The sequence below is a fragment of the Gorilla gorilla genome, chromosome 4 (assembly GCF_029281585.2).
Source record: "Gorilla gorilla gorilla isolate KB3781 chromosome 4, NHGRI_mGorGor1-v2.1_pri, whole genome shotgun sequence".
NCBI classification, from domain to species: domain Eukaryota; kingdom Metazoa; phylum Chordata; class Mammalia; order Primates; family Hominidae; genus Gorilla; species Gorilla gorilla.
Window position 1 is genome coordinate 130,468,821 of NC_073228.2, and position 71,125 is coordinate 130,539,945.

At 43.2% G+C, this 71,125-nt stretch overlaps 3 protein-coding genes and 1 pseudogene across 3 annotated transcripts; 2 read left to right on the forward strand and 2 right to left on the reverse strand.

Moving 5' to 3' along the window:
- The first annotated feature begins 3,482 nt into the window (after positions 1 to 3,482).
- Positions 3,483 to 31,063, forward strand: PHAX (phosphorylated adaptor for RNA export). Its single transcript, XM_019028444.4, has 5 exons — positions 3,483 to 4,882; positions 7,406 to 8,019; positions 12,192 to 12,312; positions 21,056 to 21,139; positions 28,388 to 31,063. The coding sequence occupies exons 1-5, from the start codon at positions 4,520 to 4,522 to the stop codon at positions 28,655 to 28,657; spliced, it is 1,452 nt and encodes a 483-aa protein (XP_018883989.3). The 5' UTR covers positions 3,483 to 4,519; the 3' UTR covers positions 28,658 to 31,063.
- A 764-nt stretch (positions 31,064 to 31,827) lies between these two features.
- On the reverse strand, positions 31,828 to 32,130 carry LOC101146853 (large ribosomal subunit protein P1-like). Its single transcript, XM_019028445.2, has one exon. It carries the CDS (start codon positions 32,128 to 32,130, stop codon positions 31,828 to 31,830), a length of 303 nt encoding a protein of 100 aa, XP_018883990.1.
- Positions 32,131 to 35,512: 3,382 nt separating this feature from the next.
- Positions 35,513 to 40,067, forward strand: SPMIP10 (sperm microtubule inner protein 10). The gene is made up of 3 exons (XM_031011541.2): positions 35,513 to 35,628; positions 36,338 to 36,446; positions 39,826 to 40,067. Exons 1-3 carry the CDS (start codon positions 35,543 to 35,545, stop codon positions 40,033 to 40,035), a joined length of 405 nt encoding a protein of 134 aa, XP_030867401.1. The 5' UTR covers positions 35,513 to 35,542; the 3' UTR covers positions 40,036 to 40,067.
- A 26,924-nt stretch (positions 40,068 to 66,991) lies between these two features.
- LOC101148888 (bolA-like protein 3) lies at positions 66,992 to 67,530 on the reverse strand (annotated as a pseudogene).
- Between the last annotated feature and the right edge of the window lie 3,595 nt (positions 67,531 to 71,125).

Consider the following 71,125-nt stretch of genomic DNA (forward strand, 5'->3'; position numbering starts at 1 on the left):
CTCCTGCCTCAGCCTCCCCAGTAGCTGGGATTACAGGTGCACACCACCACACCAGCTAATTTTTGTATTTTTAGTAGAGACGGGGTTTCTCCATGTTGGCCAGGCTGGTCTCAAACTCCTGACCTCGTGATCTGCCCGCCTCTGCCTCCCAAAGTGCTGGGATTACAGGCGTGAGCCACTGTGTCCGGCCTATAATTACTTTTTTTTTTTTTTTTTGAGACGTAGTCTCGCACTGTTGCCAGGGCTGGAGTCCAGTGGCGCAATCTCAGCTCACTGCAACCTCCGCCTCCCAGGTTCACGCGATTCTCCTGCCTCAGCCTCCTGCGTAGCTGGGATTACAGGCGCCCATCACCACGCTTGGCCAATTTTTTGTATTTTGAGTAGAGACGGGGTTTCACTATGTTGGCCAGACTGGTCTCAAATTCCTGACCTCGTGATCTGCCCACCTCAGCCTCCCAAAGTGCTGGGATTACAGGTGTGAGCCACCACGCCCAGCTCTTACTCTTAAAGAATAAAGACAGTTTTGATCAATTTCCTTCATTCTCCATTTCTGTCTTCCTACAATATCCTTTCCATTCATGCATGCCCCATCTCATTTCACAACGACTGGGCCTACCCTGTAAAACGGAAATACTAATATCTCAATCATCATTATTTGAACATGAGTTTAAAATATGCTTGCCCACGCTAGAGTGCAGTGGCAGGATCATGGCTTACTGAAGCCTCGACCTCCGAGGCTCTAGTGATCCTCCTACCTCAACCTCCCAAGTAGCTGGGACTACAGGCATGCCTTCACACCCAGCTAATTTTTGAGGGTTTTTTGTAGAGACAGGGTTCCCCCATGTTGCCCAGGCTGGTCCGCACCTCCTTGGCTCAAGGGATCTGCCTTGAGCCTCCCAAAGAGCTGGGATTACAGGCTTGAGCCACCACTCCTGGCCCCTTTCATCTCTGCATTCAAACATAAGCTTTATCTCTTCCACCCTTATAGTACAAATGATTTGAACAAACACTCTGCATGTATCAAGCAGCTACCAGAAAATGCAGTTAGTACTAGGCATACATGAATGATGCTTCCTTTTGTAAATGCTACAGTTTTTTCCTGTTAGGGAAAGGACCATCTCTGACTCATCTTTGCATTGCTCCACAGTTCCTAGCATTGTTCCAAGTTTACGCTCACATACATGAGTGTATGAACAAATGAACCAATGAATAACACCGTCGAAGGAGTAGCAATGCCCTATCTGACATTGGTAATCTCTATCAACAACCCTGCTGCTCTCTTCCATCTACACGGAGGACCATGGTGCTAATTTTTCTAATTTCAATTCTCAGACTTTATTTATTTATTTATTTATTTATTTATTTATTTTGAGACGGAGTCTCACTCTGTCCCCAGGCTGGAGTGCAGTGGTGCAATCTCGGCTCACCACAACCTCCGCCTCCCGGGTTCAAGTGATTCTCCTGCCTCAGCCTCCTGAGTAGCTGGGACTACAGGCACTCACCACCACACCTGGCTAACTATTCAATTTTTAGTAGAGACAGGGTTTCACCACGTTGGCCAGGATGGTCTCGATCTCCTGACCTCGTGATCTGCCTGCCTTGGCCTCCCAAAGTGCTGGGATTACAGGCATGAGCCACTGCACCCGGCTAATTCTCAGACATTTTAACTGATTCTCATCACTTTCTATCAGCCAACAAGATTATTTGTCCACATATCCCAAAACCACATTCTTCCTTCTCTTCTCTTCCATTCACTTCAACGAAATTAAAATACATAGACAGAGGCACAAAGGAGTAGGAGCAACACATATTGTCATCAAGGAGTGTTGGCTGCCCTCTCTTCAAGTCAAGAAGAGAAATGTGCCCATCCTTCTAAACCAATTCTGGCTGGCTGGGCACAGTGGCTCATACCTGTAATCCCAGAACCTGTAATCCCAGAACTTTGGGAGGCCGAGATGGAATCTCGGCCTAAGGATCACTTAGTGATCAGAAGTTCAAGACCAGCCTGGCCAACGTGGTGAAACCCCATCTCTACTAAAAATACAAAAATTAGCTGGATGTGGTGGTACACGTCTATAGTCCCAGCTACTTGGGAGGCTGAGCCTGGAGAATCGCTTAAACCCAGGAGATGGAGGTTGCAGAGCGCCAAGATCATGCCATTGCACTCCAGCCTGGGGGACAGAGCAAGACCCTGTCTCAAAAAATAAATAAGCCAATTCTGGGAATATAGGCACCAGCAACTGCTCACATTGAAAACAGGGATTGCATCCTTCTTCTACCTCCTTTTTTCAAAACTCCTGTTAGCCCTGCTTAACAGGAGTTCAGGAAAAATCAGAAATGATAAATTGTAATGAGGTTGAGCAGGAAGAGACAGAATTAAATGAATCATATATGAAAGCACTTTGAAAACTGCAAAGCCCTATAGAAATGAAAATGTAGTGGCTAAACTCAGGACACCTTAAAACAGTTCTGTATTAAAAGTGGCAGAGGAGCCAGGTGCTGTGGCTCATGCCTGTAGTTCCAGCACTTTGGGAGGCCAAGGAGGGCAGATCAGGAGTCAGGGTGGTCAGGAGTTCAAGACCAGCCTGGCCAACATGGTCAAACCCCGTCTCTACTAAAAATACAAAAATTAGCCGAGCCTGGTGGTGCATGCCTGTAATCCCAGCTACTCAGGAGGCTGAGGGATGAGAATCGCTTGAACCCGGGAGGCAGAGGCTGCAGTGAGCCGAGATTTTGCCACTGCACTGTAGCCTAGGAGACAGAGCAAAACTCTGTCTCAAAAAGAAGAAAGAATTTAATAGACAGAAGGCCACCCATGCCACGTGGGAGACAGAGTTATTACTCAAATCAATCTCTTGGAGAATTCAGGGACTAGTGTTTTTCAAAGATAGTTTGGGGAAGGTATGGAGTGGCTAAGCAATGGGTTCTTGCTGCTTATTGGTTGGGGATGCAGTCATAGGGGTGTGGGAAATTGTCCTCAAGCAGCTCATCAACTTCTGTGTGGGAACCCAGAAGCGGTTAGATGTTCAGGTGGAACCACTGGTAGTCAGACATGCAAAATATCTGAAAAGATATCTCAAAACGCCAATCTTAGGGTCTACAATAGTGATATTATCTGGAAGAGTAATGGAAAAGTTGCATACCTTGTGACCTCTGGGATTATGACTGGCAATGGTTTATGTCTACACCTTAGCAGAATTCAGCCTCCCTTATCCGTCTACCCTGGTGGTCTCTTACTAGCTTTACAAAGGCGGTTGGCTTTTGGGGAAGGGTTATTATCATTTAAACTATAAACTAAATGTCTCCCAAAGTTACATTGACAGGCCCAAGCCCAGGAATAATTAAGGGCAGCTTGAAGGCTAAAAGCAAGATAGGGGTTGGCTAGATCAGATCTCTCCCACTGCCATAATTTTCTCACTGTTATAATTTTCGCAAAGGCGGTTCCAAGATAACCCTTAAAGAATGGGGTGGGTTGAGGGAAGGGCCTCTCAGGCCGAGTGAACAGCAAATGCAGAGGCCTGGCCTGAGGAACAACAGGTTCAGCGCGCCAGCGGTTAGGCAGGGGGACACACTAGGACCAGTGACCAGATGCCCAGTCCATATGACCTTGTTTGCCATTGTAAAAAGTAAAACAGAGGTTCCTCTTCAAAGACTTTCCTCCCCGTCTAATTAGGAATAAATAGTAACTTCTCTTAAAAGCAAAATTTATTTAAAGATCTGTGCTAACATTCTTAAATATCTGCTAGCCATAATAAAAAAAAAATGTACTTTATGTTCTTAGCTCCCACAATTTAGCCTAAATATTTGCCCTGGCATGCTTATGCTAGTCCAAGCAAGCATTAGGTCATAGCCTGTTCCTCTTCCTTATTTAAAAGTGTTTTCATCTTTCTCAGCATTCCACAAGTTACTTCCTCCTTCCTTTGTTCTCCTCTACCTTTGCGTCTTTTAAAAAGTTCTAAGTTGCTAGCCAATCGGGACAAATACAAAATGTGAGGTCCGGTCCAGCCAATAAAAACCAGCCACAGCAGTAAGGTAAACACGTCAGGTTATAAATGACCCTGTCTCCTTCGTTCAGTGTACTCTCCTGGCAAAACTGCTGGCGAGTGTACCCTTTCTGCAGAAAGTAAAAATGGCCTTATTCAGTAAGTTAAATTTATGTTCAAGTGCTATTTCTTTACGACACCGGAAAACAAACATTTCAAACACCATGCTGAGAACTCAGTCCTTGTTTTGGGGAGGGATGCACTTGGAAGATTCGAGCTAAGGTACAATCCTCCCTAGGTATCCGCGGGTCATTGTTTTCAGGACCCCCACAGATACCAACATCCGCCATGCTCCAGCCCCTTACATTATGTGGGGGAGCACGGTGGGTCCTTCCCATCCGCAGGTTCGGCATCCGTGGATAGGGAGCGGATACAGATAGCGGACTATACAGCTTGAAAGGCTTCCCTGGAAGCAATATGTAGAGTGGATTGTGGAACAGAAGCGGGGAGGCTTGTCCAGAGCATACAGGGGAAGGATGTACGGCCAAGGGAGGAATCCCAGACGACCGCGATACGTGACATATTTATGTTTGCACGAAAATAAAGTTTGGAAGAAAAGTGTTGGGGGAACAAGGGATTCATTTTCCCGGGGTAGTTGGAATGCAATGGGACGCCTCAGGCCGCTGGGACAGGCTGGCCTCCGCGCGGGGGCGCCCGAGCAGCCGAGCCGCCGGGCCTTCCGGCTGCCCCGCCGGAAGTGCTCTCCTGACCCGCCGCTGTGCAGCGCACCGCACCGCGGGAAGATGGCGTTGGAGGTCGGCGATATGGAGGATGGGCAGCTTTCCGACTCGGATTCCGACATGACGGTCGCACCCAGCGACAGGCCGCTGCAATTGCCAGTGAGTGTGAAAGGAGGGTGGGTGATCGTGGCTGGGCGCGCAGAGCCTGGGCCCCGGGGAGCGCGCAGGCCGCGGTGAGGGTGAGGGGTGGGAGCTAGGAGCCCGGGCCAGAGCGAGGAGCCCGGGCTGTCGGGTCAGTGGCCGCAGAAGGGGCGAGCAGGCGTCCCCCAGGCGGGCTCACGGAGCCCGGGCTGCGGGGGCCGGGGGGCGAGGGGCGAGGGGCGAGGGGCGACGGCGGCAGTGGCAGCGGCTGGGCGTGCGAACCCCGACCTGGCTGCTCCCTGCGAGGCGGGGCGCGCGAGCCCTGGCGCCTCCTGGAGGCCGGCTTGCGGCGCCTCTTAGACGTCTCACCTCCGCCTACCGTTCGTTCTTTTCTAAACTTAGGGCTTCCCCACTCCATCGCCGCTAGGTAACCATAAAGGGGCAGATTTTGCCAAATATGTAGCATCTGGGGACATCAGCCTGAAACAGCCTGTGATGCTCATTTTCTCCCTGAGCGGAAGGGAGACTGAGGTCCAGGAATGAAGTTTATCCCTCACTCAAAGACCTGGTTTTCCCTGTTTCCACCGAACCTAGCTTTGTCATGCGGTACCATAGCACTAGGCTTTTGCATTAGCCTCTCTGATTTTGTTTGTTGTTTTGAGGTGGTCTCACGCTGTTGCTCAGGCTGGAGCGCAGTGGCGCGATCTCGGCTCACTGCAACCTCCGCCTCCCGGGTTCAAGCGATTCTCCTGCCTCAGCCTCCCGAGTAGCTGGGATTACATGCGCCCGCTGCCACGCCCGGTTAATTTTTGTATTTTTGGTAGACACGGGGTTTCACCATGTTGCCCAGGCTGGTCTCGAACTCTTGACCTCAAGTGATCGGCCTGCCTCGGCCTCCAAAAGTGCTGAGATTACAGGTGTGAACCACCGCTCCCGGCCACATCCAGCTAATTTTGTATTTTTAGTAGAGACGAGATTTCTCCATGTTGGTCAGGCTGGTCTCAAACTCCCAACCTCAGGTGATCCGCCCGCCTCGGCCTCCCAAAGTGTTGGGATTACAGGCGTGAGCCACCGCGCCCGGCCTAATTTTTGTATTTTTAGTAGAGACGGGGGTTCTCCACGTTGGCCAGGCTGGTCTTGAACTTCCGACCTCAAGTGATCCACCCGCCTCGGCCTCCCAAAGTGCTGGGACTACAGGCGCGAGCCACCGCGCCCGGCCCAGCTTCCCTGCTTTCTAAACGGGAATTTGTCTTGACTGCCTTGGTAGGTAGCAACCTCTTTGAGAGGGCGTTGGTGCCAGGCTGCCTGTGTTCAGATCCTGGGGCCACCGATGTGTGACCTACAGCAGGTTTATTTAGCCTTACTGCTTTTTGTCTGCCTCTGTGGAATTGTCATGATGTACCACTGATAGGGTTATTGCAAAGATTCTGTGGAGCATACAGTGCGCAGTAATGCCTGATAAGTGTTATCTCTGATTATTATTTGAAGATAGGAAGATAGATAGTCCCAACTTCCATTTCTAGCGTAGTAGGAGTTTAACAAATACTTGCTTTTGCATATAAATGTTTAGGAAATTTAGTACCAAGATATTTTGTTTTTCAATCTCAGGTTGTTTTTACATAAATTGACCCATGACTTGGTAAATAAACTTAATGCCGTGGACTCTGGGGTTTTAAAAATATCATGCCCAGGCTGGGCGCGGTGGCTCACGCCTGTAATCCCAGCACTTTGGGAGGCCGAGGCGGGTGGATCACGAGGTCGGGAGATCGAGACCATCCTGGCTAACGCGGTGAAACCCCCTCTCTACTAAAAATACAAAAAAATTAGCCGGGCGTAGTGGCGGGCGCCTGTAGTCCCAGCTACTCGGGAGGCTGAGGCAGGAGAATGGTGTGAACCCGGGAGGCGGAGCTTGCAGCGAGCCGAGATCGCGCCACTGCACTCCAGCCTGGGTGACAGAGCGAGACTCCCATCTCAAGAAAAAAAAAAAAAAAAAATACATGCCCAGCCTGGGCAACTTGGCAAGACCCCGTCTCTACAAAAAATGCAAAAAAAAAAAAAAAATAGCTGGGTATGGTGAAGGTTGCCTGTAGTCCCAGTCCCTCAGGAGGCTGAGGTAGGAGGATCGCTTGAGCCTGGGAGGTGGTGAGCCATGATTGCTCCACTGCACTCCAGCCTCGGCCACAGAACAAAACTTTGTCTCAAAAAAAAAAAAAAAGTAACAATTATTATGTATGTCATTTTAAAACATTCTGACAGTAACTGAAAAGTTTGAAATCTTTTAAAGGTGACAAGAGCTTTGGTAATATAGAAGGAGATCTTAGAACAAAGTGCTGCATTAGTTGTAAAGATAAGAATTTGTGGCTTTTAAATTGGCAAATTCCATGTGGAACTTAGAAAAGTAGGAACTTGATTGGTCTCAGATTTGTCTTTGAAGATCAGTTCCATTTTGGAATGGCAAAGTTGAATCTCTAAATTTTTAAAAATTAGGTAGGTGGAGTTTATGTGTTTTGTGAAATTGATTGTGTTTCTTTTCACTTGCAGAAAGTGCTAGGTGGCGACAGTGCTATGAGGGCCTTCCAGAACACAGCAACTGCATGTGCACCAGTATCACATTATCGAGCTGTTGAAAGTGTGGATTCAAGTGAAGAAAGTTTTTCTGATTCAGATGATGATAGCTGTCTTTGGAAACGCAAACGACAGAAATGTTTTAACCCTCCTCCCAAACCAGAGCCTTTTCAGTTTGGCCAGAGCAGTCAGAAACCACCTGTTGCTGGAGGAAAGAAGATTAACAACATATGGGGTGCTGTGCTGCAGGAACAGAATCAAGATGCAGTGGCCACTGAACTTGGTATCTTGGGAATGGAGGGCACTATTGACAGAAGCAGACAATCCGAGACCTACAATTATTTGCTTGCCAAGAAACTTAGGAAGGAATCTCAAGAGCATACAAAAGATCTAGACAAGGAACTAGATGAATATATGCACGGTGGCAAAAAAATGGGATCAAAGGAAGAGGAAAATGGGCAAGGTCATCTCAAAAGGAAACGACCTGTCAAAGACAGGCTAGGGAACAGACCAGAAATGAACTATAAAGGTCGATACGAGATCACAGCGGAAGATTCTCAAGAGAAAGTGGCTGATGAAATTTCATTCAGGTGAGCAATTTGAATTACAAATAAGTACTTGACCAGATGGCTTCTATTTACAGGAAATAAAATGAATGCCAAATACTTTAATGATATGTTCCCTTTTTTTTTTTTTTTTTTTTTTTGAGACAGGGTCTTGCTCTGTCACCCAGGCTGGAGTGCAGTTACTCACTGCAACCTCCGCCTCCTCGCTCAAGGGATTCTCTTACCTCAGCCTCCTGAATAGCTGGGACCACAGGTATGCACCCCCACGCCCAGCTATTCTTTGTATTTTTAGTAGAGACAGGGTCTTGCCATGTTGTCCAAGCTACTCTCGGACTCCAGAGCTCAAGGGATCCACCAGCCTTTGCCTCTCAAAGTGCTGAGATTACAGGCGTGAGCCATGGGCTGGCCTAATTTATTTATTTATTTATTTTGAGAAAGGATCTCACTCCTGCCCAGGCTGGAGTGCAGTGCTGCAATCACACCTCACTGGAACCTAGAACTCTTGGGCTGAAGGGATCCTTCCACCTCAGCTTCCTGAGTAACTGGGACTACAGGCTCAGGCCATCATGCCTGGCCAATTAAAAAAAAAAAAAAAAATTATGGCCAGGCACAGTGGCTCACGCTTGTAATCCCAGCACTTTGGGAGGCCGAGGTGAGTGGATCATGAGGTCAGGAGTTCAAGACCAGCCTGGCCAACACAGTGAAACCCCATCTCTACTAAAAATACAAAAATTAGCTGGGCGTGGTAGTGGGCGCCTGTAATCCCAGCTACTCGGGAGGCTGAGGCAGGAGAATCGCTTGAACCCGGGAGGCGGAGGTTGCAGTGAGCCGAGATTGTGCCACTGCACTCCAGCCTGGGCGACAGAACTAGACTCCATCTCAGAAAAAAAAAAAATTAGGAGTTTCACTGTGTTGCCCAGGCTGGTATCAAACTCCTGGGAGCAAGCAATCCTCCCACATTGGCCTCCCAAAGTGCTGGGATTATATGTATCAACCACTGCGCTGTCCACAGGTTTTTTTTTTTTTAAGAGATGGTCTTGCTCTGGTCACTCAGCTGGAGTGCAGTAGCGCAATCAGAGCTCACTGAAGCTGAACTCCTGGGCTTAAGCAATCCTCCTGCCTCAACTTCCCAGATTGCTGGGATTATAGGTGTGAGCCACTGTACCTGACTCTGAAAATTTTTCTTTAAGGAACTGGGATAATTTGGTTATATGAATACATTCGTAATGTATTTTTCTGTTGGTTTTTTGTTTTTTGAGACAGTCTTGCTCTGTCACCCAGGCTGGAGTGCAGTGGTGTTATCCTGGCTCACTGCAACGTCCCCTCATGAGAATTGCTTGAACATGAGAGAGCCACCTGAGTAGCTGGGACTATAGGCATTCGCCACCACACCCAAATAATTTTTTTTTTTTTTTTGTATTTTTAGTAGAGATAGGGTTTCACTATGTTGGCCGGGCTGATCTCGATCTCCTGGCCTCAAGTGATTTGCCTGCCTTGGCCTCCCAAATGCTGGGATTATAGGCGTGAGCTGCGCACCCACTGTGTTTTCTTAAATTTGGACAAGCCTGATAGAATAATTTTGTAGACTTTTATGAACTGTTAAACAACTTGTTGCATTTAGTGCCATAGAGCTTTTTAAATAAAGCATATATTTTTAAATCATGGGTTGTTTTTGTTTGTTTAGTGTTTTCAAGAATTTGTGACTTTTTTCTTAACTTTGAGGTATATTTTACAGATAATATTCACCCATTTCTAGTATTAATTTTTTTAGGAAACATACCAAGTTGTATAACCATCACCTCTGAAACATTTCTGTCACCCAGTAAGATCCCTTATGTCCACATGCCAGTTTATAGTTAATCCCTGTTCTCATCCCAGATAACTGCTAATCTACTTTCTGTCTATAAATTTGCCTTTTTTGGCTATTTCATATAAATGGTGTCATGTAGTATGTAATCTCGTGCCTTGCTTCTGTCAGCTAATGTTATGTTTTTGTTTGTTTTTGTTTTTTTTGTGTGTGTGTGGTTTGTTTTTTTGATTGTTTGTTTGTTTTTTTTGAGACAGAGTGTCACTCTGTTGCCCAGGCTGGAGTGCAGTGTCACGATCTCAGCTCACTGCAACCTCCGCCTCCCGGGTTCAAGCAATTCTCATGCCTTAGCCTCGTGAGTAGCTGGAATTACAGCCATGTGCTACAACGCCCAGCTAATTTTTATATTTTTTAGTAGAGACAGGGTTTCGCCATGTTGGCCAGGCTGGTCTCAAACTCCAGACCACCTTGGCCTCCCAAAGTGGTGGGATTAGAGGCGTAAGCCACTGCGCCCAGCCAATGTTGTGTTTTTGAGATTGATCCATGGTGTAGCAGGAATCAATACATTTTTATAGTTTGTGTATATATGCATATATTCATATTGAATATTCTACTTTTTGGCTATCATGAATAATGCTGTTATGAACCTTCACATCCAGATCTTTAAACATATATTTTCATATCTTTGTTTTCTTTTGTTTTGTTTTAGACAGAGTCTCACTCTGTCGCCCAGGATGGAGTGCAGTGGCATGATCTCAGCTCACTGCAACCTCCGCCTCCTGGGTTCAATCAAATTTCCTGCCTCAGCCTCCCTAGTAGCCGGGATTAGAGGCGTGCGCCACCACGCCCGGATAATTTTTTTTTGTATTTTTAGTAGAGACAGGGTTTCACCATGTTGACCAGGCTGGTCTCAAACTTCTAACCTCAGATGATCCACCCCCTTCGACCTCCCAAAGTGTTGGGATTACAGGCGTGAGCCACCTCACCTGGCCATATTTTCATTTCTTTTGGGTAAATACCCAGAAGTAGAATTGCTTGGTGTATGGTAAATTTACAGTTCATGTATTTTTACCAAGTTCAGATTTTGAATTAACATTTTCATTAGCTCTAAATTACTAATGAACAGTGTCATAAATTTGAAAACGATACGGTTCAAGAGTAATGCAGCTGGTAGGAAAACAAGTATTTACTTTCCAGGCAAGCCTATCTGAACACCAGTACTTGATTTTTAAAATACTGGGGAAGTTTGGAATTTGAGTGCTGGAAAGAAACTTAGAGATGTTGTAAACCAAAACCTTCATTTCACAGATTAATATTAGACCTGGAGTTAAACCCTGATCCTTGTGTTCCTAGTCTATTTGTCTTTCCACAAAAATGCACTGCCTCCTGTTGAGAAGAAACAAAGGGTGCCAGGTCTGAATTCTTTTTTTTTTTTTTTTTTGAGACGGAGTTTCACTCTCGTTGCCCAGGCTGGAGTGCAATGGTGCCATCTTGGCTCACTGCAACCTCTGCCTCAGCCTCAGGGTTCAAGCAATTCTCCTGCCTCAGCCTCCCAAGTAGCTGGGATTATAGGCATGCGCCACCACACCCAGCTAATTTTGTATTTTTTGTAAAGACAGGGTTTCTCCACGTTAGTCAGACCGGTCTCAAATTCCCAACCTCAGGTGATCCACCCACCTCGGCCTCCCAAAATGCTGGGATTATAGGCGTGAGCCACGTCACCCAGCTGAATTCTTGATCTGTTGAGAGTGTGAGCTTTGACACTGGAAGAATTACTTAGGCTACCTACGTTTCTAACCTCTCGGTGACAAAATGAAAACGATAGTACCTATCTTGTACATTCTTGAGAGAATCAGCTGGCATAGTGCATGTAAGGTTCTTAGGATTGTGCTTATTATAATCATAATAAGCCATCAGTAAATATTAGCTGTTTCTATTTTTTGTTCTGAGGCAGGGAGTCTATGAGGGAAAGGTCCTATCCCATTTTAAAGCTCCAGACATCTCTGGAATTACGAGAGCCTTAGCTTTTAGGCGTAATAATTGAAAGTATATATGTCTGTTATTTATTTTGACAATAGTGGACTGACTTTATCATCTTTTGCATTCAGACCTGCATTCATCGTGCTGCATGTGCATTTTGAAATCTGCTATAATCCAATAAGACAAATAAGCCAATTATGAGAGTTTAGATGGAAACTTAAGGTTACCATCTCCTTCTGTGACCCAACATTAGGAATATTTACATGTCAGTGATTCCAAGATTAAATACTGAAGATTTAGAAAACCAAGAGTTACTAGAATCAGATTTTTATTCTAGCTGGTGACTAAGGTAGATTTTTTCAACTTTGTGCAACAAACAAAGAGGATAATTTTACTTGTTTCTCATCAGGTTACAGGAACCAAAGAAAGACCTGATAGCCCGAGTAGTGAGGATTATTGGTAACAAAAAGGCAATTGAACTTCTGATGGAAACTGCTGAAGTTGAACAAAATGGTGGTCTCTTTATAATGGTAAGACTGCTTAACTGTTTTTGTTTTTGTATTGTTTATCCTGTGTTTTTGTTTTTGTTTTTGATTACAAATTTAACTTTGCCCTTGTTGGATCTCTGATTTATCATGCATTCTTACAGTATGTTTGAGGTTTTTAAACTATTATCAACAATGAAGACTGTGTTAAAAAAAAATTAGTTGCCAGGCGCGGTGGCTCAAGCCTGTATTCCCAGCACTTTGGGAGGCTGAGGCGGGCCGATCACCTGAGATCGGGAGTTCGAGACCAGTCTGACCAACATGGAGAAACCCTGTCTCTACTAAAAATACAAAGTTAGCCAAGCGTGGTAGCACATGCCTGTAATCCCAGCTACTCAGGAGGCTGAGGCAGGAGAATCACTTGAACCTGAGAGACCAGAGGTTGCAGTGAGCTGAGATCGCACCCTTGCACTCCATCCTGGGCAACAGGAGCGAAACTCCGTCTCAAAAAAAAAAAAGAATAAAAAGAAAAAAAATTAGTACAGTTGTTTTTGCAGTTAGTACTTCCCTGACAAAAAAACAAACAAACAAACATAAATTATAGCCTGTTGCCGTATAGTCACCAAAACATTTCTTACATGATTCGTTAAAGGTAGGGGTTGAATTTTTTTTTTTTTTTTGAGAAGGAGTCTCGCTCTGTCGCCCAGACTGGAGTGCAGTGGCGCAATCTCGGCTCACTGCAACCTCCGCCTCCCGAGTTCAAGCAGTTCCCCTGCCTCAGCCCCCCAAGTAGCTGAGATCACAGGCATGCACCACCACACCCGGCTAACGTTTGTATTTTTAGTACAGACGGGGTTTCACCATGTTGCCCAGGCAGGTCTCAAACTCCTGACCTTAGGCAATCCACCCAGCTCGGCCTCCAAAAGTGCTGGGATTACAGGCGTGAGCCACTGCACCCGGCCAAAGTGTTGAAGTTTTAAGATGACAAAGTCTAGGGGAGCTTAGGAGCTCAGATCTTGAGAATATGGGTTTTAGAGTTTGGGTACCCTTTTTTAGTTCTAGATTTTCAACATACTAATTGAAATTCGGGTAAGTTGTTTGACTCCTTGGAGCCTCAGTCTCCTCAGCTGTAAAATGGAGATTAGTCCTACATTTTAAGGATTAGAGGAGATGGTGCACATAAAATACTGACCACAGTGCCCAGCACTTTAGCAATGGTAAACAGAAGTGTTCATTTTGGTTCACTTAATTCATGCATTCTTGAAAAAGACGGCAAAAAAAAAAACAACACCCTTTTTTTTGTTTGTTTGTTTTTTGAGACGGAATCTCACTCTGTCGCCCAGGCTGGAGTGCAGTGGCACGATCTCAGCTCACTGAAACCTCCGTCTCCCGAGTTCAAGCAATTCCCCTGCCTCAGCCTCCCAAGTATGCTGGGACTATAGCCTGCCACCATGCCCAGCTAGTTTTTGTATTTTAGTAGAGGCAGACTTTCACCATGTTGCCTAGGCTGGTTGAGAACTCCTGAGCTCAGGCAATCCGCCTGCCTCGGCCTCCCAAAGTGCTGGGATTACAGGCTTGAGCCACTGTGCCCGGTCAACACTTTTATTATGTAAGGACAGATAGATACACAATAAAGTACAAATAGGTATACAGTATTTTTGTGTGTATTAAAATTTCCTGGGTATAAGAATCAAAGTTGGGGGAAGTCTAAAAAGTTCCTGGGGTGGTAGAGCAATAATGGGAGAAAAGTTTGAGAAGCTCTTTACTGTTTCAGAATGACAGAAAGAGCTCCTCTGGCTAGGCCAGATCACGAGCACTGGCGGTTATAGAAGGGTTTGGCATATCTCATTTAATTCAGCTTTCACCACAGGGTGAGGATGAAGGTTTGAATGACTTCCTTGTTTTTTGTTACTGATAAGTCTGAATACTGTAATAACATCACAAGGGAGTAGATCAATATTGTGCTTTGGACATGGGGAGAAAAAAAACCCAGTTAGGATTAATAGCATTGGCTAAGGAAACAGCCTGTGAACATAAATTACAGAAGTCAAAACAGAAGTTAGCAACAAAAGAAATTATAATAATCGTGAATGCACTGCCATCCCTATTTGTGTCATTGTTAAAGTACTTCGATTTTCATTCAGTTGAACACAGAGTTACAGATTTCATCAATATTTTAGTACTATAGTGATAAAACTTTATATTCCAGTGAGCTAATGCAGATTTACTGAATATTGGGAAGATGCAAGTTCAAATTTACTTTCTTATTTTATTTTATTTTTTGAGACACAGTCTGGCTCTCTTGCCCAGGCTGGAGTACAGTGGCGCGATCTCAGCTCACTGTATCCTCCACCTCCCAGGCTCAAGCCATCCCCCACCTCAGCCTTCTGAGTAGCTGGGATTGCAGGTGCGTGCCACCGCGCTTGGCTAATTTTTTGTGTTTTTAGTAGAGATGGAGTTTTACCATGTTGCCCAGGCTGGTTTTGAACTTGTGAGCTCAAGGAATCTGCCCACCTCAGTCTCCCAAAGTACTGGGATTACAGGTGTGAGCCACTACGTCCAGCCCCCAAATTTACTTTCTTTTTTTTTTGTTTTTTTTTCGTTTGTTTGTTTGTTTGTTTTGAGATGTAGTTTTGCTCTTGTTGCCCAGGCTGGAGTCCAGTGGTGCAATCTTGGCTCACCGCAACCTCTGCCTCCCAGGTTCAAGCGATTCTCCTGCCTCAGCCTCCCAAGTAGCTGGGATTACAGGCATGCGCCACCACCCCGGCTAATTTTGTATTTTTAATAGAGACAGGGTTTCTCCATGTTGAGCAGGCTGGTCTTGAACTCCCGACCTCAGGTGATCTGCCGGCCTCGGCCTCCCAAAGTGCTGGGATTACAGGCGTGAGGCACTGCGCCCGGCCTCCAAATTTACTTTCTTTGGATACATTATTTCCTTGAATTCAGTGCTTTCTACGTGCCAGGCACTGTTCTAGAGGAGGGAGCTTATGTTGTGGTTGGGGGAAAGGAAGACAGTCTATAAACAATAAATATAACTTCAAGTATGTTAAAAAGTGATACATTGACCAGACGCACCTGTAATCCCAGCACTTTGGGGGGCCAAGGAGGGTAGATTGCTTGAGTACAGGAGTTCGAGACCAGCCTGGGCAACATGGTGAAATCCTGTTCTACAAAAAATATGTATATATATATTAGCCAGGCTTGGCGGCACATGTGTTTAGTCCCAACTACCTAGGAGGCTGAGGTGGGAGGATCACTTGAACCTGGGAGGTCAAGGCTGCAGTGAACTGTAATCATGCCACTGCACTCCAGCTTGGGTGACAGAGCGAGACCCTGTCTCAAAAAAAAAAAAAAAAAAAAGTGATACATCCTATGGGAAAAGAAAGAAATCAGATGGAGCTATAGGGAATAGTAGCAGAGAGGAGGATGTTGCAGTTAAACTAGAGTGGTCTGGGTAGATGTTATTAAGAAGGTGCCATTTGAACAAAGACTTGAGGTGAAGCAATGAATACTGCAGGAAGAATACACCAAGCAGAAGTAACAGCTATTGTAGAAGTGAAGGGTGCCCAGCAAGGCCAGAACTAGCATGAAGTGAGCAGTTTACTTGCTTTAGGTTCAAAATTTGACAGTGCCTTAAAAACTCAATAATCAAAATAAATAATATTTGAATGTACCAGTTTCAAAAATCAAAATTAATGCAAAAAAATCCATAATGGACAAAATTTTAAAGACAGGCTCTTACCCTGTACTTGGCAAGACTGCTCTCTCCACCCTAATCTCTACCTAGTTCCTGTCTCAACAAGGGGCCAATGTGGCAGGAGCAGAGTGCATGAGAGAGTGAGTAGGATATAAGGGCAGAGAGATAATTGGGCCAGGTCTAGTGGGAACTTGTTTGCCATCTTAAGGAATTTTCCTTTTACTTTAAATGAAATGGCCCATAGAGGGTTTTGAACAGATAAGAAATGCATTTCCTAGGCCAGGCATGGTGGCTCACACCTGTAATCCCACCACTTTGGGAGACCAAGGCGGGCGGATCACCTGAGGTCAGGAGTTGAGACCAGCCTGACTAATGTGGAGAAACCCCGTCTCTATTAAAAATACACAAAAATTAGCCAGGTATGGTGGTGTATGCCTGTAATCCCAGCTACTCAGGAGGCTGAGGCAGGAGAATCGTTTGAACCCGGGAGGTGGAGGTTGCCATGAGCCGAGATTGCGCCATTGGACTCCAGCCTGGGCAACAAGAGCGAAACTCGGTCTCAAAAAAGAAAAAAGAAAAAGAAACGCATTTCCTTTCAGCTGCTGTTTTGAGAATAGACTGAACTGGGGAATAAGATTAGAAGCAGGAAAAGCCATTCCAATGGGTCTGACCAGCATGGTAGCAGTGGGGTGAAGGAAAAGTGGTCAGATTCTGGGTATATGTGGAAGATACGGCCAACAGAATTTCCTAGTGGATTAGATGGAGGATGTAAGAAAAGGAAGAGTCAAAGATGACTCCAAGGTTTTTAGCCAGTTTGAAGAGCAATATCCAAAAATTCACATAGGCTTCAAAGTCTCAAAAGTCTATTTAACATGAACATGGAAGGGTATGTATAATGGATTGTTTAATGAAAAGACAGATTACAAACCAATTGGCCAGGCGCAGTGCCTCATGCCTGTAATCCCAGCACTTTGGGAGGCGGAGACGGGCATATCACCTGAGGTCAGGCATTCGAGACCAGCCTGTCCAACATGGTGAAACCCCATCTCTGCTAAAAATACAAAAATTAGCCGGGTGTGGTGGCATGTGCCTGTAATCACAGGTGCTTGGGAGGCTGAGGCAGGAGAATTGCTTGAACCTGGGAGGTGGAGGTTGCAGTGAGCAGAGATTGTGCCACTGCACTGCAGCCTGGGCAACAAGAACATAACTCTGTCTCAAAAATAAATAAACCAATTTATATGACAGAATCCCATTTGGGGTTGGAGTTACAAATATATGTGGCATATAAAAAAGTAAAAAGATGTCCAGGTGTGGTGGCTCACACGTGTAATCCTGAGACCAGCCTGGGTGACATGGTGAAACCTTATCTCTACCAAAAAAATACAAAAATTAGCTGGATGTTGTGGCACATGCTTGTAGTCCCAGCTACTTGGGAGGCTAAGGAGGTGGGAGGATCCCTTGAGCCCAGAAGGTCGAGCTGCAGTGAGGCATGATCACACCACCTCACTTCAGCCTGGGTGAAGAGCGGGACTGTGTCAGAAAAAAGTAAAAAGATTATATGTGTCAAAATATTACAATGATTACCTATGGTTAGTAGGATCATGGGTGGTTTTTTTCTTTTCTTTTTCTTTCTTTTTTTTTTTTTTTTTTTTTCCTTTTTGATACAGGGTCTCACTCTGTCATCCAGGCTGGAGTACAGTGGCACAATCGCAGGTCACTGCAGCCTCGACCTCCCTGGCTCAAGCAGTCCTTCCACTTCAGTCTCCCAAGTACCTGGGACTATAGGCTTGAGCCACAATGCCCAGCTAATTTTTGTATTTTTTGTAGAGACAGCGTTTCACCATGTTGCCCAGGCTGGTCTCAAACTCCTGGGCACTCAAGCAATCCATCTGCCTCTAGGATTACAGGTGTGAGCCATTGTACCCCGCCTATTTTTTCTTTTAACCGCATGTTTTTGCTACTTTTTCTGCAATTAACATATATTTGAGACAGTCTTGCTCTGTCACCCAGGGTGGAGTACAGTGTTGCCATCTCAGCTCACTGCAACCTCTGCCTCCCAGATTCAAACAATTCTCCTGCCCTCAGCCTTCTGAGTAACTGGGATTACAGGCATATCCCACCATGTCCAGCTAATTTTGTATTTTTGTTAGAAACAGGGTTTCACCATGTTGGCCAGGCTGGTCTCAAACTCCTGACCTCAAGTGATCCACCCGTCTTGGCCTCCCAAAGTGTTGGGTATAATACCCAACACCCAACCCGTGAGTCACCGCACCCGGCCACAAGTGTGTATATGTACCTATTTCCTTATTTTTAAAAATTCAGTTATTTGAATAGGCAACCAGTTCACATGGTAAAACAAGAAAGAGTATCAAGGGCTAAAGGGAGGAGGCTAAGGGAAATTTATGTGTACAGAGTTCCAGATTTGCAAGATGAAACAGTTTTGGAGATCTGTTTTATAACAGTGTAAATATACTTTACTACTGAACTGTACACTTAAAAATTGTGAAGATGACAAAATTTTTTTGTCATGTGTTTATTATCACAATAAAAAATCAGTAAAAGAGTGTGTAGTGAGAGGCTACCCGACCACACCTATCCTTGAGCTACCCAGACTCCTCTCCAACACCCATTATTATTTTTTTTGAGATGGAGTCTCGCTCTGTCACCCAGGCTGGAGTGCAGTGGTGCGATCTCGGCTAACTGCAAGCTCTGCCTCCCAGGTTCAAGCGATTCTCCTGCCTCAGCCTCCGAAGTAGCTGGGATTACAGGCACACACCACCACGCCCAGCTAATTTTTATATTTTTAATAGAAACGAGGTTTCACCGTGTTAGGCTGGTCTCAAACTCCTGACCTTATGATCTGCCCACTTGGGCCTCCCAAAGTGCTGGGATTACAGGCGTGAGCCACCGTGCCCGGCCCTAACACACTTGTTTTTACACAAATGGTCATATACTATACATACTATTCTATACCTTGCTTTTTTTTTAAAACCTTATCAAGTATATAAAGAGAGCCCCCTCATTCTTTTTTGCAGTTGCTAGCATTCCAGTGAATAGTTATATCATAATTTATATGACTATGTGTATATGACATACATGCTCAGTCGATCCTCATTATTTGTAGATTTTATATTTTCAAATTTGCCTACTTGGTAAAAGTTATTCATAACCTCAAATCAATACTAGTGGTGGTTTCACAGTCATTCACAGATGTGCAGTGTCTAAAAAAATTTGAGTTGTCTGACATGCACATGCTTAGCTGAGGTCAAACAAGGCAACATTGCTTTGTTTCAGCTTCCACACTGTAAACAGGTGTTCTTTTCAAGGTCTATTTTAGTGCCATCTTTTTCACATTCTGTGCTTTTTTTTTTTTTTGCCCCTCTGGGGATTTTGCTGTTTAAAATGGCCCCTCCAAGGGTAGTGCTGTAGTGCCAACTAGTGTTTCTAAGTGCAAGAAGACTGTGACATGCATTAGAGAGAAAATATGGTTAGATAAGCATCGTTTAGGCATGAGTTATAGGCTGTTGGCCACTAATTCAATGTTAACGAATCAACAATATGTTTTCAATAAGGTGTCTTTAAACCAAGATACATACAAGGTTATATACTGATCTGTTGACAAAAGTGTTGTCTATCAGAGGCTTTCAGGAACCTAACCCTGTATTTTTCAGAAGGAATGTTTCAATATTTGCTAATTCAATGTTTGCAGCAACTTTATAAAACGTAGCTACCATGACTATTGAGAAGCCACTGTATGTGTGTATATATATCTGATATATTATATATATTTAAATCTTTGATCCCTTTGGAATATATCTTGGTATAAGACATGAGGTATGAATCCAACGTAATATTTTCCATGGTGGCTACCCAGTAGCTCAACCACCAACTTTTTTTTTTTTTTTGAAATAGAGGTTTGCATGAGACTTTGTCTCAAAAAAAAAAAAAAAATGAAATGGAGGTTTGCTCTTGTCGTCCAGGCTAGAGTGCAATGGCACAGTCTCGGTTCACTGCAACCTCCACCTCCCGGGTTCAAGTGATTCTCCTGCCTTAGCCTCCCAAGTAGCTGGGATTACAGATATGTGCTACCATGCCCAGCTAATTTTTGTATTTTTGATAGAGACAGGGTTTCACCATGTTGTTGACCAGGTTGGTCTTGAATTCCTGACCTCAGGTGATCCACCCGCCTCGGCGTCCAAAGTGCTGGGATTACAGGTGTGAGCCACTGCGCCCAGCCTCAAATGGCAATTCTTGAATAATACATTTATCTTCTCCAATTTAAGATAGTATCTATATCATAGACTAAATACCCATATATATTTGGCTTTTTTTTCTGGGTTTTCTATTTTGCTTCACTGATCATTCTAGTTTTATTTTGGAACCATACTGTTTTAATTATTTAGAGTTTATGATGTGTTTTAACATCTAATAGAATATTCATGGTGGGCGCGGTGGCTCACACCTGTAATCCTAGCACTTTGTGAGGCCGAGGCGGGCAGATCGCCTGAGGTCAGGAGTTTGAGACCAGGCTGGCCAACATGGCGAAACCCCGTTTCTACTAAAAATACAAAAATTCGCCAGGCGTGGTGGGGAGTACCTATAATCCCAGCTACTCAGGAGGCTGAGGCAGGAGAAACGCTTGAACCCCGGAGGGCAGAGGCTGCAGTGAGCCGAGATCGCGCCATTTCACTCCAGCCTGAGGGAAAGAGTGAAACTCCATCTCAAAAAAAAAAAAAAAAAGAGTATTCACTCACTTAGCCAGGTGGCAGATTAAAACAGAAAATCCAGTCATTTGTTAGGTCATTTGAGCTGAGTGGCCTATTTCTCTTTGTTACCATATAGATTTTTTAAATCACGGAATTTCAGAATTAAAAAAGACCAAATATCTTTGGCCTTCATTTTATAGATGAAGAAACTGAAACTCATATTTCGGTAATTTACTCATGTTACCTATTTTGTAAGAGTCAGAATCAGGACTGGACTTCAGATCTGGTATTTCTTCTATCCCCTTAATTGTGTCTCTGTTAAAAGATGCCTTGACCATTTACGGGAAGAGTATATGCAGTTTAACTTTTCTGTTCCTTTTTGTAGAATGGTAGTCGAAGAAGAACACCAGGTGGAGTTTTTCTGAATCTCTTGAAAAACACTCCTAGTATCAGCGAGGAACAAATTAAGGTAATGATGATGTCCTCACCTCTTAAGCGCCATCATAATTTGACTTATACTCACCCTCTACCTTCATTTTCTATGGATATGCATTACCTGTTCTGCCTTCAGTGGACTGATTTTGTTATTATCTTACTTTAAGTAACATTTATGCCTTTTATTTTATTTTATTTTTTTGAGGCGGAGTCTCACTCTGTCACCCAGGCTGGAGTACAGTGTTGTGATCTCAGCTCACTGCAACCTCCGCCTCCCGGGTTCAAGTGATTCTTGTGCCTCAGCCTCCCAAGTAGCTGGGATTACAGGCACATGCCACCATGCCTGGCTGATTTTTGTATTTTTAGTAGAGACGGGGTTTCACCATATTGGCCAGACTGGTCTCAAACTCCTGACCTCAAGCAATCCGCCCGTCTCGGCCCCCACAAAGTGCTGGGATTACAGGCGTGAGCCAGTGCTCCCAGCCAGGCTTTTATTCTTTGTAGAGACGGGGTCTTGCTGTGTTGCCCAGGCTGGTCTTGTACGTCTCGGCTCAAGCAATCCTCCTGCCCCAGTCTCCCAAAGTGCTGCAATTACAGGCATGAACCATTCTTTCTTTACCTATACACTTTTTATTTGTTTCTCTATTTCTTTCTTTCTTTTTTCCCCTTGAGACAGGGTCTAAGGACCTGGCTCTATTGCCCAGGCTGGAGTGCAGTGGCGCAATTTCTGTTCACTGCAGCCTCTGCCTCCTGGGCTCAAGTAGTCCTCCCACCTCAGCCTCCAGAGTAACTGGGAGTACAGGCATATGCCATTACACCCAGCTAATTTTTGTATTTTTTGTAGAGATGTTGCCCAGGCTGGTCTGGAACTCTGGGCTCTGGTGATCCACCCACCTCAGCCTCCCAGAGTGTTGGGATTATAGGCATGAGCCACCACGCCTGGCCTATACAGTCTTTTCCTGTTCCATGTGGAAATAAATAACAAGCATCAGATGCTTAGTTCTAATTATTTGAACAAGCGTAAGGGGAGGCAATGAGTCTGGAGTGAGTGTACAGTTAACACTTCAGCTTGGTGCCATCCCCCACCAAAAAAAAAAAATACAAAAAAAAGGTATCTCCCAGTAATGACAATACCCTACATAACCACAAGACCCATTATCACTCCTAAGAGAAATAAAAACAATTTCATAGTATTCAATATCTAGACCTTATTCCAATTTCCTAATTTGTCCCAATAATATGTTTTATATACTTTCCCCCTAAGCAGAATACAGTCTAGGTTTCCATATTCCATTTGTTGTATCTCCTCCTGTATTATATATTTTTAATTATTTAAAAATTTTTTTTTTTTAATTTTTGGAAACAAAATTTTTAAAAACTGGTTTTTTTTTTTGAGATGGAGTCTTGCTCTGTCGCCAGGCTGGAGTGCAGTGTCATGATCTCGGCAACCTCTGCCTCCCGGGTTCAAGCAAGTCACCTGCCTCAGCCTCCTGAGTAGCTGGGATTACAGGCTTGCGCCACCACGCCCAGCTAATTTTTTGTATTTTAGTAGAGACGGGGTTTCACCATGTTAACCAGGATGGTCTCGATCTCCTGACCTCGTGATCTGCCTGCCTTGGCCTCCCAAAGTGCTGGGATTCAGGCATGAGCCACCACGCCTGGCCGGAGACAAAGTCTTACTCTATTGACCCAGCTGGAGTGCATCATCACAGCTCACTGCATTCTTGACCTCCCTGGTCTTAGATGACCCTCAGCCTCCCAAGTAGCTGGGACAACAGACATGCACCACTATGGCCAGCTAATTTTTGTATTTTTTGTAGAGACGGAGTTTCTCCATGTTGGCCAGGCTGGTCTCCAACTCCTGGGCTCAAGCAGTCCTCCCACCTTGGCCTCCGAAGGTGCTGGAATTACAGGTGTTAGCCACCTCGCCTGGCCCTCCTTTATTCTTTTTAACCCCACATTTTCCTTCATGATTTAGACCTTTTGAAGAGTTAAAGATGGTTAGGTCAGGCGTGGTGGCTCATGTCTATAATTCCAGCATTTTGGGAGGCCGAGGTGGGCAGATCAGTTGAGTTCAGGAGTTCAAGACCAGCCTGGCCAGCATGGTGAAACCCCGACTCTACTCAGACTACAAAAATTAACCAGGCATGGTGGTGGGCGCCTGTAATCCCTGCTACTCGGGAGGCTGACGTAGGAGAATCGCTTGAACCTGGGAGGTGGACGTCGCAGTGAGCCAAGATCACACCACTGTACTCCAGCCTGGGTGACAGAACGAGACTCTGTCTTTAAAAAAAAAAAAAAAAGTTACAGGTGGTTATCTTACAGAATATTAGGTTACCTTATTATATTTTGGTGATTGTCTCCTCGTGGCTTTCATTCATTCTTCTGTCTCCAGTATTATAAACTAGAAGGTGTAGACTCTTTAGTATTTTAAATCATGTTTGTGTTACGGGGAATATCTTTTACGGACATTCTTCTACAGTATGGGTTTTTCAAAACTTAAAATTTGTTATCTTTTAATTTGTTAATCCGAGAACATGATTTGCACTTAGCATTTATTCATATACTAAAGATTGAGAACTAAACTCTTGCATAGGAAAGAGGTGGTGCACATCTATCACAGCTGTTGTATTTGAGTAGCCGCACATTTTCCTTATGATAACAATGGTGATAAAGGTAATAGGAATGTGTCTTTTAGCCATACTAACTGTAATGCTAATAATGACAGATAAAGCAACTTACCTTGAGCTGGTCCAGGTAATTGCATTTTGCATCTGCTCAGTGTTCTTTTTCCTTAAGTTTTCTGGCTGTTCTCTTAACAGTCATTTTAATAGAGTCTGCTATATTGACATTCCTATAGGAAATGTTACTGTTACTGTAAATCTAAAATCTCTAGTAACTACTTTTTTCATTTCATTGTAACAACTGTTTCAGTAACATGATTTGTAACAGTGTAAGTTTCCTTAGGAACACAACTGTTGAGTGGTAGCAAAGATTATACTCTAATGTTCTCTCCTCTCACCCAAAGTAATTCTTGACAAAAAGTACGTACTTAAAAGATACCTTCTAAGTAACTAAACCTTGGACAAATAATATTCTCAGGCAGGAGAAAAGAAATACTGTAACATTTATTGATTTCCTCCCACTGGACCAAAGATTAATATTATGTAACTTAATCTTCACTACATTGTATCACCGTGAATGTTACAAATGGAGAATAATCAAAATTATATGCCTGAGATCACACAGACCACTCTGACTCCAAAACCATGTTGGAGTTATTTTCACTGTATTATGTCTTTGTAATTCAGTTATTCCAGCTCATTTAGGGAAAGGATTTTAATACTAGAAAGTTTTTATGTTAAAGTACCAGAAACTTTGCATTATAATAACAAAAAATAGAAACACTTGGAATATCTAATAATAGGGAAATGTTGACTTACAAGGACATTCTTTTGTTTGTTTTTTTGAGACGGAGTCTCACTCTGTCCGCTAGGCTGAGTGCAGTGGACGATCTCGGCTCACTGCATCCTCCGCCTCCCAGCTTCAAGCAGTTCTCTCACCTCAGCCTCTCGAGTAGCTGGGATTACAGGCATACCGCCACACCCGGCTAATTTTTGTATTTTTAGTAGAGACAGGGTTTCACCATGTTGTCTGGGCTTGTCCCAAACTCCTGACTTCAGGTGATCCACCCTCCTCGGCCTCCCAAAGTGCTGGAATTACAGGAGTGAGCCACCGCGCCTGGCCAAAAAATTCTTTTTAAAAAGAGACAGTTTCACTCTGTCACCCAGGTCTCACATTATGTTGCTCAGACTGGTCTTGAACTCTGGGGCTCAAATGATGTTCATGCCTTGGCCTCTCAAAGTGCTGGGATTACAGGTGTGAGCCACTGTACTTGGCAGTTTTGTTTTGTTTTGAAGAGGTAGGTCTCCTGCTATCACTCAGGCAGGAGTCCAATGGCACTATCATAGCTCACTGTAGCCTCAAACTCCAGGGCTCAAGTGACCCTCTTGCCTCAGCCTCCTTAGTAGCTGGGACTATAGGGCACATGCCATCACTCTCAGCTTATTTTTAAAATATTTTGTAGAGACAGGGTCTTCTTATATTGCCCAGTCTAGTCTCAAACTCCTGGCCTTAAGCAATCCTCCTGCCTGGGCCTCCCAAAGTCCTGGGATTGCAGGTGTGAGCCACCATGCCTGACCAATAAAATTTTATTATAGATCATTTATTTCAGATGCCACCTAAATGATGATGTTATAATTATTCTTTTAATTGCTATATTGCTAACAGTCACCATATGTAGAACTTAGAAGCCAGAACTTGACTAAGTTTGTTTTCCTGTTTTAAAATTCCATTTGGGTACATGACCTCACAATTAAGTTTTGTTTTGAAAAATACAAAGTTTTCTGAAGGAAAAAAGCAATAGTTAAAACTTTATTTGCTTTGTTCAAAGAAAAAAAAAGCTCAGCTAAAACACTAGAGTTAGATCCTTAACTTGGAGAGTTAAGTATATATAGATATGGATGGGAGGGGGGAAATTTTCCCTCAAATTACCTGTCTGCATTTGTGATAAAGATATTAACAACATGTTGCAACAACATTTTGGGGACCATTTCCCACTTTGTTCTATTAAATTCATAACGCATGGGAATGAAGTTTGTTTTTATTTTGTTTATTTTTTTTTTCTAATTTTTGAGACGGAGTCTCCTAGCTCTATTGCCCAGGCTGGAGTGCAGTGGTGAATCTTGGCTCATCCCAGGTTCAAGCAATTCTCCTGCCTCACCCTCCCAAGTAGCTGTGATTACAGGTGCCCGCCACCACGCCTGGCTGATTTTTGTGTTTTTGTTTGTTTGTTTGTTTTTTGAGATGGAGTCTTGCTCTTATCGCCAGGCTGGAGTGCAGTGGCGCACTCTCGGCTCACTGCAACCTCTGCCTCCCGGGTTCAGGTGATTCCCCTGCCTCAGCCTCCCAAGTAGCTTGGATTATAGGCTTGCACCACCATGCCCAGCTAATTTTTTGTATTTTAGTAGAGATGGGGTTTCACCATGTTGGCCAGGATGGTCTCGATCTCCTGACCTCGTGATCTGCCCGCCTTGGCCTCCCAAAGTGCTGGGATTACAGGCGAGAGCCAGCAAACCCAGCCTAATTTTTGTATTTTTTTTTTTTTTTTTTTTTTTTTAGTAGAGATGGAGTTTTACCATATTGGCCAGGCTGGTCTCGAACTCCTGACCTCAAGTGATCTGACCACCTCGGCCTCCTGAAATGCTAGGATTACAAGAATGCGCTACCACACCTGGCCAAAGTTTCTTTTTAATAAGGCTTGCCATATTTGGAGAGAAAAGGGCAGTTTCGTAAAATTTACTCAGTGTTACCAAGCATTATACTACTTAGAATTCTTAGCAAGATGCTTGGATATGCTTCCATATAAAATGAAAATGCTTCTACTGTGGCTTCTTCATATTCTTTGAATTAAAGGTAAGTGAACTCTTGGAAAAAATTGCAAATCATCACACTTTTGTGAAGGCAGTATAATAGATTTTAAGAACACTGGGCCGGGCGCGGTGGCTTACCCCTGTAATCCCAGCACTTTGGGAGGCCGAGGCAGGTGGGTCACTTGAGGCCAGGAGTTGGAGACCAGCCTGGGCAACATGGAGAAACCCCATCTCCACTAAAAATACAAAATATAGTTAGGTGTGGTAGCTCATGCCTGTAGTTCCAGCTACTCTAGAGGCCAAGGCATGAGAATTGCTTGAACCCTGGAAGCGGAGATTGCAGTGAGCCAAGATCAGACCACTTACCCTCCAGCCTGGGTGACAGAGCCAGACTCTGTCTCAAAAAAAAAAGAAGAAGAAGAAAAATAAGAATGTAGGAGAAATCAGCAGCTACTTGGGATGCTGAGGCGGGAGGATTGCTTTAGTCCAGGAATTCGAGGCTGCAGTGAGGTATAATTATACCACTGCACTCCAGCTTGGGTGACAGCGAGGCCCCATCTCTATCAAAAACTTTTAAAAAGGAGAATATTATAGAAATCATATGTGAGTTCAGACTTCATACCTTCACGTGGTAGCCCTGTAATCTTGTGCCTCATTTTCCACATCTGAAAACAAGGATAGTTAACTACCTCATAAGGCTTTTGTGAGGACGAAATGAGTTAATGTGTGTGAAGTCCTTAGCAAAATGCCTGGTACGTAAAAGTACTCACTTGATAACTGGTAGCAAGCCTCATTATATTCTGAATTTACCTTTGTCTTTTCTCACGTATGTACCCTCCTTCTCCCTCCTCAGTTCCTCCTCTTTAGCAAATAGTTTTCTTATTTCTCTTCATCAAAACACTCATATTCTGAAGTTTTCCCTTACCTCTTCATTTCAAAGATCTTTACACCTTCCTCTGTTAATTCTGTGTGCTGCTTGTAACTATTTAGCATAAATTTTAGGAGAGAGTCTCCTTCATCCCACCATCTTCCATAGTGCTTTTTATAAACAAGAAGGGATTGGGATTTGTATTCTTTAAGAATATAACAGGGACTGGCTTGGCTGGAGCTTTTTGGAATCCCTGCCCAGGAAATAATAGGGTCCCAGAAGTGTGTCCTGCCTACACTAACTTCTTTTTTAAACCTTTGAACCGTCTCTGTTTTAGTACAGGTTAACAGTCCCTAATCTGAAAATCCAAAATGCTCCAAAACTTTTTGACTTTTTGTTTTGGTTCGGTTTTGGTTATTTTTTTATTTTTTTTTGAAACACAGTCTCGCTCTGCTGCCCAGGCTGGAGTGCAGTGGCGCAGTCTTGGCTCACTGCAACCTCTGTCTCCTGGGTTCAAATGATCCTCCTGCCTCAGCCTCCCTAGCAGCTGAGACTACAGGTGTGTGCCACCACGGCCGGCTACTTTTTGTATTTTTAGGAGAGACAGGGTTTCACCATGTTGGCCAGGCTGGTCTGCAACTCCTGACCTCAAGTGAACCACCCACCTCCGCCTCCCAAAGTGCTGGGATTACAGGCATGAGTCACCATGCCCAGACTTCATTTAGGAAATTTTTAACTGTAGAGATGATACATTATGGTAGAATAAGCATGGGCCCTAAACCTAACACTAGGCTGGGTTTAAATCAGTTTCAGTCTTGCAGTGAGTACTTACTTAATATCTTGAACTCCATCTTAATAATGAGCCTAATAATATTTGTATTTTTTATAAGAAATGGAGATAATGATTTTAAAGGGACAGTCATGGAATAAACCTTTAATAACGTGGTAGTTCTTGTTTACTAACTTTGTTCCTTTATTACAGGACATTTTCTACATTGAAAACCAAAAGGAATATGAAAATAAAAAAGCTGCTAGGAAGAGGAGAACACAAGTGTTGGGGAAAAAGATGAAACAAGCTATTAAAAGTCTAAATTTTCAAGAAGATGATGATACATCACGAGAAACTTTTGCAAGTGACACAAATGAGGCCTTGGCCTCTCTTGATGAGTCACAGGAAGGACATGCAGAAGCCAAGTTGGAGGCAGAGGAAGCCATTGAAGTTGATCATTCTCATGATTTGGACATCTTTTAAGTACATTTTCAACAGTTTGAGGACTAAGCCTTTCTAAAATAACATTGTAATAAACCATTTTTACTGAGATTGCAACGTTTTGCACTGATAAACATGAGAATCTGGAGGAAAGACAATTTTTTTTTGTTTAAAATATGTGCGGAAAGGAATGCAATTGATAGAACATTTAAAGATATATCTGACAAAATACTTAAGAGTATATAGCACAGGATTTAATTTCTCAGTCTGTCGCATGTGCTAATTATGAGTATTACTAGTTGATAATCAGTTTTGTGTAGGTCATAACATACTATTTGTAAGTTTGTTTGCTTTTTCACGTTTATCTTTGCAGTGAATTATGCTTTGGCTTTAAAACATTCCACTAAAATCATAATGGGACATATAAATTATTAAGCTGTTAGAAATGCATTCAAATTTGTTTTTTCTGTGTTCTAAGAACTCAGGCAATTTTAAAGATAAAAACTAACATTGGCCAGGCACGGTGGCTCACGCCTGTAATCCCAACACTTTGGGAGACCAAGGCGGGTGGATCACTTGAGGTCAGGAGTTTGAGACCAGCCAGGCCAACATGGTGAAACTTCGTCTCTACTAAAAATACAAAAACTAGCCAGGTGTGGTTCTCCATGCTTGTAATCCCAGCTACTCAGGAGGCTGAGGCAGGAGAATCACCTGAACTCGGGAGGCAAAGGTTGCAGTGAGCTGAGATCGTACCACTGTACTCCACCCTGGGCGACAGAGCAAGACTCTGTCTCAAAAAAAAAAAAAAAAAAAAAAACAATTAAGAGGTGTATACTGATGATTCTTCCCACTCATTTGTTTGTCCAGAAGTAAATAAATGTCAGAAGTTTTCCAAGTAACTATTTGTTTTTGGGGGGGTTTTTTTAGTTAGAGTCTTGATCTGTCACCCAGGCTGGAGTACAGTGGCAGGATCTCAGCTTACTGCAGCTTCCATCTCCCAGGTTCAAGCGATCATGTGCCTAAGCCTCCTGAGTAGCTGGGATCACAGGTGTGTACCACCACGCCCAGCTGATTCTTGTATTTTTAGTAAAGACTTTCGCCATGTTGTCCAGGCTGGTCTCGAACTCCTGGCCTCATGATCTGCCCACCTCTGCCTCCCAAAGTGCTGGGATCACAGGCGTGAGCCACCGAACCCAGCCTTATTCTGCTTAAATTTAACGTGTTTTTTGACTTCTTAATTAACTTGGTCATATACTAAATGTGATCTACTCCTGTGGATTACCACATGCATTAAAAAAATTTTCAAGCTGGGCGTAGTGGCGCACACCTGCAATCCCAACACTTTGGGAGGCCAAGAGAGGAAGATTGCTTGAGCCCAGGAGTTTGAGACCAATCTAGGCAATGTAGTGAGACCCTGTCTCTAATTTAAAAAAGAAAAAGAAAAAAACATTCTCAGTGGCAGCCTGCCTAAGACTGTCTTACCTTATGTTAAGGAAGTCAGGTATTTAAAATGTTTCATATGCCGGCGCAGTGGCTCGTGTGTAATCCCAGCACTCTGGGAGGCTGAGACAGGTAGATCATTTGAGGTCAGGAGTTCAAAACCAACCTGGTCTACATGGTGAAACCCCGTCTCAACTAAAACACAAAAAATTAGCCGGGCGCGGTGGCTCACGCCTGTAAGCCCAGCACTTTGGGAGGTGGAGGCAGGTGGATCACAAGGTCAAGAGATCGAGACCATCCTGGCCAACATGGTGAAACCCCGTCTCTATTAAAAATACAAAAATTGGCTGGGCGTGGTGGCGCATGCCTGTAGTCCCAGCTACTAGGGAGGCTGAGGCAGGAGAATCACTTGAACCCAGGAGGCGGAGGTTGCAGTGAGCTGAGATCGCGCCACTGCACTCCAGCCTGGCGACAGAGCGAGACTCCCTCTCAAAAAAAAAAAAAAAAAAATTACAAAAAATTAGCCGGGCATTGTGGTGCATGCCTGTAATCTCAGCTATTTGGGAGGCCAAGGCAGGAGAATCACTTGAACCCAGGAGGCAGAGGTTGCAGTGAGTCGAGATCGTGCCACTGCACTCCAGCCTGGGTGACAGAGCAAGAGTTTGTCTCAAAAATAATAATAATAAAATGTTACATGTGCATGAAGTTTTAAATTACTCATTTTTATTAATGAAGAAAATAAAGGTAGTTTAGACATTCCAAGAGTTATAGTTTACAAAAATATATTAAGCAAAAATATGCTTGATATATTAAGCAGAAATTTTGTATATTAAGCAAAAATGTAAAATTCAGCAATTATAAACTGTTCCTTACAGACAATGTACTTGAAGTCTTTTGGTAGTTCTGAGAATGTGGTCATTGAAGTTGGATCTAAGAGGAAAGTGGTTATCGGTTGCTTTTTATTTATAAAGGATGCAAAAATAAAATTAGATTTTTGGCAGTCCTTAATGAGCTTCAAGTGATTATATTTTTAAATCTTGAATGTTTTTTCATAAAATTGCTATAGCCAAGAAAAATATTTTTAAAAGGTAATTGGATATTGACCCTAAGACAATTTATGGGAGGTGATTTTAGAAATAGTACATTAAGAAAGATAATTATTCTGAATATTTAAATGCCACATATTAATGTAAATATTGCCAATTTTTCTAGCAAAAGTTATGCCTTTTAAAGGGCGTTGATGCCTGAAGCTACTTTATCTTCATCAAGATTGTTTCTTCCCCACACCTTCCTGGTTTTTTAGCAATAGTTTTTTTTTTTTTCTTTTTTTTTTTTTTTTGAGACGGAGTTTTCACTTTTGTTGCCTAGGCTGGAGTGCAATGGCACCATCTCAGCTCACTGCAACCTCCGCCTCCCGAGTTCAAGCGATTCTCCTGCCTCAGCCTCCCAAGTGGCTGGGATTACAAGCACATGCCACCACACCCACCTAATTTTTTTGTATTTTTAATAGAGACAGGGTTTCACCATGTTGGCCAGGCTGGTCTCAAACTCCTGACCTCAGGTGATCCACCTGCCTCAGCCTCCCAAAGTGCTGGGATTACAGGCATGAGCTACCACGCCCAGCCAATCATTGTTTCTTTAACATTTGGAAACCACTCAGATTTCTGGCTTGTGTTGCATCCTACTGCCATACAGAAAGCAGTGCTTCAATTTTTAAGGTTATTTCTTTTTTTCAAAGTTTAGGTTTTTATTGAATATGCTATAAAAGAGGTTTAGTCAAAAAGACCAAAGCCCATGTCCTCATCAGATTCCTCGGATTCTTCTTTCTTTGCTTCCACTTTCTTCTCAACTGAAGCAGCAGCAGTGGAGGGGGTAGGATCTCCAGCTGCTGCAAGTCCACCAGCCCTTACACTGCAGATGGGGTTCCCAATGCTGACATTGGCTAGGGCCTTTGCAAACACGCCAGGCCAGAAAGGTTCAACATTTACACCAGCTGCTTTAATGAGGGCATTGATTTTATCATTATGCAGAATGAGGGCCGAGTAGATGTAGGCGAGCTCGGAGAGGGAGGCCATGGCACGGGTTTGTGTGGGGCTGGCGCTGCTGGATGAGGTGCTAATCGCCGGATGAAGTGAGGCTCTCACCCCAACGTGGCCTTAGCTTCCTTGGAATGACCAAGCACCTTGGCAGCAGCTGAGGAAAGGGCAGTTTTTAAGGTTCTTTAAAAATTTATCAGCCCGGCATGGTGGCTCATACCTGTAATTCTAACACTGGGAGGCCGAGGCAGGCGGATTGCCTGATCTCAGGAGTTCGAGACCAGCCTGGGCAACACGGTGAAACCCCGTCTATACTAAAATACAAAAAATCAGCTGGGCATGGCAGTGTGTGCCTGTGGTCCCAGCTACTCGAGAGCCTGAGGCAGGAGAATTGCTTGAACCCGGGAGGCGGAGGTTGCAGTGAACGAAGATCATGCCACTGCACTCCAGACTGGGCACAGAGCTAGACTCCGTCTCCAAAAATAAAATAAAAAATTATCTAAGATGACTCTGAACCTTTCTGGCTATCCAATTCAAGATGTGCAAACTGTTCTTAGGTATGTATTCTTTTAGTTTATGCTCTCATCAAACCAGCATATCTTGCAGTAATTCTTCCTGCTTAGCCTAATAATATTTTTTCTACTTGCCAGTGGGTTGGACTTACACTAATAACCGTCCACCTCTCTGCTATAGTAGTTTAAACATTTATCCTCACTAGTAACCTTTCTTTATTAAAATCAGTTTTCATAACCTAAAATATTCTGCAATATGACAAATCTTAGGGGATAAAATAGGCTGGATTGGTTTGAGTTTAAACAAATTGGATTTACACTCTTGAGGTGCATGTAATAGATGGTGAAACATAAATGGGACACGTATCAGTTGTGCAGTATATAGTGATGTTGAGCATTTTTTCATTACTTGACCTTTGCATGTGTTCTTTTGAGAAATGTCTACTAAGATCTTTTACCTTTTGAGACAGGGTCTCGCTGTGTTGCCTGGGCTGGGAGTACAGTGGCACAGTCATGGTTCACTGCAGCCTCGACCTTCCAGGCTCAAGCGATCTTCCTGCCTGAGGATCCATCATGCTTAGCACCACACTGGTCTCGAACTCCTGGGCTCAAGCAATCCTCCTGCCTCAGCCTCCCAAAGTGCTGGTATTATAGGCATGAGCCACCACACCCAGTCATTTTACCCAGTTTTAAATCAGATTGGTCATTTTTCACTGCTCTTTATGTAATCTGGTTTTTAACCCCCTGTCAGATATATATTTTGCAGATGTTTTGTCCCATTCTGTAGGTTGTCTCTTCACTCTTGTTTCCTTTGCTGTGCAAAAGCCTGTCAGTTTGATGTAATCCCATGTGTTTATTTTTGCTTTTGTTGGCCTGTTTTGCTGAGGTCTTATTTTAAAAATCCTTGGGCCAGGCAAAGTGGCTCACACCTGTAATCCCAGCACTTTGGGAGGCTTGAGTGGGTGAATCACATAAGCATAGGAGTTCAAGACTAGCCTGGGCAACATGGCAAAACCCCATCTCTATAAAAAATTTAAAAATTAGGCTGGGCGTGGTGGCTCACGCCTGTAATTCCAGGACTTTGGGAGGCCGAGGCGGTCAGATCATGAGGTCAGGAGATCAAAACCATCCTGGCCCACATGGTGAAACGCTGTCTCTACTAAAAATACAAAAATTAGCTGGGCGTTGTGGCACATGCCTGTAATCCCAGCTACTCGGGAGGCTGAGGCAGGAGAATCGCTTGAACCAGGGAGTCGGAAGATGCAGTGAGCTGAGATCGCACCGCTGCACTCCAGCCTGGTGACAGAGCGAGACTCTGTCTCAAAAAAAAAAAAAGAAAAATTTTAAAATTAGGCAGGCATGTTAGTGCACACCTGTGGTCCCAGCTATTGGGAGGCTGGGGTGGGAAGATCACCTGGGCCCATGATTGATTGAGGTTGAGGCTGCAGTGAGCCGTGATTGTGCCACTGCACTCAACCTTGAGTGACAGAGTGAGAACCTCCCTGTCTCAAAAAAAAAAAAAAACCTTTCCCAGCCCAATGTTGTAGAGTATTTCTGTATGTTTTCTAGTAGTTTTGTAGTTTCAAGTTACATTTAATCCTAATCCATTCTGAGGTGATTTTTGTGTATGGTGAGAGGTAGGGGTCTAGTCTCATTCTTCTTCATGGGGATGTTCAATTTCCCCAGCACTGTTTATTGAAGAGACTGTCTTTTCCCTCGTGTGTGTTCTTGGCACCTTTGTTGAAAATCAGTTGACTGTAGGTGGCATGCGCAATATATAAAGAGGAAAATCAGCCATGGACCAATACAGAATGTTAATTTGAAGTGATTATTTTTTAATTACTGAATAATTGTTCAGTTCAACATATTTTCTAGTATGTGTCAAATTTGTGTCACAAACATCTTCATTTTTAATTGCTCATTATAAGAATGATGTTCTACTCAAAAAGGAATTTGTTTTATTTTGTTTTGTTTTGTCTTGTTTTTTGGAGACAAGGTATTGCTTTGTTGCCCTGACTGGAGAGCCGTGGTGCAATCACAGCTCACTGCAGCTTCGACCTCCTGGGTTCAAGTGATCCTCCTGCCTCAGCCTTTCAAACAGCTGGGACCACAAGTACCTGTGACCACGCCCAGCTTATTTATTTATTTATTTATTTATTTATTTTTTGAGATGGAGTCTTGCTCTGTCACCCAGGCTGGAGTGGAGTGGCATCATCTCTGTTTGCCGCAACTTCTGCCCCCGGATTCAAGCAATTCTCCTGCCTCAGCCTCCCAAGTAGCTGGGATTACAGGCGCACACCACCATGCCTGGCTAATTTTTGTGTTTTTAGTAGAGAAGGTGTTTTACCATGTTGGCCAGGCTGGTCTTGAACTCCTGACCTCGAGTGATCCACCTGCCTCGGACTCCCAAAGTGCTGGGATTACAGGCATGAGCCACTACACTTGGCCAAATTTTTTTATTTTTTGTAGAGACCGGAATTTACTATGTTGCCCAGGCTGGTCTCAAATTCCTAGGCTCAAGTGATCCTCCTGCCACATCCTCCCAAAGTGCTAGGATTACAGGCACGAGCCACCGTGCCAGGCCAGAAGGGGGATTTTTTTTAAAGCCCTGAAAATAGCTCTGAGCTGGACACTTTTTTTTTTTTTGATTTAGAGTCTCACTCTGTCACCCAGGTTGGAGTGCAGTGGCGCAATCTCGGCTCACTGCAACCTCTGCCTCCTGGGTTCAAGTGATTCTCCTGCCTTGGCCTCCTGAGTAGCTGGGATTACAGGCACCCACCACCACACCTGTGAGCTGGACACTCTTAACTGCTACTGTAACTGCTGAGAGTTACTATGAAGTTAGCAAAACATTGTTACATCAGAGCAGCATTGTCATCATAATTAGGCTAGTGAGTTAGTGAAGTTTTAGATGAGAATTCCATCCATTGCTGTCAGGAATGGCTTCAGGGAAAGATACTTGTCCTACTTTGCCTAAACTCACTAACAACTGCTCTGATGAGAGTCTCTATAAATCTGCTAATAAGTAAGGACTTATGGGGTTCTGGGGTTTTTTGTTTGCTTGTTTTGCAACCTGGGAACCACATAGATATGGTCAATAACTTTGTGTTCCCCTTTGGCATCTATATAGAAAGCTTTATGTTCCAGAGGGAAATATGTGTGCAGGGAAAGCAAGTCTGACCTGAGTGTAGAGCATACATAAATTCAGAAGCCAATATAGTTTCTGTTTTTTGTGGCTGGCCAGACATTTCCTTTAGGCAGTCGGTAGGCCTGAGGCAAATCTAGGTGCCTTGCCTTTTCTCTTAAAGTCAAGTTAAAATGGGCAGGGTGCAGTGGCTCACGGCTGTAATGTCAACAGTTTGAGAGGCCAAGGTGGGTGGTTCACTTGAGGTCAGGAATTCGAGACCAACATGGCAAAACCCCAGCTGGGCATGATAATGCACTCCATCTCATTAAAAAAAAAAAAAAAAGTCAGATTAAAATGGACATTGTGGGCAAATTGTAAAGGACAGCATGCAGTTAGACTTACAGATACCTGGCCCTGACTTGATCTTGGTGATAAGTGGGTACTTATATGATTATCTTTTAGCTGAGTTTCAATGGCACAGCCATCTGTCCTGCAACAGCAGGGGACCAAACATGAATGCACAACTGCCTCCAGTGCCTGGAATGATGCTAAAATGATTGTATTTGGCTCACAAGATATCTTTTCTTCTTGCTTTCCTAATCATCAGGTATGAAGAGATTCATTTGCCACGATTTTCATTAAAGCAAGGGATGATCCCAAGACGTTATGTTATGCCTTGGAAAGAAAACATGATATTCAGGAATGTGAATCTGAAGGTATTTCCCCATAAGCACACATAAGGAAAAAAAAAAAAAAACATTAAGCCGGATGCGGTGACTTGTGCCAATAATCCTAGCACTTTGGGAGACCGAGGCGGGTGGATCACTTGAGGTCAGGAGTTCGAGACCAGCCTAGCCAACTGGCGAAACCCCATCTCTACTAAAAATATGAAAATTAGCTGGGCATGATGGCGGGCAGTTGTAATCCCAGCTACTCGGGAGGCTGAGGCATGAGAATCTCTTGAACCCGAGAGGCAGAGGTTGCAGTGAGCCAAGATTGCGCCACTGCAATCTAGCCTGGGCAACAGAGCTAGACTCTGTCTCTAAATAAATAAATAAATTTTATATATATATATATATATATATATATACACATAATTTAGTATATCTGTGATAGACGTGCATAACTATACAAAAACTATTTTGATGTACAGTCACAAACTTGCAAACAAATGTTAAATAGTAATATCTGTTTAAATAACCTAATTATATATCGAAGAATTTCAGAAACTCTACATCATGCTATCTTGCAGTTGTTAAACTCATCATCAGAAGATGCCATTAATATTAAAGGTACACTACAAAGCGTATATTTTTTAGATTATACTGCATATTCAGATAGAGAGGCATGGGAATATTTTGGCTAGTTTACACATGATTTACCCATTCAATGCTCCTGTTCAGTCAGCAGTTTTATTTATTTATTCCTTTTTTTCTTTTTAGAGACAGGGTCTCGCTCTGTCGTCCAGGCTGGAGTGCAGTGGCGTGATCACAGCTCACTGCAGCCTCATCTGCTGAGCTCAATTGATCCTCCTGCCTCAGCCTCCCAAGTAGCTGGGATTACAGGTGCACATCACCACACCTTGCTAGCTTTTTGATTTTCAGTAGAGATGGGGTCTCACTATGTCTTCCAGTTTGGTCTTGAACTCCTGAGCTCAAGCAATCCTACTGCCTCGGCCTTCCAAAATTCTAGGATTACAGGAGTTAGCCACCATACCGGGCCTACTTTATTTATTTATTTAGAGACAGGATCTCACTCTGTCACCCAGACAGGAGTGCAATGATGCAATCATGGCTCACTGCAGCTGCAGCAACCTCTTGGGCTCAGGTGATCCTCCCACCTCAGCCTCCTGAGCAGCTGGGACTACAGGCACATGCCACCATGCCCGGAGAGTTTTGGTATTTTTTGTAGAGATGGGATCTCTACTATGTGGTCCAGGCTGGTCTCCTGGGCCCAAGCAATTCTCCTGCCTCAGCCTCCCAAAGTGCTAGGATTACAGGCATGAACCACTGTACCTGGCTCCAGTCAGTAGTTTTATAACAGCAGGAAAACTACTATAGGTAAAATGCTGCAGCCACTGTAGAAGATAGTGAGACCATTCTTCAAAAAATTAAACATAGAATTACCATATGATTCAGCAATTCCACTTCTAGGTATATGCTCAAAATAATTGAAAGCAGGGATTCCAACAGGCTTGTTTTAAAACATTTTCTGGCTGGCGTGGTGGCTTATGCCTGTGATCCTAGCACTTGGGGAGGCGGAGGCAGGCAGATAACCTGAGTTCAGGAGTTCAAGACCAGCCTGGCCAACATGGTGAAACCCCATCTCTACTAAAAATACAAAAATTAGCCGGGCATGATGGCACATGCCTGTAATCCCAGCTACTTGGGAGGCTGAGGCAGGAGAATCGCTTGAATCCAGGACACAGACTGCAGCAAGCCAGATCACGCCATTGCACTCCAGCCTGGGCAACAGAGCAAGACTCCATCTCAAACAAATAAATAAATAAATAAATATGTTTACTCAGACTTACTACAGTCTTAATATTAGTCTGCATTTCATGTAATTTAATGGCATATCAAGGTCATTTTCAATGCCCTAAGTAGCTTCAGCATGGTGACAGTATTGACTTTTTCATTTATGAGAATTATAGGTTGTAAACTTTATAAGTTGAAATCAGTAAAGAAAAACTTTGTTTTGATTGCATCAAAACACTTATTCTTGACCTCACTTTTAGAGTATAATTCAGCATCATTTTTCAGAGCTATTTTACTTTTGCAATTTAGTTGACAGTGTTCCTACCAATGAAACTTAAATAAGTGAATTAAGTAAAGTGAATGTGCCCACACCGAGTAAATGCTAGTAAATGCTAACTTATGCTTTCCTTCCTTTTATTTATCCTCACCACTTTTCCATTAGGAGTTAAAAACTGCATCTAACAACATTAAAAAATATAGCGCACAGACTAGGTGCAGTGGCTTATGCCTCTAATCTTAGCACGTTGGGAGGCTGAGACAGGGGGATAGTTTGAGGCCGGGAGTTTAAGACCAGCCAGAGCAACATAGCGAGATCCTGTCTATTAAAAAAAAAAAATTATCCAGGCATTGTGGTGTGTGCTGTAGTCCCAGCTACTTGGGAGGCTGAGGCAAGAGGATTGCTTGAGCCTAGGAGTTCCAGGCTGCAGTGAGCTATGATTACACCACTGCACTCCAGCCTGGGTGACAGACTGAGGCCCCGTCTGTGAAATATATATATATATATGAAACACAGCATACCAGAGTTGGGGCTGCATCCCAAGAACTGACCAGAATGCTATTGGGCAATACTGAAGAATCAGAAGTAGATGTGTATTTAAGTTAATAACTTCAAACAGTTGTTATTTATTTATTCAACAGTCATAACAGCATCATCAAACTTTAAACCTTTTTGATACTTCGTAGTTGGCAAAGCTTTTTCATTCACATATATTTTATTTGCTACTCAAAGAATCCTTTAATATTCCCATTTTATATTTGAAAAAGCTGAGTCTTCTGGGAGTAAATGACTTGAAAAGGTCACGTTAAGTAGTGAAGCTAAAGTTCAACAATCTGCCTCCAAATATATCACATTTATAGTCTGCATGACTCTTTCTGGTAGTCAGATCACACTGACCCACAAAGCATTGCTTTTAGAAAAGGGATGTTCCTCCGTTCAGCAGAGCTTCCTTCTCAACAAGGATAGTTAGAAAAACTATTGGGAAACTTCCATCATTTTTGGAGAGGGGATGGGGTCTCACTCTGTTGCCCAGGCTGAAGTGCAGGGGCATGATCATAGCTCACTGCAGCCTTGATTTCCCAGGATCAAGGGATTCTCTTGCCTCAGCCTCACAGACGCATGCCACGACACCCACCTAATTTTTTATTTTTTGTATAGATGGGGTCTTGCTCTGTTGCCCAGGCTGGTCTCAAATTCCTGAGCTCAAGCAATCTTCCTGTCTTGGCCTCCCAAATTGCTGGGATTACAGGCATGAGCCATGGCTCCTGATGAAACTTCCTTCTTAATCTAACAAGAAAATGATGTTTGATGTGATACACAGAAGATTTTCTTTTCTCTTAGCAAGCAGAAGTGTGTGGGATCCATACTGGCCCTTTAGAAGACTCTCTGTTTTTGAATCACAGTGAAAGGCTTTGCCATGGGGAAGATCGTAAAGTTGTCTTCCAAAAAGGCCCACCAGAAATAAAAATTGCAGATATGCCTTTGCATTCGCCTCTCTCCAGATACCAAAGCACTGTGATTTCCCATGGCTTCAGGAGGCGACTAGTCTGATGAAAGAAGAATAAAATAATAAAGTGTTTCAATCTCTGCTCTCTTACTGTCTCTGATAAATGTTTAAGTTCGTTGTAAATTTGTATTTCACCTGCAAGTTCAATTTGTTTAAAGGTCTTAAGTCAGTTGTATAATTTATAGATTATACAACCTTTAGCAAGGAAACAGACTCTGAGATAATCTGAGATGAAGTGGAGGAAGAAGGAAAACTGCCTTGCTGACATTCATTTCACACTAACTACATAAGAATCAGCAGACCAGTCCAGTTCCACTGCCTAACCTTACCACATTCCTCTACCTTTCTCTCCTCCTCACTATATCTTTATTATTCATCCTCTTTGATCTTCAATGTCAGATGAACCAAACTGAAATAGAGTTGCAGGATGTTTAATTAATTAATTTATTTATTTTTGAGACAGAGTCTCGCTCTGTTGCCCAGTGGCTCACTGCAACCTCTGCATCCCAAGTAGCTGGGACTATAGGTGCACGCCAGCATGCCTGGCTAATTTTTTATTTTTTGTAGAGATGGGGTTTCATCATGTTCCCCAGGCCAGTCTCAAACTCCTGAGCTCAAGTGATCCACCCACCTAAACCTCCCAAAGTGCTGGGATTACAGGTGTGAGCCACCACGCCTGGCAGGATTTGGAAATATTTTTGCTGCTTGCTGATTCCACCTAACCTCCTCTTTTCTGACCCATGCCTCCAACACACATATATCTAAGATTCTGGATACTGGTAATTAATCACCATGGTAATTAGAAGTGTTTAGCAGACAACTCTTTGATGCATCAAACAATTTTAGTGAGAGAGATGTACTTTCTGTATTGGTTTAGAGTATACAAGTGCCAATTTCCTACAGCAAATAATTTATTCACATAATTTGGCTACATAACAACTACCATATGTAAAGTGGTACAGCCACTGTAGAAGACAGCCTGGCAGTTCCTCAAAAAATTAAACATAGAATTACCATATGATTCAGCAATTCCACTTCTCAGAATATACTCAAAAGAATTGACACCAAGAATGTGAACACATATTTGTACACCAGTGTTCATAGCAGCATTATTCACAACAGCAAAAATGTGGAAACAACCCAAATGTTCATCACCTGATGAATGGATAAACAAAATGTGGTATACACATACAATGGAATATTATTTACTCACAAAAAGGAGTGATATTCTGATACATGCTACAACATGGAGGAACGTTGAAAACCTCATACTAAATGGAACAACCCAGACACAAAAGAATAAATATTGTGTGGATTCCTCTTATGTGAGATCCTAAAATAGTCACCTTCATAAAGAAAGAAAGAATAGCTGGGCACAGTGTCTTACGCCTGTAATCCTAGCACTTTGGGAGGTCAAGGCAGGTGGATCACCTGAGGTCGGGAGTTCGAGACCAGCCTGACCAACATGGAGAAATCCCGTCTCTACTAAAAATGCAAAATTAGCCAGGTGTGGTGGCTCATGCCTGTAATCCCATCTACTCGGGAGGCTGAGGCAGGAGAATTGCTTGAACCCAGGAGGTGGAGGTTGTGGTGAGCCGAGATCTTGCCATTGCACTCCAGCCTGGGCAACAAGAGCAAAACTCTGTCACACAAAAAAAAGGAAGGAAGGGAGGAAGGAAGGGAGGAAGGGAGGAAGGGAGGAAGGAAGGAGGTTACCAGGGTCTGTGGGGGAGGAGGGAATGGGAAGTTATCATTTAATATGTACAGAATTTCATATTGGCATGATGGAAAAATTCTAGAGATGGATGGTTGCCTAAGGTGAATGTACTTAATGCCACTAAATAGGATATTCAAAAAGGGCCAGCCAGGTGTCGTAGTGCAGGCTTGTAGTCCCAGCTACTATAGATGCTGATGCGGGATGATTGCTTGAGCCCATTAGTTAGAAACCAGCCTGAGCAACATAGCAAAACTTTTATTTTATTTTATTTGTTTTTGTTTGTTTTTTTGAGAGGGAGTCTCGCTCTGTTGCCCAAGCTGGAGTGCAGTGGCATGATCTCGGCTCATTGCAGCCTCCACCTCCCGGGTTCAAGTGATTCTCCTGCCTCAGCCTCCCGGGTAGCTGGGACTACAGGCGCGCGCCAGGACACCCGGCTAATTTTTTGTGTTTTTAGTAGAGACAGGGTTTCACTGTGTTAGCCAGGATGGTCTCGATCTCCTGACCTCGTGATCCGACGGACTCGGTCTCCCAAAGTGCTGGGATTACGGGCGTGAGCCACTGCGGCCCGGCCAAGCACAGCTTTTTTTTTTTTTTTTTTTGAGACGGAGTCTCGCTCTGCCGCCCAGGCTGGAGTGCAGTGGCGAGATCTTGGCTCACCGCAAGCTTCGCCTCCCGGGTTCACGCCATTCTCCTGCCTCAGCCTCCTGCGTAGCTGGGACTACAGGGGCCTGCTACCACGCCCGGCTAATTTTTTTTGTATTTTTTTTTTTTTTTTTTTTTTTTGAGGCGGAGTCTGGCTCTGTCGCCCAGGCTGGAGTGCAGTGGCGCAATCTCAGCTCACTGCAAGCTCCGCCTCCCGGGTTCACGCCATTCTCCTGCCTCAGCCTCCCGAGTAGCTGGGACTACAGGCGCCCGCCACCACGCCCGGCTAATTTTTTGTATTTTTTTTTTTTTAGTAGAGACGGGGTTTCACCATGTTAGCCAGGATTTTTTTTGTATTTTTAGTAGAGAAGGGATTTCATCGTGTTAGCCAGGATGGTCTCTATCTCCTGACCTCGTGATCCACCCGCCTCGGCCTCCCAAAGTGCCGGGATAACAGGCGTGAGCCACCGCGCCCGGCCAGCACAGCTATTTTTAACGTGACAAATGCTTAGTATGCCGTCTTCATATCGCGTGGCACATATAAATTCTGTTTAACTTATGCCAGGCGCTTCGTAGCATATCAAAGATAACTGAGATGGCAGCCTGAGATGAGAAGCGGTTCAAACTTGAGGTTCTTGGCATATCCTCACCAAAAAAGCTATTTAGTAATATAGCTGGGACAACAGGCGCACACCACCATGCCCAGCTAATTTTTTTGTATTTTTAGTAGAGACTGAATTTCACCATGTTGACCAGACTGGTCTTGAACTCTTGAGCTGAGGCAATCCACCCACCTCGGCCTCCCAAAGTGCTGGGATTACAGGCATGAGCCACTGTGCCCAGCCAGTAATACATTTTTTTTAAATGTTAGGCTATTTGTTTTACTTATTTGTTTAAGTATTTATTTATTTTGAGACGGAGTCTTGCTCTGTCACCTAGGCTGGAGTGCAGTGGCGTGATCTCGGCTCACTGCAACCTCCGCCTCCCAGGTTCAAGCAATGCTCCTGCCTCAGACTCCTGAGCTGGGTCTACAGGCGCCTGCCACCATGCCCGGCTAACTTTTGTATTTTTAGTAGAGACGGGGTTTCACCACGTTGGCCAGGCTGGTCTTGAACTCCTGACCTCAGCTGATCCTCCTGCCTCGGCCTCCCAAAGTTTTGGGATTACAGGCGTGAGCCACCATGCCCGGCCTTTTTGTTTTATTTTCCTAGATACAAATTATTACTATGTTGCACTGGCTGGAGTGCAGTGGCTATTCACAGGTGCAAACATAGCATACTGCAGCTTTTCTAAAAAACAATATTGCCGGGCACGGTGGCTCAGGCCTGTAATCCCAGCACTTTGGGAGGCTGAGCTGGGCGGATCATGAGGTCAGGAGATCGAGACCATCCTGGCTAACACGGTGAAACCCCGTCTCTACTAAAAATACAAAAAATTAGCTGGGCATGGCAGCATGCGCCCCTGTAGTCCCAGCTACTCGGGAGGCTGAGACAGGAGAATGGCGTGAACCCAGGAGGCAGAGGTTGCAGTGAGCCGAGATCGAGCCATTGCACTCCAGCCTGGGCGACAGAGCAAGACCTCATCTCAAAACAAACAAACAAAAACAATATTTTAAGATTTAAGTATATACATTTTTTAGACAGAATGCTATTGCGCACTTAGTATACTACAGTATAGCATAAATGTAATTTTTTTTTTTTTTTTTTTTTGAGATGGAGTCTCGCTCTCTCACCCAGGCTGGAGTGCAATGTCGTGATCTTGGCTCACTGCAACCTCCGCCTCCCAGGTTCAAGCGATTCTCCTGCCTCAGCCTCCTGAGTAGTTGGGATTACAGGCGTGTGCCACCAAGCCTGGCTAATTTTTGTATTTTTAGTAGAGATGAGGTTTCACAATGTTGGTCAGGCTGGTCTCGAACCCCTGACCTCGTGATCCGCCCACCTCGGCCTCCCAAAGTGCTGGGATTACAGGCGTGAGCCATCGCACCCAGCCGTAAATGTAACTTTTATATGCATTCGGAAACCAAAAAAAAATTGTGTGATTCACTTTATTGCAATACTTGCTTTACTGCAATTTTTCCAGTGAAGGAAATTAAAAGTACTACTCCAGGGAATACATGAATGATAAATGACACAGCCATATTGCTGATAGGGGGAAAGTTTTAGTGGTCTACACAGAAAATCAAGCCAGCCACAAAATTCCCTTAAGCCAAAGCTTAATTCAGAGCACTTCCAGTGGTCTGGAACTGAACGTGCAGTATCTCCCTCCCTGCATTCCTGGGTTAAATCACATTTAGTCAGGATGTATAAGGTACAAGTATAAGTCACATCCTGACTAAATGTGATTTGACCTAGGAATGCAGGGTTAGATTAATATCCAAGAATCAATTAATGTAACACTCTATATCAAAAGAATAAAACACAAAAGCCACATGATGATCTCAGTAGACACTAAAAAAGCGTGTAACAAAATCTAACACTCCTTCGTGATAAAAACTAGGAATCAAAGGAAACTTCCTCAACCTGATAAAGCTCATCCATGAAAAACCCACAGCAAAAAATTGAAAAACAAACAAAATAAAACAAAAACCCCACAGCTAATATTATAACTAATGGTGAAGAAAGATTGGATCACTTCCTCCTAAGATCAGGAACAAGATAGAGATGGCTGCTCTCACCAATTCCATGTATTATAGACTCAGCTTCCTAAGCCTCATGAGCCAACCTCTGCTAGCTTCAGACTATTCTTCTGCAGCTTCCTCACCTCTCAGCTTGCTTTGGATTAGGCTTTGTCTTAAGGGAATTTTGTGGCTGGTTTGACCTTCTATATGGATCACTAAAACTTTCCCCATGTCGGCAATATGACTGTTTCACTTATTAATATCATTCATGTATTCCCTGGAGTAGCACTTTTAATTTCCTTCAAGAACTTTTCCTTTGCATTCAAAACCTGGCTGTTTGGTGCAAGAGGCTTTCTTTTGGCCTATCCTGGCTTTCAACATTTCTTCACTAAGCTTAACCATTTCTAGCTTTCAATTTTGATATAGTTTGAATGTATCTTCCTGTCCAAATCTCATGTTGAAATGTAATCCCCAGCCTAGGAGGTGGGACCTGGTGGGATGTGTGTGGATCGTGGGGGCAGATCCCTCATGAATGGCTTGGGCCATCCCCTTGGTGATATGTGAGCTTTCACTACGAGTTCACACGAGATGTGGTCCTTTAAGCGTGTAGCACTTCCCCCCACCCCGACTCTCTCTTGCTCCTGCTTTTGCCTTATGATGTGCCTGCTCCCACTTTGCCTTCCACCATGAGTAAAAGCTTCCTGAGGCCTCCCCAGAAGCCAAGCAATGGTGGTGCCATGCTTCTACAGCCTGCACAACCATTAGCCCATTTAACCTCTTTTCTTTATAAATTACCCAGTCTCAGGTATTCCTTTGTAGCAATGCAAGAACCAACTAATACAGATTTAAAGTGGGAGACGTGTGTACTTCCTTTCTCTTGAACACTTAGAAGCCATCGTAGGGTTATTAATTGGACTAATTTCAATATTGTTGTGTCTCAGGGAATAGGGAAGTCCAAGGAGAGGGATAGGAATAGGGGAATGGCCAGTCAGTGGAGTAGTCAGAACACACACCACATTTATCCATTAAATTTGCTGTCTTCTATGGGTGCAGCACAAAACAATTCCAATAGTAACATCAAAGATCACTGATCACAGATCACTACAACACATATAATAATAATGAAAAAGCTTGAAAAATTGTTAAAATTTCCAAAAAGTGACACAGAGACGTGAAGCGAGTGCATGGTGTTAGAAAAATGGCACCAATGACTTACTCAACACAGGGCTGCCACAGATCTTCGATTTGTAAAAAACACAGTGTCTGCAAAACACAAGAAAATGAGGTATGCTTGTGATTCTTTTTATATGCTGCGCGATATGATTTGATACTATTTTGCTGAGGACTTTTACATCCATATTCAAAAGGGATATTACTCTGTACTTTTCTTGTGATATCATTGTTCAGCTTTGCTATCACGTTAATACTGGCTTCATAGAATGAATTGGGAAATATCCTTCCTATTTTTTGAAAGGGTTTGAAAAGAATTGGTATGAATTCTTCTTTAAATGTTTGGTAGAATTGACCAGTGAAGCAATCTGTAGCCTGGGCTTTTCTTTGCAGTTAGGTTTTGGGTTACTTGTTCAATTTTTTACTTGTAGTAAGTCTATTCAGATTGTCTTTTTTTTTTCCTTGAGTGAGTTTTTGTTATTATCATTATTTTTTTTTTTTCTTGAGATGGGAGTCTCGCTCTGTCACCCAGGCTGGAGTGCAGTGGCGCAATCTCGGCTCACTGCAAGCTCCGCCTCCCGGCTTCACGCCATTCTCCTGCCTCAGCCTCCCGAGTAGCTGGGACTACAGGCGCCCGCCACCAGGCCTGGCTAATTTTTTGTATTTTTTTAGTAGAGACGGAGTTTCACCGTGTTAGCCAGGATGGTCTTGATCTCCTGACCTCGTGATCCGCCCGCCTCGGCCTCCCAAGGTTCTGGGATTACAGGCATGAGCCACCGCGCCTGGCCCGAGTTTTTGTTATTATTGATAACATTAAAAATAAATAACGCTGAATTAATATGAATATAGTTGGATTTATATTTGCCATTTTACTGTGTTTTCTATATGCCTCATGTCCTTTTTGTTCCTCAATTTACATTTACTGCTTTCTTTTGAATTAAGTGAATATTTTCTTTTTTTTTTTTTTTTTTTGTTGGTGAGATGGAGATTTACTCTTGTTGCCCAGGCTGGAGTGCAAAGGCGCGATCTCTGCTCACCGCATCCTCCGCCTCCAGGTTCAAGCGATTCTCCTGCCGCAGCCTCCCTAGCAGCTGGGATTACAAGCATGTGCCACCACGCCCGGCTAATTTTGTATTTTTAGTAGAGATGGGGTTTCACCATGTTGCCCAGGCTGATCTCAAACTCCTGACCTCAGTTGACCCACCTGCCTTGGCCTTCCAAAGTGCTGGGATTAAAGGTGTGTGCCACTGCGCCCGGCCTAAGTGAATATTTTCAAAGTCGCATTTTAATTTATTTAATAGTTATTTAATACATTTTTTGAATTATTTCTTTAGTGGTTGCTCTCAGGCTTACCATATGCAACTTAATTTATCAACTTCAGATTTCAACTAATTTAATTTCAGTGAGATATAGACCTGTTACTCCGATATAGCTCTATTTCTTGCCCCCCATTTTTGTGTTATTACTGTTGCACATATTACATTTTTAAATGTTACAAATACAACTGTACATTGTTATAATCATTATATAATTTTATGTCTTTTAAAGAAGCTGAAAGAAGGAAAGATAGCAAGTATATATTCATAGCTTTTGTTATATCAACCTTCTCACTTATCATTTCTGGCTCTCTTCATTTGTTCCTGTGGATTTGAGTTACCATCTGGAGTTATTTCCTTAGTCCAATACAGCTATGCTACCACCCATCTCCTTTGGGCTGTTATTAGCAAATATATTTCTTGTTTTTTTAAATTGTTAATTTTTTTTTTTGAGACAGAGTCTCACTCTGTCCCCCAGGCTGGAGTGCAGCGGTGTGATCTTGGCTCACTGCAACCTCTGCTTCCCAGGTTCAAGTGATTCTCATGCCTCAGCCTCCTGAGTAGCTTGGATTACAGGCACATGCCATCACACCCTGCTAATTTTTGTATTTTTAGTAGAGACAGGGTTTCCCCATGTTGGCCTAGGCTAGTCATGAACTCCTGACCTCAGGTGATCCACCCTCTTCAGCCTCCCAAAGTGCTGGGATTACATGCGTAAGCCACAGCACCCATCCAGGCAAATATATTTGTTTATGTTACAGGTCCCAAAATACAGTGTATACATATTATTTTATACCATTGCTGTTTAAATCAGTTAAAAAAATAAAGCAGAAGAAATATGCATTTATACTATCTTGAATAATTACATAATTACACTTACTGGTTGTTAGGGACCAAATGTTTTTGTCCCCTCAGATTCAAAGATTGAAACCTAAACTCCCAATGTGATTGTATTGGGAAGTGAGTAGGTTTAGATGGAGTCATGAGGGTGGAGCCCCCATGATGGGATTAGTGTCCTTATAAGAAGAGAAAGAGGGCTGAGTGCAGTGGCTCACACTGTAATCCCAGCACTTTGGGAGGCTGAGGTGGGCGGATCACCTGAGGTCAGGAGTTCGAGATCAGCCTGGCCAACATGGTGAAACCCCGTCTCTACTAAAAATACAAAAATTAGCCGGGCATGGTGGCACATGCTTGTAATCCCAGCTACTCAGGAGCTTGAGGCAGGAGAATCGCTTGAGCCTGGGAAGCAGAGGTTGCAGTTAGCTGAGATTGTGCCACTGCACTCCAGACTGGCCAACAGAGCGAGACTCTGTCTCAAAAAAAAAAAAGAAGAGAAAGAGACCAGAGCTCACTCACTCTCTCCACCATGTGATAACACAGCAAGAAAGTGGCCATCTGCAAGCCAGGAAGAAGGCTCTCACCAGGAACTCAATCTTCTGGCACCTTGGCCTTGGACTTCCCAGATTCCACAACTGTGAGACATGAATGAATGTTGTTTAAGCCACACAGTCTACTGTGTTTTGTTACAGCAGCCAGAGCCAAATAAGTCACTACTGCTCTTTGTGTAGATTCAGATTACCTTCTGAGATTCATTTCTTTTAGTCTGAAGAACTTCCTTTACTTTTTTTTTTTTTAAGGCATGTCTACTAGCAATGAATTGTCTTAGTTTTTGTTAATCTGTGAAATCTTTATTTCACCATCATTTTTGAAAGAAGCTTTGGTGGATATAGGATTCCTGTTTGTCAGGTTTAGTTTTGCTTCTTTTTTTTTAGAGCACTTTGAATATGTTTGTTATTCCACTGCCTTCTGGCTGCCACTGTTTCAGCTGAAAAGTCAACTGTTAATGTTATTGGGGTTCCCTTGTAAGTGACTCATTGTTTTCTTTGGCTATTCTTTGTTGCTGAGTCTCCGCATTTTTCCTATGATGTTTCTGTTTGTGGGTCTACTTGTGTTTATCCTACTTAGAGTTCATTGAGCACTCTATATGTGTCAGTTAACATTCAATAAATTTGGCAAGACTTCGGCCATTATATCTTCAATTTTTTTCCTGCTCCATTCTTTTTCCCCTCTCCTTCATGCTTCCATTACTTCTGTGTTGACGAATTTAGTGGTGTCCCAAATTTCTCTAAGACTCTGTAAATTTTTCTTCATTCTATTTTCTTTTTGTTCTTCATGTTACATAAACCCTATTAATCTATCTTCAAATTCACTATTTTTTTTATTCTGCCAGTTTGAAGATACTATTGAATCCCCTCCTCCCTACCCCAACCCCTAGTGAATTAATATTTAATTTGTTGTTATACTTTTCAACTCCAGAATTTCCATTTGTCTCTTTATAGTTTCTATCTCTTTACTGTTATTCTCTATTTAATGCAACATTTTTCTCATATCTTCCTTTACTACTTCTTTTTTTTATTATTATTATAAAAGGATACAGTTTAAGAACAGCCAGGTGGAAGACATGCATAAAGCAAGGTATGGAGGAAGGAGCAGGGAGCCCCTATGCTCTCTTCAGGTGCACCACCCTCTCAGCACCTGCATGTGTTCAGCAACCTGAAACTATTCATTTTATTTTTTTCTTTCTCTTTTCTTTCTTTTTTTTTTTTTTTTTAATGACAGGGTCTTGCTCTGTCACCCAAGCTGGAGTCCAGTAGTGTGATCATGGCTCACTGCAGCTTCCACCTCCCAGGCTAAAGCACTCCCCCTACCTCAGCCTCCAGAGTAGCTGAGACTACAGGCACATGCCACCACACTTAAATTTTTTTTTTTTTTTTTTTTGAGACAGAGTCTTGCTCTGTCACCCAGGCTGGAATGCAGTGGTGCGATCTTGGCTCACTGCAACCTCTGCCTCCCAGATTCAAGTGATTCTCCTGCCTCAGCCTCCCAAAGTAGCTAGGATTACAGGCAACTGCCAACACGCCCAGCTAATTTTTTTGTATTTTTAGTTGAGGTGGGGGTTCACCATGTTGGCAAGGCTGGTCATGAACAACTCTTGACCTCAGGTGATCCACCTACCTCGGCCTCCCAAAGTGCTTGGATTACAGGCGTGAGCCACCACACCTGGCCTACTAATTTTTTTTAAATTTTCATTTATTTATTTGTAGAGACAAGGTCTTGCCATGTTGCCCAGGCTGGTGGAACTACTTCTTTAATCATAGTTTTCTTTAGTTCTTTGAACATATTTATAATGTTTCCTTTGAAGGCTTTGTTAAAACTGACAGCTTGGCCAGGCACAATGGCTCACACCTGTAATCCAAGCACTTTGGGAGGCTGAGGGAGGATCAATGGAGCTCAGGAGTTCAAGACCAGCCTGGGCAACATAGTGAGACCCCCATCTCAATAAACAAAAAAAAACCTGACAGCTGGTCATTTCTGTTACTTGCTTTTTTTTTCTGGTGAATGGATTATACTTCTCTCTTTTTTTGCATGTCTCAAAATTTTTTGTTGGAAAATGGATATTTTAGAAAATATATTGTAGCAACTTTGGGTACTAACTCCTTCCAGTCCCACCCAACTCTAGTGCATTTTGTTCTTACTTGCTTGTTTACTTGTTTAGTGACTGGCTGGATAATTTTAGTGAAGTTTAATCTCTCCCCACCCCCATTCCCACCCCCACATCCACCTGCAGTGTTAAACCTCTGATGCTGTTTCTCAGGATCTCAGCCTTGGCTATGCCCAGTTACCCTCTGATGACAGTGGTTTTGGCAGGACTCTCTTCAATATTTATTTCCCTAACTCCACCCAGCTGTTAAGCTCCACTAATTGCAGGCTGATTGCTCTATTGTTTTCAACAACACCCTAAGGAATGAATTGCTCCAAAGACTAATCCCATTACATTTGGGCTCTTTTTTTTCAGTCTCAGCTCACTGCAGCCTCCACCTCCTGGGTTCCAGCTATTCTTGTGCCTCAGCCTCCCGAGTAGCTGGGATTACAGTCCCATGCCACCACACCCGGCTACTTTTTGTATTTTTAGTAGAGATAGTTTCACCATGTTGGCCAGGCTGGTCTCGAACTCCTGACTTCAGGTGATCCACCCACCTTGGCCTTCCAAAGTGCTGGGATTACAGGCATGAGCCACCGCAACTAGCCTTGGGCTCTTTTGACAGGATAGTTCTCAAGGTCAGTGAGATTAGTTCTTACTCCAGAAGGATCCTTCCAGCTATCTCTTTCCCTGGTTCTCTCAGTCAAACTAGCCAGCCTACAGTTTCTATCTCCAGTGAGTCTACCAATATCCTTTCGATTGCCTGTCATGACAACCTCCCTTGTGTTGGAGAGGCCCTTAGGCTTAAGCTTCTCCAAACACTTTTGCAAAAAAGTCATGTCCCCTGGGAAGAAAGTAGGAGCTAAGTGTGTTATGGCCTGCTTCTCCCCTCAGGCAAAATCTCCAAGCCATGGCTGTGGAGTTTGGGATGATTTTTAAAAAGGCACATAGGCCAGGCATGGTGGCTCATGCCTGTAATCCCAGCACTTTGGGAGGCCGAGTTGGGTGGATCACCTGAGGTCGGGAGGTCAAGACCAGCCTGACCAACATGGAGAAACCCCATCTCTACTAAAAATACAAATTTAGCCGGGCGTGGTGGTGCAAGCCTGTACTCCCAGCTACTCAGGAGGCTGAGACAGGAGAATCACTTGAACCTGGGAGTTGCACTCCATCCTGAAAACAACAGCGAAACTCCATCCCAAGGAAAAAAAAAAAGGCACAAATCTCTCCACATGAAACACCTATTCCAGGAGTTAAGCATTCACTGGAATGGAAGGACAGTGTAATTGGGTCTTCTTATCTTGCTTCTCTCAGCATGGAACCACCACCTTACAACCTGGGCAAGTGTAATTGGGGCCTCAATATTCTTGGTGGCTATGTGTGCAATGTAAAGAGCTTCTATCCCATGGGTTGAAGCAGGGTAGAAGACAGTCCCCACCTCTTGGTCACACTTGCCTGGTGCTTAGCCTGAGAAACAGGTAGGGGGAAGGATGAGAAATACTGACATCTTGCCCCTCCTGGGAGGATAGCCCTCTGACTAGAAATGGGAGAAGAGAGACCCTGTATTCAAGTTCAAGTTCATCTAGAGAGTCATGTTCTCTAGAGTATGTGGTCGGAATTCTTACAGAAGCACCGGGACTGCCCCCGTAGCCTTTTAGTCCAAACAACTTGACCTTTCTGTTTTAGGCCGGCCCTCATGTCTGCATGCGGCAGCTGCTACTGCTCTAATACTTTTAGAGGCCCTCAAAATCACAAACTATGCTCAACTCACTCTCTACAGTTCTCATAACTTTCAAAATCTATTTTCTTCCTCGCACCTGACACATATACTTTCTTCGCCACCACCTCACTCCCCCACCACCCCACTCCTTCAGCTGTACTCACTCTTTGTTGAGTCTCCCACAATTACCATGTTCCTGGCCCGGACTTCTATCCAGCCTCCCACATTATTCCTGATACCACACCTTACCCCCATGACTGTATCTCTCTGATCCACCTGGCATTCACCCCATTTCCCCATATTTCCTTCTTTCCTGTTCCTCACCCTGATCACACTTGGTTTATTGATGGCAATTCCACCAGGCCTAATTGCCACACACCAGCAAAGGCAGGCTATGCTATAGTATCTTCCACATCTATCGTTGAGGCTACCGCTCTGCCCCACTCCACTACCTCTCAGCAAGCCAAACTCATTGCCTTAACTCAAGCCCTCACCCTTGCAAAAGGACTGTGTGTCAATATTTATACTGACTCTCTTTTCGGACTCTGCCCACTTACACCCAAGTGAAATAAACAGACTTGTTGCTCACACAAAGCCTGTTGGTGGACTCTCTTGACACAGACTCGCATAACATAGAAAACGTAAGTACGGACCAAAGAATTAGAAGAAATACTAGACTAATTCTCTCTTCTTATTTGGCAAGTACTGAAACCTAAGTAAAGGTATATGAGAAGAGATAAACAGTGAGCTATAATTTACATAACTGTGCCATTCTGTAACCCAATTCAGTCCAAGACTTAAGAAATAACTGGGAGTACCTCACAGAGGAGTTATTTTATACCTTTAAGGAACAAAAAGCTGGTAGTCCTGAATTTCTAAAAGCTATTTAGGATAAGTAGATTTTTACTTCTTATAATCCCCTAATACTACCTTACCACTAAAATAGACCAGAGCCAATTAAGCCACTTCTCTTTAAGAGGAAGCAGTATCGGCACTCTGTGTCTATTAAGAATCTTTCCAGGGCCAGGCACGGTGGCTCACACCAGTAATCCCAGCACTTTAGGAGGCTGAGGCAGACGGATCACCTGAGGTCAGGAGTTTGAGAACAGCCTGACCAACATAGAGAAACCCTGTCTACTAAAAATACAAAATTAGCCAGGCGTGATGACACACACCTGTAATCGCAGCTACTCGGGAGGCTGAGGCAGGAGAACTGATTGAACCCGGGAGGCGCAGGTTGCAGTGAGCAGAGATCGCACCATTGCACTCCAACCTGGGCAATGAGGAAAATTCCGTCTCAAAAAAAAAAGAATATTTCCATTATTTTCCCTTCCACTGAAAGGGCTAAAGGTAAATTTAGCTGGTAATGGAATAATTTCCAGCAAGGTCTTCGAGTAAAATTTTGAGGTATTTCTTATGTTTATACCACTCAACTAGAATTCAAAATCCAAGGTAATTACTGAGACCAAATTTCCTAGGAATGAGGAATGGGAATGTTGCAGGGCATCCTAAAGGGGCTACACCCTCTATGAACAGATACCTTGCACTCCAGGAGCTCATTTGAGTAAAATTTTTGTACATTTCCAGAATTAAATGGGAAAAAAAAGAAGGTGAACACAAGAGTTGAACTGAACAATGCACAGTGCTTGGTTCTGGCCTCACGAAAACGTCTGAATATATTGTTTGGATCTAATCGTGCTGTGAAAGCTATCAGGAAGAAAAATGGAGTATCTAATGTTAAAAATAAAACCCTGATAAATAGAGCCAGGGAAGGCTGTGAAGAGAGGATTTTCTTGTTTATATGCCTGATAACAAAAACTATCACAAAACGCTCCACAAAAACCAACCTCCATTGCAAACTTACACAAAAAAAACTTCTGCAAAGACATCTGCCTAGTAACTCCTTGTCCAGTTTCAGACTGATGTCACCCTTGTTATTGATCTCTGTAGCCAAGAATAATTATTTCAAAACAGTTATGCAATCCTCTTCATTAAAAACAAAACAAAACAAAAAAACCTTTGTCTTCCTTTACTTCTCTGAATACATACATACTATGGCATGTGTATTCTCATTGCAGTGCTCTAGTCCCAAGTAAATATCATTTTCTTTTGGAGAGCCTCTCTCTATGTGTTATTTAAATTGACATGGTGTCAGAAATGGGACCTGAAAAAGATCACTATTGGAAGATGTTGGCAATTCTTGGAATTGGAGTGCAGTAGTCAACTGAGCCCTTTGAGCTCTCTGCTTCCATGGCTAGCCTTCTACGCGCTGAGTCTACTCTCAGGCCAGGCCTCCCTCTTTTTAGTAGAACCTCTTAACTTTGTTTGGGATCTGATTCGAACAAGCCCATCTTAATGGCAAACCATCCATCCCTCCTGAGATGATAAAAGACTTTTTGTCTTTTATGGTAACTTATTTCTTGTATAAGAATGTATATCTTTCTAGACTGAGTACTCTGGAGTCTACAGAATTGACATTCTGCCTGTGAGGCATGTCTTTTCTGGTTAATTTATTTTTGGTTTGGTTTGCACGCCTAGTTAAATATTTAACCTGCACTCCTGGGTTAAAATTTTTGTGAACGTTCTTATCTTGGTTTCTTTTTATTTAGTTTAACTCTTTTCCCTTGATTATTGCTAAAAATCTTTCAGGAACAAAATTAATTGTTCTGGATAGTGGGCACAGGATGGCTAATTAAAAGCCAGTGGGGCATTCATCACCATCTAAAAGACTGGTTCAAACTTCTACCATTTCCTGACAGGATTTCTAGAATTTTCTTTGCTCTTGAGATATTAATAAGAAATGGAAAAGGATTTTCAAGCAATAAGGCATGCCAGGTTTTTTGGGACTCCAGAGAGCTACAAATTATAGCCCATTTTTAAACTGATGCACATTTTTAAATTGATGAACAAAATTACATCAAGAAAGATTCAGGCCAGGCACGGTGGCTCACGCCTATAATCCCAGCACTTTGGGAGTACAAGGCAGGCGGATCACCAAAGGTCAGGAGTTTGAGACCAGCCCGGCCAACATAGGGAAACCCCATCTCTACTAAAAATACAAAGAATTAGCTGGGCGTGGTGGCACGTGCCTGTAGTCCCAGCTACTCGGAGGCTGAGGCAGGAGAATCACTTGAACCTGGGAGGTGGAGGCTGCAGTGAGCCAAGATCGTGCCACTGCACTCCATCCTGGGGGACAGAGCCAGATTCTGTCAAAAAAAAGAAAAAGAAAGGAAAGGAAGGAAGGAAGGAAGGAAGGAAGGCTGGTTCAGAGCTCAAATGGTGATTATTCAAACTATCAAAAAAAAAATTTCACAACTATAGAGCCAGCATGTAGTCTTCTAAGTTCTCCATCTTTCTATTTTTTTTTTTCTCCCTAATTTACTTTCAATCTGCTGACAAATCTACTGGTCTTGAGATAAAACTCTGCTTATGGCATTCCAGCCATGATTTTTTTTTTTAAAAGTCTCAGAATTTCAAATTTCTTAATTTGCAAAAGGCCTTCAAATTAATGACTTTACAAATTACAACAGCTTCATGGTAACCAACAACTTAGATAGCTTTAGGAAATATAAATTTAAGTTTTCCTAACAATTGATTACAATGATAGAACACTTAATTGAAAAACTAATAATTTAAAAGAAAAAGAACTAGGTAAGTGTTTATAAAAGGCTGTCATATCAAACAGGTCAATACTTTAAAGCTTAGAAAAATAATATCAGGAATCTCTGCTTGGCATAAAAATTTTACTTTTTCTGCCATACAGAGGCCAAAAAGAAACAACTGGGGAAAAAATGATAAAACTGATTGCTGAACAAAAATATAAGTTTGTTCTTGGCTTCTTAACCTTTATAGAAAGACTAAATATATTTGATTTATTAATAAACATTTTAAAAATTACAGTCTGGGCAACAAAGCATGACCTTGTCTCTACAAAAAATAAATCAGTAAATAACCAGTTATGGTGGCACGCACCTATAGTCTCAGCTGCTCATGAGGCATTACAGGCGTGAGCCACTGCACCCGGCCATTTTTTGTTGTTGTTGTTGTTTGCTTTTTTTTTTTTTTGAGACAGAGTCTCGCTGTGTCGCACAGGCTGGAGTGCAGCGGTGCGATACCGGCTTACTGCAACCTCCACCTCCTGGGTTCAAGCAATTCTCCTGCCTCAGCCTCCCAAGTAGCTGGGATTACAGACACATGCCACCCTGCCTGGCTAGTTTTTTGTTTGTTTGTTTGTTTGTTTTTGTATTTTTAGTAAAGACGGGGTTTCACCATGTTGGCCAGGCTGGTCTTGAACTCCTGACCTCAAGTGATTCGCTTGCCTCGGCCTCCCAAAGTGCTTGGATTACATACGTGAGCCACTATGTCTGGCCCTCTTACCCTTTGTGATGCTATGTTTTTCATTTGGCAGGATAATGATATTATTGAAATCTCATAATCAGAAGCTTCTGCTGTCAATTTAGCAGATTCTAGCCTAAGAAATCCTTTCGTATTCATTGGTTAAATAAGAAAATTTCTGTGCTATTGTTAATACTACCTGCTGTAACTGGATAAATTCCTTGGGAAAGTTGAGACCCTGTGTTAGTCTGTTCTCGAAGAAATACCTATGCTGGGCACAGTGGCTCATGCCTGTAATCCCAGGACTTTGGGAGACTGAGGTCGGAGGCTTGCTTGAGCCCAGGAGTTGGAGACCAGCCTGGGCAATATAGCAAGACCCTTGTCTCTAAAGAAAATAAAAATATATTCTTTAATTATTAAAAAAAAAAAGAAGAAATATCTGAGTCTGGGTAATTTAGAAAGAAAAGAGGTTTAATTGGCTGACAGTTCTGCAGGCTGTCCAGGAAGCATAGCAGCTTCTGCTTCTGGAGAGGCCTCAGGAAACATACAATCTTGTCCGAAGGGGAAGGAGGAGCAGACACATCACATGGCTGGAGTTGGAGCAAGAACGAGAGCAGGGAGGTGCTACACACTTTTAAACAACCAGATCTCACGATAACTCACTATCATGAGAACTGCACAGAAAAGATGGTCCTACCCATTCATGAGAACTCCTCCCCATGAGCTAATCACCTCCCACTAGACCCCACCTCCAACACTGGTGGTTACAATTTAATGTGAGATTTGGGTGGGAACACAGATCCAAACCATATCAGACCCACTTACACAAAACAAGAAAACAGGCCACATGGTTACAACAGGTATTTGTACAACATGCAATTCCGTATGGTCATTTGATTTAATCAGTTGGTTGTTTTTAAGCCTAGGTTTATGGCTCAAAAACATATTATGCAAATTGGGATTGTCACATTATTATTAATTTTACTTTGTATTTTTCCTTTTTAAACTTTGTATCTGTTACTTGTTAAATTTTTACAGAAGTACAACTCTTAACAAAATAAGACTGGCTCAACACTTTGAGATGATGGTAAAAGACTATGGAACAGACAAAATTGAACTTTAATAATGGACTTTAGGTATACTTAGCCTGAGAGCCCCTCCCTTCAAACCTCCCTTGTTGCTTAAATATTGCTAAAAGTCTTTTGACACTGACTTCTAGTCACTAGTCACTACCCTCAACACGAGAAGAAACCAGCAACTGGGACAAATTCATCCCTGCACCGAGGGACATCAAAACCTAAGTACAGGCTGGGTGTGGTGGTTCATGCCTGTCATCCCAGCACCTTGGGAGGCCGAGGCGGCAGATCACTTGAGGCTGGGAGTTTGAGACCAGCCTTACCAATATGGCAAAATCCCATCTCTATAAAAAACATGAAAATTAGTTAAGTGTAGTGGCACACGCCTGTAATCCCAGCTACTCTGGAGGCTGAGGCAGGAGAACTGCTTGAACTGGGAAGGCAGAGGTTGCAGTGAGCTGAAATCTTGCCACTGCACTCCAGCCAGGGTGACAGAGCAAGACTCTGTCTCAAAAAACAAAACAAACAAAGCAAAATACCTAAGTACAGGGTGATTAATCAGTGATACTTTCAGAGAAAGACCTTGATCAACAGAGGAAAATGTGAAAGTTCTCAGAATGAAAATAAAATCACTACTGTTAAAAAAACACACACACACAAAACCCTAACAAATAGAACCAGAAAGGCTATGAAGAGAGAGTTCTCACACTTGTATGCCTGAAAACAAAAACATCACAAAAGGCTCTGCAAAAACCACAGCCTCACACAAAAGCTACCAAAACCTTAAACAAAAAATACTTCTGTAAGGACATCTGCCCTGCAACTGCCTGTCCACCTTTGGACTGGTATCACCTTTGTTATTGATCTTCATAGCCAAAGATAATTATTATAAAACAATTATACAATCCTCCTTATTTCCTTTAAAAATCGTTTGTCTTCTTTTACCTCCCTGAATACACATATAGTTAATGATTGCAAAGCTTTATTCCCAAATATCATTTTCTCTTAGAGACCCTCTCTCTGTTACTTAGGTTGACCATGCTAACCCATTCACCATTCTGTGAGATCTGACTCGAAGACTATCTCATTATCCTAAAATATCCATTTTTCTGCTTTTCTGCTTAATTTTCCCTAAGTTTCTGTGACCCCTCCAAGTTATTTCCCAATGAGCAATTCTATCATTCCTTATTTAATTTCACTCTCTTAAATGTAAACTCTAATTAATTTATACCTTTGGCCTACTCCTTTCAGAGCCCTCTTCTTCCACAATTTGTTAGTTTGAGATTGTAAACTTCCGCACAAGAGAGCAGAATATTATGCTGGATGGGTTAGTCCCAGTGATTGCAAAAAATGCCAGTGAGTATAATTTTCATATGCTGAGAATACTGGTGATTACATTTCACAGTTACTCATTAGCTTCTTGTCAGGCTGAGCATCACCAAGAGCAGGTCTGTAGGTGAATCCCATATAGGGGAGTATGGGAGAGGAGGTGAGCAGTGGCTGGAATCTAGCCAGCACCCCACTCACCAAGCTGTGTGAATCTCAGGGCATTCAGTGAGGCCCTGGCAAATGGGGATCAACATAAAAATACTCAGTAAGATGTCTTCTCTGACTTTAACGTGATTTACTGATAGAAGCCTGCCTTTCAGAAAACATCTTTTTCTTCTTTTTAGAATGTGGGAAGATGTGTGTGATAGAATACTAAATAAGTTGAGATTTACCTAGTTTTATGGACAAAAATAACGCATATGACCAGAAAACAAAGTCAGTGCATCCAAATGTTTCCAGCATTATTTCTGCATGGAGGAGTTATGGATGATTCTTATTTATATCCTTATACCTTTAAAAATTATCAACAGCATGGCTGGGCTGGGCGATAGCTCACACCTGTAATTCCAACACTTTGGGAGGCTGAAGCAAGGGGATTGCTTGAGCCCAGGAGTTCGAGATTAACCTGGGTAACATAACAAAACTCCGTCTCTACCAAAAATACAAAAATTAGTTGGGCGTGGTGGTGCACTCCTGTCGTCCCAGCTACTCCAGAGGCTGTGGTGGGAGGACCACTTGAGCCTGAGAGGTCGAGGCTACAGTGAGCCGTGATTGCACCACTGCACTCCAGCCTGGGTGACAGAGTAAGTCCTTGTCTCAAAAAAAAAAAAAAAAAAAAAAAGGAAGAAAGAAAAGAAAAATTATCTACAGCAGATGTATTTTATCAGAAAAGACGGAACAATTTTTGCTTTGTATACACTGCTCCTCGTGTGGAATGCACTCTCCCTCTGTTCTGTCTGTTAGAGTTTCAAATCCAAGATAAATGTCAAGTCTTCTGTGAAACCTGTTTCCTAGTCTATTTTCTCCTTAACCTGACTTTTCCAGCCTCATTTTTCCAAGTTCATTATTTGCCTAATACTTCTGCTTCCTGACCAGAAGAGGTCGGTGTTGCGTCGCTTAAGAAAAAGCAAAGCCTTTCTGATAAATTGTTTTGGGGTTTTTGTTTGTTTTGTTTTGCTCTTTTTTACTAAGGGAAAACTTTTTCTTTAGAAATATGATATTATATTTCCTAGAGATATTATGATATTATAGAAGTTAGACATAAACATCTATCAGTGCCTCTGTAACTAACAAGTTTTCAAGTGGAGTATTATCAGCAAATGGAAACTTACAGCCTTTGGATTATTCTCATTAGTACCTAGCACTTTACTAAGCCACAGAGAATTTTATCTGATATGTAAAACTTTGAAAGTAGAAAAAGAGAAAACAAGAGAGAATACATTTAAACAGGAAAACCAAACTTTTCCAGGGACAAACTAAAAACCATTAGTACAGTACTTCAAAGCATCAACTTGGGAGTTAGACCAACTAGGATTTGAGGTGTTTTTGTGTTTTTTGTTTTTGTTTATTTGTTTGTTTGTTTTTGAGACGGTGTCTTGCTCTGTCAGCCAGCCTGGATCTCAGCAGTGGTGCGATCTCAGCTCACTGCAATCTCTGCCTCCCGGGTTCAAGTGATTCTCCTGCCTCAGCCTCCCAAGTAGCTGGGTTTACAGGTGTGCACCACGATGCCCGGCTAATTTATTTTGTATTTTCAGTAGAGACACGGTTTCACCATGTTGACCAGGCTGGTCTCAAACTCCTGGCCTCAGGTGATCTGCCTGCCTTGGCCTCCCAAAGTGTTAGGATTACAGGCGTGAGCCACCGTGACCGGCCGGTATTTAAGTTTTGACTCCGTCACTTACTGTGCAACTTTAAGCATGCTCCATACACCACAGGCCTCATCCTCAGCTTCTCATCTTGAAAGTGGGGATACTGATAGCTAATTCACAATATTGTTTTTATTTTGTGGTGGTAATGATGGGTTTTTTTGTTTTGTTTTGTTTGTTTATTTGAGACAGGGTCTCACTCTGTCCCCCAGGCTGGAGTGCAGTGGTGCGATCTGAGCTCACTGCAACCTCCAAGCAGTGACTACAGGCGCACGCCACCACACCTAGCATAGCTGTCTCCTCTTTAATTTTCACTGTGGGAACTACTCTCCCGGCACCAAGTGTCTTACAATAACCTCTTAGTTCATCCCCTGCCTCCTCTCTCACCTTTCCCATAAATAAATTGGGAAAATTCAGTTAATTCTGTATGCTGCTACTAGAATGATGTAGTCACCTGTGGTCCCTTCATCTTTCTGTTCAAAAGCCATTCATAGGCCGGGTGCGGTGGCTCATGCCCATAATCCCAGCACTTTGGGAGGCCGAGGTGAGTGGATCACTTGAGGTCAGGAGTTTGAGACCAGCCTGGCCAACATGGCAAAACCCCTTCTCTATTAAAAATTAAAAAAATTAGCCGGGCGTGGTGGCGCGGGCCTGTGGTCCCAGCTACTCAGGAGGCTGAGGCATGAGAATTGCTTGAACTCGAGAGATGGAGGTTGCAGTGAGCTGAGATCGCCACTGCACTCCAGCTTGGGTGACAGAACAAGACTGTCTAAAAAAAAAAGCCATTCATGAAATGTTCTGTGGATGGATGGTGATGGTGATTCCACAACAATGTCAATGTACTTAGTGCCACTGAACTTACACTCAAAAATGGTTAAAATAATAAATATTATGTTATGCATATTTTATTACCAAAAAAAATTAATGATTCAAACATCCACAACATAATGTTCTATAGGGACCATCATCATCCAACTCCAGTCAATCTTCATTAGTACAGCTGCATCTTACTGTATGATGCTCATACCACCCCCAGCGCCCCCGCATACGCTTGCACTCACACTCCTTTCTCGGCAACAACTTCCTTCAAAGTCCTCATACCTAGCCTGTGCTTTGTCTTGGATTTAGCTCTTTTGTTTTTCAAACTTGCTGGATATAACCATATGCTGACCTTCCAGCCATTCAAAGCCCAGTTCAACTGCATTTCGTCCATGAAGTCTTCCCTCTCATATCTGTCATGTTGGAAATAATCTCTTTTGCTGGGCTTCGGTGTTTTCTATCACTATTCTGCCTGTATAAATCTTCTTAAGGACTGAGACCGTGCCTTAATCCTCTTGGTATTTCCCCTCATTTTTACCACAGTGCTTCGCACGGAGCTACTTGGGAGGCTGAGGTAGGAAGACGGCTTGAGCCAAGGAGTTGGAGGCTGCAGTGAGCCATAATTGCACCACTGCACTCCAGCCTGGGTGACAGAGTGAGACACTGTCCCCCCAAACTCCTCCCAAAAAACAGATGAATCTTCATTGTAAATGATTTGTAACAATGAAGTCTGGACTCCTTAGCTATTTTTACTAGCTTAGCCATTTTACTTCGCCATTTTTACTAGGAGAAAAGTTTAACTCTTTTTTTCTTTTTTTTTTTTTACCTTTTTTTTCTTTTTTTTAAACTTTTTTTCTTTTTTCTTATTTTCGGAGAAAAGTCTCTTAAAAAACAAGAAAACAAAAACACAAAGAAAGAGTTTTGAACCTACTTGAGTTCTGAGCTCCTGGTCTAATATAAATATACATTTTCTAATTCAAAAAATAGCATTCTTAGGCCAGGCGCGGTGACTCATGCCTGTAATCCCAGAACTTTGGGAGGCTGAGGTGGGTGTATCTCCAGAGGTCAGGAGTTCGAGACCAGCCTGGCCAACATGGTGAAACCCCATCTCTACTAAAAATATAAAAATTAGCCAAGAGTGGTGGCATGGGCCTGGAATCCCAGCTACTTGGGAGGCTGAGGCAGGAGAATCCCTTGAACCTGGGAGGCGGAGGTTGCAGTGAGCCGAGATCGCGCCATTGCACTTCAGCCTGGGCGACAAAAGCCAAACTCTGTCTCAAAAAAAAAAAAAAAAAAAAAAAAAAAATTAGCCAGGCACAATGGCAGGCCCCTGTAATTCCAGCTACTCAGGAGGCTGAGGCAGGAGAATCGCCTGAACCCAGGAGGTGGAGGCTGCAGTGAGCCGAGATCATACCACTGCACTCTAGCCTGGGTGATGGAGTGAGACCCTGTCTGAAAAAAAAAAAAAAAAAAAAAGAAGTTGCCTTTCCTTCAGGTGGATGTGGTGGTACACACCTGTAATCCTCGAAACTCAGGAGGCTGAGGCAGAAGAATCACTTGAACCCGGGAGGTGGAGGTTGCAATGAGCCAAGATCACGCCACTGCATTCCAGCCTAGGTGACGGAGCAAGACCCTGTCTCAAAAAAAAAAAAAAAAAAAAGAAATTGTATTTCCTTTTGTTCCTAAGCAGATAGCTACCGATAAAAGGTCAAATCTCTCTGTAGGTAGCTACTCTGTGTTCACCTTTTATATAAAGTGCTAATTTATGATTTACTTAGAGCGAAATGAATACATAATTGACTATTACCCTCCCTGCTCCTTTTCTCCTGCAACATGTGGACTACCACACACTTCCTCTTTCCCCTCCAGCCCATTTTTCCCCTTTAAATATTGAAGCCCTCAAAATCATCTTTGGAGAAAGGCACAGACCACAGACTGTGTGATTTCTTGTTTATTTCTTCCAGGCATGTCCTTAAACTTGACAAAATAAACCTCTTAATTGATTGAACCTGTCTCAGATCTTTTTTGTTTACAGTAGTCACAGCCACAGCCCACATAACTGAGGCAGATTTAAAGAAATTGGATCATGGGTAAATGACTTTCATTTCCTATAAGCAAGGTTGATGATGTTGCTGTTTCACTAGTACAGGCTGCTTATGACCATGTTCATTCTGATTGATGAATACTAGTGCTGAATAGTGTGTCAATGATTTTGATTACTGCTCCTTTCTGAAAGCTTTTAGGCCTAGCTTTTGAAAACAGAATGATCTAGAAACAGAGAGAAGAATCATTCTCCACCACCAAATACAGAGTGCTGAGTCCTCAGTACTGAACCCAAAGGCTGGTAGGTCATAGAGAGTATATCCTGAGTCTATAGAGGCAACTGTTTTTTGTTTTTGTTTTTGAAACAGAGTCTCACTTTGTCACCCGGGCTGGAGTGCAGGGGCATGATCTCGGCTGACTGCAGCCTCCGCCTCCCAGGTTCAAGCGATCCTCGTGCCTCAGCCCCCCAAGTAGCTGGGATTACAGGCGTGCGCCACCACACCCGGCTAATTTTTGTATTTTTAGCAGAGATGGGATTTCACTATGTTGGCCAGTCTGGTCTCGAATTCCTGGCGTCAAGTGATGCACCTGCCTTGGCCTCCCAAAGTGCTGGGATTACAGATGTGAGCCACCATGCCCGGCCGAGGCAACTGTTATATAAATACTTTCAGGTTAGTGAAAAGATTGTTTAGACTCCATGCGAAAGCACTAACCATAAAGAAAAGAGTGAAAATTTGACGTTCATTAAAATTAAAAACTTATCTTCATCATAAGATTCCATTAAGGGAGTGAAAGGAAGGCCATAGACTGATAGAAGACATGTGAAATACATAAATCCAAAGTTTTCCATTCAGAATATATAAAACACCCCTTTAAATCAATAAGAAAAAAAATAAGCAATCCAATTTTTTTTTTTTTTTTTTTTGGAAATGGGGTCTTACTCTGTTGCCCATGCTGGAGTGCAGTGGCACAATCTTGGCTCACTGCACCCTCTGCCTCCCAGGTTCAACCAATTCTCCCATTTCAGCCTCCTGAGTAGCTGGGACTACAGGCGTGTGCCACCACGCTCAGCTAATTTTTGTTTTGTTTTGTTTTTGAAATGGAGTCTCACTCTGTCACCCAGGCTGGTATGCAGTGGCACGATCTCCGCTCACTGCAACCCCTGCCTCTCAGGTTTAAGTGATTTTCCTGCCTCAGCCTCCAGAGTAGCTGGGATTACAAGTGTGCACCACCATGCCTGGCCTTTTTTTTTTTTTTTTTCATAGTTTTAGTAGAAACAGGGTTTCACCATGTTGGCCAGGCTTGTCTCGAACTCCTGATCTCAAGTGATCCACCCGCTTCTGCCTCCCGAAGTGCTGGGATTACAGGCGCGAGCCACCATGCCTGGCCTAATTTTTGTATTTTTTGATAGAGACAGGATTTTGCCATGTTGGCCAGGCTCCAATCTTTCAAATGGGAAACAGACAAACAGGCATTTAACAAAAGAGAGCATCCTCTTTGTTCTCTGGCAGTGTGAGGGAAAAGCATGCCCCTTTATTTTCTCTAGGGACTTCTTGTCTCCTATGGATAGGCCTTGGGCAAATCACACACACACACACACACACACACACAGACACACACACCCCAAGCACAGATGAGCAATAATTCTCAGCGATGATGAAGTTCAAATCCAAACTAAGAACAACACATTTTCCCAAACACAAAAATAATTTTCAAAGATGACTCCTGCACACAATGAAGAAAAGAATTTGGGCTCTCCAGATCTTTGCACTAACAAGAAAATTATTTGAGATGCTTTACTTAGCAAGACAAAACAGCCATTTATACCTAGTCTCTACCATCAGCAGCATGGAGAATTAGCAAAGTCTTTGAAATCAATTTTTTTTTTTTCTGAAGATCACCAGGAGGAGAAAAATGTACTGTCCTCTGTCTGGAGTCTTTGGAATTTAACTCTCTCTCCCTCAGACACCCACCCACCCACCCACACACACACCACTTTTTTCCTTTAATACTTTTTTTTTTTTTCGAGACGGAGTCTCACTCTGTTGCCCAAGCTGGAGTGCAGTAGTGCGATCTTGGCTCACTGCAATCTCCGCCTCCCAGGTTCAAGCAATTCTTCTGCCTCAGCCTCCCGAGTAGCTGGGACTACAGGCGTGTGCCACCACACCTGGCTAATTTTTTGTATTTTTAGTAGAGATGGGGTTTCACCGTGTTAGCAAGGATGGTCTTGAAGTCCCGACCTCAGGCAATCCACCCGCCTCGGCCTCCCAAAGTGCTGGGATTACAAGCATGAGCCACTGCGCCCTTTCTTTTTTTTTGAGATGGAGTCTCCCTCTGTTTCCCAGGCTGAAGTGCAATGGCGCAACCTCGGCTCACTGCAACCTCCATCTCCCGAGCTCAAGCGATTTTCCTGCTTCAGCCTTCTGAGTAGCTGGAACTACATGTGCGCGCCACCACGCACAGCTAATTTTGTACTTTTAGTAGAGATGGGGTTTTGCCATGTTGGTCAGGCTGGCCTCAAATTCCTGAGCTCAAGTGATCTGCCCACCTCAGCCTCCCAAAGTGCTGAGATTACAGGCATGAGCCACCACGCCTGGCCTCTCTGGCCACTTCTGATCTGTTCTTTGTTACTATAATTTTGCCACTTCAGAAATGTAATATTAATGGAATCATAAGGCATATAACCTTTGAGACTGGGTTTTCTCACTCAGCATAATGCACTTTTAACTAATTTACTTATTTTTTGAGACAGAGTCTCGCTCCATTGCCCAGGCTGGAGTGCAGTGGCACGATCTCAGCTCACTGCAACCTCTGCATCCCCGGCTCAGGCAATTCTCCTGCCTCACCCTCTCAAGTAGCGGGGACTACAGGTATGTGCCACAACACTCAGCTAATTTTTTGTATTTTTTTCAGTTGTTTGTTTCCTTTAATTAACATCTAAATAGATTACACATGTTCTATAATTATAATATGGAAATGTATATGAGCAAAATATATAAATTTTTTGGTGAATGCTTAGGGAAGAATGATGTCAGTCAAGTTCATCCAAGGTCTTAAGCAGCAGCATCTATGCAGCCAGGATGTGGTCAGAGTTTGGGGACAGAGGTAGATATCCGCAATCCATGCATCTCTTTGATTTCTTCTTTTAGTGCCTGATTAACCGTCTGGTGCTGCTGGACAGTTCTCTTCTCCTTAAATTCTTCTGATTCAATTTTAATTTCATACATCGTCCCACAACTCCAGAAATGTCAGTGACTTTGATAGCTGTAGCTCGTGGAAACTTTTCTTTGAGAATTTGGGTCACTCTGAGCTCCCCCTCAGTCTGGGTGGCAAACATCCCATGGTGAAGTGGAAGCCCGCAGATCCCGCGGAGCAGGGGCGCTGCTGCGGCCGGGCTCCATGCCTCCATGCCCCGCTGATGCGACCCGCCGCCCGAGGTCACCGTATGCCCCTAATTTTTTTGTATTTTTAGTAGAGATGGGGTTTCACCATGTTGGCCAGGCTGGTCTCGAACTCCCGGCCTCAGGTAATCCACCCACCTCGGCCTTCCAAAGTGCTGGGATTACAAGTGTGAGCCACCTTGCCCGGCCAGACCAGCCCTTTGCAACATTGTAACCTCTGTGAGTTTGTTTTCATTAAATACACTTTCTCTTTTCTATATTTATGAGCCATTTTCCTAAAGATTGGGGCCTCATATCTTCAAAATGATAACTCCTTTCTTTCTTCTTCTTCTTCTTTTTTTTCTTTTTGAGACAGAGTCTCACTCTGTTGCCCAGCCTGGAGTGCAATGGTGCGACCTCGGCTCACTGCAACCTCTGCCTCCCAGGTTCAAGTGATTCTCCGGCCTCAGCTTCCCAAGTAGCTGGGATTACAGGCGTCTGCCACCACGCCCGGCTAATTTTTTTATATTTTTAGTAGAGATGAGGTTTCACCATGCTGGCCAGGCTGGTCTCGAACTCCCAAACTCAGGTAATCCACCCGCCTCGGCCTCCCAAAGTGCTGGGATTACAGGCGTGAGCCACCGCACCCGGCCTTCTTTCTTTCTTCCTTTTCTTTCTTCCTTTTCTTTCTTCTCTTTCTTTCTTTCTTTTCTTCTTCCTTTTCTTTCTTCTTTCTCTCTCTCTCTCTCTTTCCTTCCTTCCTTCCTTCCCTTTTTGGTCAGGATTACAAAGGTGTTCATCCTTTGTCTTTCTGGGGAGTTGATTAATTATTTTCAAGTACAGGAAGGTTCATTGTCATTCTGGTATTGGAAGACAAAGATGATACTTGTGTCATAGTTTTTTCAAGCAATCGCCTGTGCACTTTATCCTAAGTGTTTACCATGCAGGAAGTCTTTGACTGGTGCTACCTGTCAGAGGAGAGAGAAGTTTTTGTGAGCCAAGGGTCAGAGTGGGTTCCAAGAGGTCACAGGATTTGAGGAGATGAGAGCTGGGCGTGGTGGCATAGGCCTGTAGTTCCAGCTACTCAGAAGGCCAAAGCCGGAGGATCGCTTGAGTCCAGGTGTTCAAGGTCAACCTGAGCAACATAGTGAAAACCCATCTCTGTTAAAAAAAAAAAAAAAGGATTTGAGGAAATTAAAACTGCAGTGGACTTTCTACATGAGGAAAAAGTACAAATAGAGGCAATAAGGAAGTAAAAAACACCCACTGTATTTATGGGAAGGTGAAAACCTCCTGGGTAAAACAGAAGGTTTCTGTTGGAGAATAAAAAAAGATACTGTTAGATAAGAAATGTGATGCATCCTGTAAAAAACTTTAAATCCCCAAACAAGTGATTGACACAGATTACTGTGAATTAGAGGGGATGTTCATGATCAGAACAGGATTTGACAAAAATTAATCTGGCAATACTTCAAAGGATGAATTGGAGACAAAGAGACAGAGACACTTGTTTGGAAACATATCCAGGTAACAAGTGCCAGATTCACAGCAAAGCTGTGTGAATGAAGAAAAAGGGGCTGCTTGTGACATTTTATGTTGGAGTGAATCACGTACACAATGGAGAATTGGGCACATGGACACAGGTTTGACCCACAGCAGAAGAGGTGAATTGTACTTGGGAGTGATCTTTATAAAGGAGGTCAGGAAGGCAATATTAAAGAGAGTTATTTTAACCTCCAAAAAAAAAAGGAATAAAACATTTTTCAACAAAGACAGATGGTGATACAGAGAGGAAAAAAAAAATCTGCCAGGCACAGTGGCTCACACCTGCAATCCCAGCAATTTGGGAGGCCAAGGCAGGTGTATTACCTGAGGTCAGGAGTTCGAGACCAGCCTGGCCAACATAGTGAAACCCCATCTCTACTAAAAATAAAAAAAGTAGGTGGGTGTGGTGGCATGTGCCTGTAATCCCAGCTACTCTGGAGGCTGAGGTATGAGAATCGCTTGATCCTGGGAGGCAGAGGTTGCAGTGAGCCAAGTTTGCACCATTGCACTCCAGCCTGGGCAACAAGATCAAAAGTCTGTCTCCAAAAAAAAAAAAAAAAAAAAAGAAAGAAAGAAAGAAAAAACAAGTAAGAAAGAAATCAAGGTGTGGTGTCAGAAGTAGTAAGATGTACGGAGCTTTCTTTTCTTTTCTTTTTGAGACTGAGTTTCGCTCTTCTTGCCCAGGCTGGAGTGCAATGGTACAATCTTGGCTCACCACAACCTCTGCCTCCCGGGTTCAATCAATTATCCTACCTCAGCCTCCCTAGTAGCTGGGATTACAGGCATGCACCACCACGCCCGGCTAATTTTTGTATTTTTAGTAGAGACAGGGTTTCTCCATGTTGGTCAGGCTGGTTTTGAACTCCCGACCTCAGGTGATCCTCCTGCCCCATTATCCCAAAATGCTTGGATTACAGGTGTAAGCCACTGCTCCTGGTGGGAGCTTTCTTTTATGGTGAAATTTTTTAAGGAAGCATTTAGTATGACTAATCTGTTTTCCCCTTCCCAAATAGTTCACTTAAGTACAGCCTAATTAGGAGGGAATAGACTATGCACCCAAGATCAAGATTGGACTTGCTTTGTTACCTTCTAAAGACTCATGAGAGTGGCAATATTTAAGAATTGATACACTGAGAACAAGCCATGAATGGATGTGTGGGTGTGTATTTTTAATCAAAGCAGGAATGACATAACTAATCATGTCACTAACTCAAATTTCTCGTGTCTTAATGCAAATCAAATTAACACTATGACTCTCATTTATCTTATTAAAAAAGCAATTCCCAACATGTATTACTTATTTATTTAGAAAATAAATAACTTTATCAACCTGCTTTGGAGATATAAAATGCCCTGAGGAAGCAGTAGTCAGAATAAAAGCCAGCTACTGCCAATTATCTTATACAGCCCTTTTGGATTCAGAAACTCACAGCTGGGCATGCACCTGTCATCCCAGCTACTTGGGAGCCTGAGGTGGGAAGATTGCTTGAAAACAGGTGTTTGAGACCAGCTTGGACAATGTAGTGAGACTCCTATCTCAAAAAAAAAAAAGAAGATTCACAAGGCTAGTTTCTCCCTGTTTCCTCTCCTTCACCACATTCCACTGATGTTGGCCTTCCTCCTGTACTTCAAATATGGTGAGTTTGTCCCCATCTCAGAATGACCTGGAAAGTTCTTCCTGAGATTTTCACATGGCTGTCTCTTTCTTATCATTTATTTATTTATTTATTTATTTATTTATTTATCTGAGACAGGGTCTCACTCTGTCACCCAGGCTGTCACTGCAGCCTCGACCTCCCAGGCTCAAGTGATCCTCCCACCTCAACCTTCCTAAGTTCTGGGATTACAAGTGAAAGCCACCATGCCTGGCATCATTCAGTTTTTTCTTTTCCTTTTTTTTTTTTTTTTTTTTTGTGCAATAAATCTTTTTAATCACCTGGGTGCAGGTGAGCTGAGTCCAAAAAGAGAGTCAGCAAAGAGTGGTGGGATTATCATTAGTTCTTATAGGTTTGGGATAAGTGGTGGAGCTAGGAGCAATTTTTTGTGGTCAGGGGGTGGATCTCACAAAGTACATTCTCA

What these genes read in the sequence shown, in the direction of transcription:
- SPMIP10 (XM_031011541.2), top strand. Translation starts at nt 35,543, where the DNA reads ATGGCTTCAGGGAAAGATACTTGTCCTACTTTGCCTAAACTCACTAAC. An exon ending in CTCTATAAATCTGCTAATAA is followed by an intron (nt 35,629 to 36,337) that starts GTAAGGACTTAT and finishes CCTAATCATCAG; the next exon opens with GTATGAAGAGATTCATTTGC. An exon ending in TCAGGAATGTGAATCTGAAG is followed by an intron (nt 36,447 to 39,825) that starts GTATTTCCCCAT and finishes CTTTTCTCTTAG; the next exon opens with CAAGCAGAAGTGTGTGGGAT.
- LOC101146853 (XM_019028445.2), bottom strand. Translation starts at nt 32,130, where the DNA reads ATGGCCTCCCTCTCCGAGCTCGCCTACATCTACTCGGCCCTCATTCTG.
- PHAX (XM_019028444.4), top strand. Translation starts at nt 4,520, where the DNA reads ATGTACGGCCAAGGGAGGAATCCCAGACGACCGCGATACGTGACATAT. An exon ending in ACAGGCCGCTGCAATTGCCA is followed by an intron (nt 4,883 to 7,405) that starts GTGAGTGTGAAA and finishes TTTCACTTGCAG; the next exon opens with AAAGTGCTAGGTGGCGACAG. An exon ending in ATGGTGGTCTCTTTATAATG is followed by an intron (nt 12,313 to 21,055) that starts GTAAGACTGCTT and finishes TCCTTTTTGTAG; the next exon opens with AATGGTAGTCGAAGAAGAAC.